Here is a 72089-nt window from a genome sequence, read left to right as displayed (position 1 = left end):
TTGGGTGCTCAAGTTGTGCCAATCCGAGCATCCAACTGCTCTTAACGAGTACCGAGCCACTTAGCATGGTAGTGGTAACTCATCACTAACTCTGACAACATTGTTCCCAGCAGCGACTGGAGTCAGAGATGCATCTGTGCCGCCCCCACGACAGCCAACGGGCTGCTCGGATCTGGATCCGCAGTGGCTCAAGGGGTCTCTGGACCCGAGTCGGGATCGCACGGCCACTCGAAAATAAAAAGGGGGTGAAAGGGTGGATTGGATAATGTTCGTGATGCCACCCACGGGTTGTGGTAAAAATGGGATACTACTGCTGCTGTTGGGGGAGCGCCCGGGAGCGATGGGATGGCAGCTGGAGATGTTAACCCCTCTGTGGGCAGGGGAAGGTGTTCCGGGGCTCGGTGCTGGGCAGGCTGGGGACCCGTTGAAGGCAAAGGGGCACAACGTACTCACACAGTCCAGAGATGCTGAAACGGACACCGGATAAATCAAAGTCCTGAATGTCCTGCGGCCTTAAGTCGAACATGCTGGGTTCGTGCCCTTTTGGCATTGCTGGTTAGTCTGAAGCCTTGTCCCTTGGCACTTTGTGTAACTTGGTGGATCCCTTTCGCCTAAGACTACTCTGGTCCCGCTCACCTGCGTGGCTAATGTGGCGCCCCTGCACTTAAAATTTTATTGTCTTTACAGCCCGAGGACGTGCTTTTGGTAACTAAGGGGGAATGTAGCGCCCCTGACCTGGTCAGGCACCACTGAGTACTGCACTCAATGCTGAGTGTGTACAACACAGGTAATCCCAAAGGCTGACTAGGGTGTGGACACACAGACACGAAGTAACCAGGAACACACACAGCTTAGAGGGAACCCCTGGGCAGACCCAGGGAGGGGGTGTAGCCATCGCATCCCAGCTAGTGGTGGGTAGTGGGACTGGAGACAGGGAGTTGTGCAGTGGCAGCCGAAGGATTAGGAGTGGAGGAGCCGCGTCTGGAGGGTACAGCAGAGGAGCAGGTCCCTGCCAGACCCTGCACCTGTAGTGGCTGCTGGCGGGGGAGAGAGGCTACCCAGTGGTGCCGCCTGAAAACCACCTACGGCAGTAGCAAGAGGAGGCTGAGTAAGGGGACTACCGGTAGACCAAGCCCGCATGGAGAAACAGGTCCCTAGAGCAGGAACCCATTTACTTGGACTGCTAAACCTGCTGGTGAGTGTACTGGATGTACCTCACCAAATACACAGAGTCCGCAGCATCAGCAGCAACGAGGGGGCCAATAAGGAGGATTGAGCCTGGAGCCATCTTAACTTTGGTCCACGCTGCCAGCAAACGGGCCAGAAAGGGGAGAACGGCAGTTGCGACTTCCCTGGGTGATCCCGCAATACTACAAGTAGGAGTCACCCCAAACAAGAAGGGCTAGGAAGGCGAGTCAGCAGTCACCCCTACATCAGCCGAAGGGATACCTGGTTCCACCTGGTTCATCATAGCATCGCCCGGGTTGACTCACAGCTACCATCTGAAAGTGAGTAAAAACCCTGAAAGACATTGCTGCCTGTGTGTGAGTTCTTCTGCAACCTGTGGTACTACACACTTACACTGGGCCCTGGGGCCAGCCTCACTCTCGGGAGGCCACAACAACTGACTGCATCTACCATCAGCCCCAGGCGCTCCGTGAACTGCAGTGGCGGTCACCCCCCCTGACCGCAATTACCGAGAGTGGCGTCACGATTCCCATTGAAGTTAACCTGACTAATCTGTGGCCAGAAGATCCCCTGCACGTGGAGTCCCTGGAGACCCTGAGGTGATCTGAAGGTAATGCGGGGCTCCACATCTGGCATCACGAACAGGATCAGGACTAGACCTGTTAAGACAGGTGACCATGTGCCTTGGCGGTCCGTCTGAAAAATTTGAAGCGCCGCCATATGTCCACCGAAGAAAGCGCGCCAAGAAACAACAGCAGCCCGCGCAAGAAGAAGTAACCGCCCACGAAGAGGTGTGGCTACCCAGAGAACCCCTGCAGCGCTCTGACCTCGCGAGCGATGGGGGCGGATCTGACCTTACCCGGCGGAGATGTTCCAGCCTGGTGGAAAAGGAAGGAAAAGTCACGAGGCTGCAAGAAATGAAACTCAGTAGGTGCAGAGAGGACCTGGTTAGCAGTAATGACGCAGAGAAGATGGCGTCCGGACGCGGTGAACCAGAACCAGGCTCCACTGCCTGGTGGGACTGGGAGCTCGCCCAGTTCTGCAACCGACTGCAAGCAAAAGTAATGCAGCAGGTGATGGAAGGGCGCTCAGAGCTTCGGGAGCTGGCTATGGTGGTTCGGGCCTATGAGAAGTGGACTGCACGACAGGTGCCACACCGGGAGGTGACCACCCAGACCCCGATGCTGATGCCTTTGGGTGAGTCCCATGCTGCCCCTATCCTGTCAGGTACGCTGACCCCGCCGGCGCTGTTACCGGAGGTGATCCTTGCAGTGATGCCTGCTGTGATCCATGCTGCGATGCCCGCGGTGAACCCCGTTGCAGTTCCTGCTGAGACCCCTACTGCAGCACCACGCCCGGCCAGACCAGACCTGGCCGCAGTGGTGTCCCGTCCGGCCAGACCAGACCAGGCCACAGCAGCGTCCCGCCCGGCCAGACCAGACCAGGCCGCAACGCCGTCTACCCCAGCCTGCAAAGCAGAAGCAGCCACTGCGCCCCAGCTACCGACTGAAGAACCGGGTCCTGCGTCCCCGCCGGGAGAAGACCCAATATTCCTGCAGCTCAAGGAGGAGCTCAGTGCTTGTTTCCCAAAAGACCTGGTGGACAGATACATAGTCCCCAGGCAGTCACCTGGACCCGGAGCGGTCCCAGCGACTTCTGTGGCGAGGAAGAGCCCACCACCCTTGCCTTCTGATGAATGCCTGTCCCCAGCGCTGCTGCCGGAGAAGTATGCTTATAGAATTATACTATTATCTAACTTTGATGTGCAGCCTTATCCTTATGTACTATGTATTTTTTTGGCTTGCACTCATAATATATATATTAGTGCTCACTTCAGTTATCCTATTTAGTTATATGAAGTTTTTTTCTGAATGTGAACACAGCTCCGCCCCTTTCGGCCATGTTTTTTCCATCTCCTATAGAAGAAAGTCCTTGGTTACCCCTCTCCACACATAGCAGTTTTTAATTGCAATGAGATGACACACAGTTACGGTCATAGAGCTAGGGACCCCAATATAGAGATATACCTTGACGAGGTTTTGGGGCTCAGTTACATTGATCAATGCGATTGCTAAATATCACCTTTTCCTAATATTCATGGCAGGTATGCATTTCATTATTCACACTTTCAAGTTAGCAAGTGGCATTTTTCATTGTATGCTTCAATGTTTTTCGGTATGCTTATAGCATTATACTATTATCTAACTTTGATGTGCAGCCTTATCCTTATGTACTATGTATTTTTTGGCTTGCACTCATATATATTAGTGCTCACTTCAGTTATCCTATTTAGTATTTAGATACATAGTCCCCAGGCAGTCACCTGGACCCGGAGCGGTCCCAGTGACTTCTGTGGCGAGAAAGAGCCCACCACCCTTGCCTTCTGATGAATGCCTGTCCCCAGCGCTGCTGCCGGAGCAACCAGAGGAGTGCTAAAGATCACTAAGGGGGAGGAGAGGCCTGGAGGCTGAAGTTCCAATTACCGAACAGCCGGAGGGGGACGCAGCAACCTTAGGAAGTAAGGGAGGCCCGGAGGTCAAGATGTTGACCTACTCCCGCTGGGAAGAGGTTCCGACACCCCCTGCCGAAGAAGAGCTGACCATCTTGATGCCCAGCCTGCACGTCACCTGGGAGCCTGCAGACAGCGAGGTGGCGGTGATGCGGAGGCCAGCCAGCAGAGTATGGCGCCGCGGAAGAGAAAGACCACCCCTGTGCAGCATTCCCCAGACAAACAGAAAGAAGAGGTGACAGCCCGAGATCTGGAGGAAAGGCAGTCCCTCAGAAAAGCCAAGCACCAGGTCAGAGGTCCTCTCTACCACGGAGTGGTTGAGGAATTCAGTCTGAAAAGTGGCTATGGCTTTATAATGGCGCCTGGCATCAAGGAGGGCATTTTTGTAAGCCGCAGAGATGTCCGGTCCCACCTGCCAAGAGGACACCCTGGTCGTGACCTAAGAATGGGAGATCTAGTGGAATTCACCAGGCACAAAGGTGAAAGGGGCTGGTATGCTCTGGACGTAGTGCCATGCCCAAAGAGCTCCAGCTACAGCCCTGTTACACCCACTCAGTCCCCAAGGTTAACACCACCAGAGGCAAAAGACAAAGAAGAAGACAAAGCTACAGACACAGCTACAGATGAAGACACAGAAACCTCCAGGTGTCAGAGCCCTGCAAGAAAAAGCCTTGGTTGTGAGAGGAAAATGTCTATGTAAAGAGTAAAGTAAAGAAAGTTAAAGTTGACCAGTTACAGCAACGTTACAAGTTCCAAGATGATGTGCCCACAAGAACTATTGTGAGAACCTTTAAAAATTCTTTGCACCTGGTTTTGTGCAGTTTTCTACTACGGACCATAAGGCTATGAACTGGCTATAGCCACAAACTCTCGCAGTGTATGAAAGTTTACCTTTTTGGTACCAACACCAGAGCACGCCTGTTTATGGGGCGTGGCTCGCCTATGACAAGGGGGCACGCCTGTTTATGGGGCCTGGCTCTCCACCACAAAGTGGGTACCCTGTCTGAAGTGACCAAGAACGCCGCCTCTACATTCCTGACAAAAGTGGCCGAAGGTGCGGCTCGACAAGAAGGGACTTACCCTTTAACCACCAACCTCAAGAAAGAAGACCCGAGGGTTTTGGGTGGGTTAATGGATTTGTGGGTGGAGGGTGGTGATGTATGGTACCTGGTTTAATGTTTTATGATGTTTTATACTGTTTTTCAATGTTTTACAAGTTTGCACTTAAAATTATATTGTCTTTACAGCCCGAGGACATGTTGTTGGTAACTAAGGGGGAATGTGGCGACCCTGACCTGGTCAGGCACCACTGAGTACTGCACTCAGGCTGAGTGAGTACAACACAGGTAATCCCAAAGGCTGACTATGGTGTGGACACACAGACACGAAGTAACCAGGAACACACACACACAGCTTAGAGGGGACCCCTGGGAAGACCCAGGGAGAGGGCATAGCCATCTCATCCCAGCTAGTGGTGGGTAGTGGGACTGGAGAGAGGGAGTTGTGCAGTGGCAGCCGAAGGATTAGGAGTGGAGGAGCCGCGTCTGGAGGGTAGAGCAGAGGAGCAGGTCCCTGCCAGACCCTGCACCTGTAGTGGCTGCTGGCGGGGGAGAGAGGCTACCCAGTGGTGCCGCCTGAAAACCACCTACGGCAGTAGCAAGAGGAGGCTGAGTAAGGGGACTACCGGTAGACCAAGCCCGCACGGGGAAACAGGTCCCTAGAGCAGGAACCCATTTACTTGGACTGCTAAACCTGCTGGTGAGGGTACTGGATATACCTCACCAAATACACAGAGTCCGCAGCATCAGCAGCAACGAGGGGGCCAATAAGGAGGATTGAGCCTGGAGACATCTTAACCTTGGTCCACGCTGCCAGCAAACGGGCCAGAAAGGGGAGAACGGCAGTTGCGACTTCCCTGGGTGATCCCGCAATACTACAAGTAGGAGTCACCCCAAACAAGAAGGGCTAGGAAGGCGAGTCAGCAGTCACCCCTACACCAGCCAAAGGGATACCTGGTTCCACCTGGTTCATCATAGCATCGCCCGGGTTGTCTCACAGCTACCATCTGAAAGTGAGTAAAAACCCTGAAAGACATTGCTGTCTGTGTGTGAGTTCTTCTGCGACCTGTGGTACTACACACTTACACTGGGCCCTGGGGCCAGCCTCACTCTCAGGAGGCCACAACAACTGACTGCATCTACCATCAGCCCCAGGCGCTCCCTAAACTGCAGTGGCGGTCACCCCCCTGACCGCAATTACCGAGAGTGGCGTGACGATTCCCATTGAAGTTAACCTGACTAACCTGTGGCCAGAAGATCCCCTGAACGTGGAGCCCCTGGAGACCCTGAGGCGACCTGAAGGTAATGTGGGGCTCCACACTAGCAAGGTGAGCCTGCTCTCAGGGTTCATGCTTGGGATTTTCTGGTTGATTTTGGGAAGTCCTATCCCTTTCATTGCGCTAGTACCCCAATTTTGGAGCGGGTGGAGAGTGGTTCATGAAGATTCTGTCCTCGTCGGGTGACTTACTGGGCTGCATAAAGCTACTACCCAGCCTAGGGTCCACGTACTCCGTTGTGCCCTGGCCCCTGCCCGGTTGTAGCACAAGGCCGCCGGCCTGCCCTCCGTGGCAGTACCGTGCCCATTGCCACTACCCCCTGCGACCAGGGTTCCAGCTCCTTCCAGGCCAGGCCAACGTCTGGCACCTGGGACGGGTACAGGAGCCAAGCTCCGCAGCGTGACCTTTCCTGTCACTGCTCACTGACACTCTCTGACTACACTGACACTTTTGGACCTCCTTCTACCATCCCTCCAGCTGGGCGGCCCTATTCCCCTCAGGCTGCCCAGTCGGTGTTTGGTGGGTGTGGTGCAGAGTGTTCCTCAGGATTTGTGTATACCTGTTCTTAGCAACACCAAAGGGACAGGACCCGTAACCAAGGAGGAGCGGGCACGATGCATAAGGGCAGACTGCACAGTACCCTTGTGACGACCTGATAGGCCAGGGCGTCACACATCCAGGTGTCTTTCCCATGCTATTACCATTCCATTTGAACATTGTTTTCATCGATTTCAGCAATTTTCCTGCCCCTCTAAGCCTTCCTGGAGGGGTATTACAGCTGTTGCTTACTTTCAACGATTATTTTAGTACAAGGGGCCTTATCATTGCTGGTCTCCATCAGCTACAGCAGCATATTAGCCCTAGTCTTACACGCTACTGTGAGGTAAATCCGGAGATATGACGATAAATCATGACATTCAAGTCATGTCAGGAAGCCCTCTCCTGGTGTCACTACCCCCTTCCCTTCACACAACTGGTTTAGCAACAAATCCATGGCCATGTCCTGTGATATGGAAATTAGGTGGCTTTAGGACAATGGACACAGGATGACTCCCTGCCGTCACCCTGTAGTAGGAGCTGCTAGCTAGTTAGCAAGGCTATGGAAATAGCCAGACAGAACGACTCCAGTAAAAAATGGTTCATATCTCGCAAGCCATATTTCCGATAAATATGGCAACCATAAAAATGGTGTCTCCGCATGTGGACGATGCCGGCACCCCCTTTTTATGGGAGCAGGACATTGGGAAATGCCCCAGGCGTGATATCAGCCAATGGGGAACTGGCAGACAGGTCATGAGTCCCCTCGTTCTGTAGCTAAATTCATAACTGTCACAATGAGAGCATTGGCGTCTGCCTACGACGCTCCCAGGCAAAGTTATAGCCAAAATCCCCTTTGCTGGATAATTCTGATCCATGCAGGGGGAGTGGCAGTGCTTCCCTGTGAGGTCACTAAGGTAGGAGGGGACCTGGATCTGCCCAGGTTGATAACCCTACTTCGGCCATTTTCCAGTGTTCTTCTGCTCGGGGGCCTGGTTGGGACAGACCTGTGAGAGAGTTCCTGGAAACCTGGTCTACAGCGCCCCCCTGTGGCCAGACACACAAGGTAACTGATGTAATTGTATACCTGTTGTAAACCATGCTTTATCTGTAACTGTACTCTGACATATGTATATTCTGTAGATTCCCTATTGTATATATTGTAGTTTCTAGTGTGCTTTAGGCGATTAAATTATATAATTAATCTTGAGCTGTTCTGTTATCTCGATCTTGAATCCCACGTCTGTGTGTTCGGCTAATAGTTACCGTAAATCGGTTGGTGGCAGCGAGTTGTGCCAAGGATTATTGTGGGGAGGCCAGTGAGATCCGGGAAGATATTATATATTCCGCCCGCGGAGGTCGGGGGAATATATACCCTACTCTCACCGGGGACCCTTCAATAATCGGCATAAGTAGTATAGCGGCCTCCTTGCTTATTGTCGGGCAATTCCATAATTGGCCTGACTATAAGAGGGGCGCTAGAGAGCGCGTCACGTGCTCTGTCTGTCGGTCGGGAGGTATAAAGGAGGGTTGACTCCTGCTTGTTACCCCCCGATTGTGACGTACTGGTAGCCAGCGCGGGGGATTTCTGAGTGACCCCCCCGGTGGTTTGTGACATATTGGTGGCATAGCGGTGGGATCGAGATAATAGTGTGTGTGAGTGTGAGACCCATACTCCCAGACACTAAAGACTGCCTGCAGCAGCTGTGGCTGCTGGGGTCTTCAGACCAGCTCAACACTAGAGTGTCAGAGTGCAGATACTGTAAGGTGTGTGGAGGCATCAGGTGTCAGTTCTGTGTCAGTGACCAAAAGTCTGCAAGAATGGCTGATGGCACCAGGAGCAGAGCTATGCAACTGGCCAATGCTAAAGCAGGAGCCGAAGAGAGGGAGGACGGTGCTGTGGGCAGTAATGAGGAGGTTGCCCACGAGTCCTCCAGGAGCTCGACGCCAGAAAACAGCTCTGCAGAGGACATTGCACAACCGGGCACTGCTGGACAAGATGAGGAGCAGCTCGCCCAAGGGTCCTCAACGAGCCAGACGCCAGCCCTCCGCTCTGCAATGGACAGTGAAGCACCAGGCTCCGCAGCGGGCCGCAGATCACCACGTGCCATTCCACCGAGCCTGGGAGGCTCGGATAGCCTTCTTCAAATGGCTATGGCCCTACGCCAGGCTGGAGACCGGGAGGGCTACAAGGAACTCATGGCCGAGCGTGAGCGGCAAGCAGCGCGTGAAGAGCGCCAGGCAGAGCGTAACTACCAGCTGCAGCTAGCTCAGCTCCGGCCCTCATCAGCCACCCGTGACCTTCCAGACACCAAACTTCCAAAGGTCCGTGTTGAGGACTTCCCAGTGCTGGAGAAGGATGGAGACTTGGACTCTTTCTTGACTGCTTTTGAACGGACTTGCTTGCAGCATCATCTGAACAAGGACCAGTGGGCCAAATACCTGACCCCCCGTTTAAGGGGTAAGGCCCTGGATATCCTTGGGGACTTGCCTGCTGAGGCGGATCAGGGCTACGACACCATCAAGCGGGCCCTGATCCAACAGTACAACCTCACCCCGGAGTCCTACCGCAAGAAGTTCCGGACGCTGCAGAAGGGACCAAAGGACTCCTGGGCTGACCACCGGCGGGCACTTGCCCGAGCTGCCGACCACTGGACCCAAGGCCTGCAGCTTTCCACCGGACCGGAGATCCTGGACTTGTTCATCACGGAGCAACTCTTGTGGAACTGCCCTGAGGATCTCCGCCAGTTCATCCGAGACCAGAAGCCAAAGGGATCCACGGCTACAGCTGCCCTGGCAGATGACTACACCAACAATCGGGCTCCTGAAGCCAGGAGAGCAGCCACCAGCAGCACCTGGAGAGGGGGTAAGATGAACTCTGCGACTGCCCCACCTGCCCCTAGACTGCAGGGGGTGTCCCCCTCAACTCCCCTCTCCAGGCCCGTGGCAGAGCCAAGACGGTGCCACCAGTGCAACCTACCTGGACACTTCAAGGCCATGTGCCCTCAGCGTCCCAAGGCCCCGGCTCCGTCCCCGTCCCAAGGGCCGCCCAAGGTGTATTGTGTGGGTGGGGGTGGTGGTAGGTCCCTGGACAGCTTCCAACCTGTCACCGTCGGCCAGTCTGTGACCATAGGACTGCGAGACAGCGCCTCGGAGGTGACTCTGGTGCGGCCTGAGATGGTGTCCCCCCAAGACTTGATCCCTGGAAAAACCCTCGCTGTCTCCGGGATTGGAGGCATTGACCCGGCGCTGCCTGTTGCTGACATTTATGTGGACTGGGGCGCAGGGCGGGGGGTGAGGGAGGTGGGGGTAACTGATCGGATCCCTGCAAACGTGCTACTTGGGACAGATTTGGGGCAAATAACCTCCCAGTTTGGCCCCGCCCCAAAGGCTGAACCTTCAGCCAGTGCTGACATGACTCCTGACAATGTTAATGTGTTATCTATGAATGATGTAAGGGAGGAGGGAGTGAACTCTGATATTTCTGCTTGCACAGACACCATAGACACACACACAGCTGCAGCTGTGACAGGGGAGGGGGTCAGAGAAAGGTGTGACAATGCCTCTACAAGTAACCAGCCTGTGAGCTGGGATCTGCTGCCCTCTGCAGGGATAAGCAGAGAGCAGGGTGCTGCAGGGGGAGGACCAGTGTGTGGGGTGGGGGCTACCACAGCAAATGTGGGGTCCCCAGAGATTTCACAGCGGGGTTCTGTTGCTGCAGGGGGGGAACAGGCAGGTGAGATTGGGGCCGGTCCAGGAGCGGAAGTGCTCCCAGGTAAGATCTCGGTGCAGGGTTCCCCCACAACCGGGGTGTCAGGAAGCCAGGTAGGTCTGCCTGAACCGGCGACTTGGTCAGGAACGGAGGAGGAGCAGGCACGACCCACGGTCGCAGCGGCTGTGGCCGCTGTCACCCGCAGTGGGAGTGCTGGAAGCCAAGGGGCCTCCCGGAGGTCCGATAGCTCTTCCCCTTCTGACCAAGTGGCAGCCGAGTCAGGTGGAGGCCAGGACACAGGTCCCGGGGTACTGACCGAAGATGTGACAGTCTCGTCGATTCTGGCCACATCTAGTCAGGGGTTTCAGGCAGCGTTAGAAGCTGACGACAGCCTGAAAGCTCTAAAGGAGCAGGCGGCACAGCCTCCCTCGGACTCGGACCCGGAGCGAGTGGTCTGGGACCAAGGACGGCTGTACCGGGCCACGGTCCAGCAGGGTTCACCGGAGGCGTGGCCCAGGGACCGACAGTTGGTGGTACCCTATCCGTTCCGGACGGAGTTGTTGCGGATCGCACATGAGATTCCGATGGCCGGACACCTAGGGATCGCTAAGACCAAGGCCAGGTTAAACCAGCATTTCTACTGGCCAAAAATGGGGGCCGATGTGGCTGCCTACTGCCGTTCGTGTGAAACCTGTCCGAGAGTGGGGAAGGCGGGGCCACGCCCCAAAGCCCCACTGGTATCTCTGCCAATCATCGATGAGCCTTTCAGGAGGGTGGCTGTGGATCTGGTCGGCCCGCTGGCCATCCCCAGCAGCTCCGGGAAACGCTTCATACTGACGGTAGTGGACTATGCCACCCGGTACCCAGAAGCAGTGGCCTTGTCGTCCATTCGGGCTGACAAGGTGGCCACCGCATTGCTGGAGATTTTCTCCCGAGTGGGTTTTCCCCAGGAAATGCTCACTGACCGGGGGACCCAATTCATGTCCCAGCTGATGGAGGCCCTCTGTAAGCAAGTCCAGGTGCGACATCTGGTGGCCAGCCCGTACCATCCACAGACTAATGGCCTGTGCGAGCGGTTCAATGGCACCTTAAAGCAGATGCTTAAGATGTTGGTCGACTCCCATGGGCGTGACTGGGAGCGGTATCTCCCACACCTGTTATTTGCTTACCGGGAGGTTCCACAGGCCTCAACAGGATTCTCACCGTTTGAGCTCCTGTACGGGCGACGTGTGCGGGGCCCCCTGGCTCTGGTGAAAGAGGCTTGGGAAGGGGATTTGGCCACCCCTAGAGTGTCGGTTATCGAGTATGTCATGCGCTTCCGGGACAAAATGCAGGCCTTGACGCAACTGGTACACGACAATATGGCTCAAGCCCAGGCCGATCAGAAGCGTTGGTACGACCAGAACGCTTGTGAGAGGACCTACCAAGTGGGTCAAGAGGTGTGGGTACTGGTCCCCGTACCACAGGACAAGCTTCAGGCAGCCTGGGAAGGCCCATACCTCGTGTACCAGCAGCTCAACCCTGTGACGTACCTGGTCACCCTGGACCCTGCCCGTGGAAGGCGGAAGCCCTTCCATGTGAACATGATGAAGGCACATCATGAGCGGGAGGCATGTGCGCTCCCCGTGTGCAACCTGCCCGAGGAGGGAGAAGCGGAAACCCTCTTGGATATGCTAGCCCAGGTTAGGGCAGGCGGATCCATTGAGGATGTGGAGGTTGGCCACCAGCTCTTGGAGGACCAACGGTCCCAGCTGTGGGCCACCCTACACCCCTTCCGGGGGTTGTTTACCAACCAGCCCGGAAGGACTGACTTGGCTGTCCATCACGTGGACACTGGGGATCATCCCCCGATCCGGCGTTCAGCATATCGGGTCTCCCTGGAGGTGCAGCAACACATGCGCCAGGAGATTGACGAGATGCTGAAGCTGGGGGTGATCCAGGCATCCAACAGCGCTTGGGCCTCGCCTGTAGTCCTCGTCCCTAAGAAGGACCGAACCACTCGGTTCTGCGTGGACTACAGGGGGCTCAATGCTGTCACGGTCGCCGATGCGTACCCAATGCCACGCATCGATGACCTGCTCGATCAGTTGGCCGGGGCTCAGTACCTGACCATCATGGACCTGAGCCGGGGATATTGGCAGATCCCCCTGACTCGCAAGGCCAGGGAACGCTCTGCCTTTATTACCCCATTTGGACTGTACGAGTCCACGGTGATGCCATTCGGGATGAGGAATGCCCCTGCCACTTTCCAGCGGATGGTCAACACCCTGCTCAAGGGACTTGAAGGGTACGCGGCCGCGTACCTGGATGACATTGCCGTCTTCAGTCCCACCTGGGAAGATCACCTAGAGCATCTAGCACAGGTGCTCAGGCGGGTCCACCGGGCAGGTTTGACCATCAAGCCGGGAAAGTGTCAGCTGGCCATGAGCGAGGTCCAGTACCTCGGTCACCGGGTAGGTGGGGGAACGCTGAAGCCCGAGCCTGAGAAAGTGGAGGCCATCGCATCCTGGCCCACCCCCAGGACCAAGAAGCAGGTGATGTCCTTCTTGGGGACCGCTGGGTACTATAGGAGGTTTGTTCCATGCTATAGTAGCCTGGCAAAGCCCTTGACGGACCTCACCAAGAAGAAGCTGCCCTCTGCAGTCGATTGGACAATGGACTGCGAGACAGCCTTCCGGGCCCTAAAGGACGCCCTGTCCAGCCCGCCCGTGCTACAGGCAGCCGACTTCACGCGGCCGTTTGTAGTACAGACCGACGCCAGTGACTTCGGCCTCGGTGCGGTGCTCAGCCAGGTGGACTCTGCGAGCCAAGAGCACCCAGTCTTGTACCTGAGCAGGAAGCTGTTACCAAGGGAAGTTGCCTATTCCACGATGGAGAAGGAGTGCCTGGCCATAGTGTGGGCCCTGCAGCGTCTGCAACCCTATCTATACGGGCGCCACTTCATCGTGGAGACGGACCACAATCCCCTCAGCTGGTTGCACACCGTCTCTGGGACGAATGGGCGATTGTTGCGATGGAGCCTTGCGCTCCAGCAATACAACTTCACCATTCGCCACAAAAGGGGCCGTGACCACGGTAACGCAGACGGGCTGTCCCGACAAGGAGAGGTCGCGGACGGGCGCACGGGGGAACACCGGAGTGTGCTGCCCCCTAGCGCCCTCAAAAGGGGGGAGGTGTGAGGTAAATCCGGAGATATGACGATAAATCATGACATTCAAGTCATGTCAGGAAGCCCTCTCCTGGTGTCACTACCCCCTTCCCTTCACACAACTGGTTTAGCAACAAATCCATGGCCATGTCCTGTGATATGGAAATTAGGTGGCTTTAGGACAATGGACACAGGATGACTCCCTGCCGTCACCCTGTAGTAGGAGCTGCTAGCTAGTTAGCAAGGCTATGGAAATAGCCAGACAGAACGACTCCAGTAAAAAATGGTTCATATCTCGCAAGCCATATTTCCGATAAATATGGCAACCATAAAAATGGTGTCTCCGCATGTGGACGATGCCGGCACCCCCTTTTTATGGGAGCAGGACATTGGGAAATGCCCCAGGCGTGATATCAGCCAATGGGGAACTGGCAGACAGGTCATGAGTCCCCTCGTTCTGTAGCTAAATTCATAACTGTCACAATGAGAGCATTGGCGTCTGCCTACGACGCTCCCAGGCAAAGTTATAGCCAAAATCCCCTTTGCTGGATAATTCTGATCCATGCAGGGGGAGTGGCAGTGCTTCCCTGTGAGGTCACTAAGGTAGGAGGGGACCTGGATCTGCCCAGGTTGATAACCCTACTTCGGCCATTTTCCAGTGTTCTTCTGCTCGGGGGCCTGGTTGGGACAGACCTGTGAGAGAGTTCCTGGAAACCTGGTCTACAGCGCCCCCCTGTGGCCAGACACACAAGGTAACTGATGTAATTGTATACCTGTTGTAAACCATGCTTTATCTGTAACTGTACTCTGACATATGTATATTCTGTAGATTCCCTATTGTATATATTGTAGTTTCTAGTGTGCTTTAGGCGATTAAATTATATAATTAATCTTGAGCTGTTCTGTTATCTCGATCTTGAATCCCACGTCTGTGTGTTCGGCTAATAGTTACCGTAAATCGGTTGGTGGCAGCGAGTTGTGCCAAGGATTATTGTGGGGAGGCCAGTGAGATCCGGGAAGATATTATATATTCCGCCCGCGGAGGTCGGGGGAATATATACCCTACTCTCACCGGGGACCCTTCAATAATCGGCATAAGTAGTATAGCGGCCTCCTTGCTTATTGTCGGGCAATTCCATAATTGGCCTGACTATAAGAGGGGCGCTAGAGAGCGCGTCACGTGCTCTGTCTGTCGGTCGGGAGGTATAAAGGAGGGTTGACTCCTGCTTGTTACCCCCCGATTGTGACGTACTGGTAGCCAGCGCGGGGGATTTCTGAGTGACCCCCCCCGGTGGTTTGTGACAGCTACCTCCTGTGATTGGCAGCTCAATGTCTATAGGCATTGTACATAAAAAGCCTGGCGTGGGTGTGGTTAGCTTTCTTAGCCATGCTGTATTGCTAAATCTAAAAACTCTTTGAGTCACAACTGCTGCACCGAGTAAACTAAGTGATACATCGTTGGAATTAGGGTCTCTTTTCCAACATCATGTTGCTCTCAGATAATGTTACAAAAACCTGCTGACAGATTCCCTTTTAACCTCTGCCTGCCACTTGCAGCACTAGCATACACTGATGTGACAAAGCAGACCACTTCCAAACTTGGCACCCGCTATTAATACACAAGTGGAAATGAGCAAGATTAAATCTTGTGCCAGTCTTCGCATTCAACAAGTGTGATTTTTTTTCAGAAGGGCTATATAAGACAATTTTTCCCAGATTGCCCCTTTAATTGAAATATAAATCTGTTTCATAGAAGGGTTATTGAAGATTTGTATGGTTATTTATGTACAATTTTCCTGAATCATCAGTAATTCCTGAGATATAACATAAGTAAACTATGTCATTGCAGATTGTGATATAATCTGATCACTGGGCGGAGGTTTCTGGGAAGTATTCAATTAAAACAATGTGATCCATGAAATAAGGCATGCCGCTGTAACAAATATTAACCAATGCCTGGCCTCCTTGCTCTATTATTTAGCTTAGATGTATTTCCTGGAAACTTCCCTCAAAGAAACAGCATTAACGCCTCAGGGACTCAGTAGTCGTTAATAGGATCACTTGTAAGCTGATTTCTGGTATACAGAGGAGGGGGCTGAGCTGGGGGCTTTGTCATCATTCAGATCCTAGAAACACAGGTTGTTTCCTCCCCTCCCCACTTCCAGGCATTTTTATTGGTGAAATGAAGAGAGACAGGACCTGAGTACTTGCTCTTCTTCTAGAGGTTAATGACCCAGTTAGCAGCTCTTGGCTGCATTTCCCGACATTTTGCAGACATCAAGGCCGTGTCTGCCTGCCAAGTACATCCTGTTCCCTGGAGCTCTTCCAAACCTTCTCCTATTACTGTGTAATGCGACAAAAAGGGGAGGAGGGCTAGGGACCAGCCAGAGACAGAAAGAGAAACAGGCACAGAGCTACCCTCAAGGTTGCCAGGAGTTCCTGCACTAAGCACCAGCAGAAGAGGGGTTAAGCACGCACTCCGCGAGGAGAACGCGGAATCCAAACTCTATAAAATACATAGAACTTTCATTATTCTTAGAAACAGTAGAGGAAGTATTTTGTGAAGCGAGCAGGCCGCAAAAAAACAGATGAAAGATTCCTGTGCTGGGCTCACATGTTCCTGTTGCTGACACTTGAGTTCTGAATTGAGCTAGAATTAATCCGCTGATAGAAGCAGATTCACATACAAATACCCCATTCAATGTGACATTTTCAGTTCTGATACCCAGTGCTGCCGGCTGCCTGAGGCACAGACTAGTATGGCGGCCCCATCTTTTCATATATATCATTTACTGCATTTCAAGCCGAGGAAATGTTGACATTTTATTCTCTATGGGATCAATCTTTAGAGGAGAAACAGAAATACGATCACTTGACTGGAAAAAAGAGTGTTTTCAATGATCTTACATTTTGTGGCTTATTAAAACTTCATTACTTTTGCCATATTATTATCGAGTGACTCTACATCTGACTATTCCTCGATTACTTGGCACATTGGATTATTACATGTATGATAAGTCTCAGACAACACTAACCTCGGGTGCCAACCGTCCAGAAGTTCCAAAACTGTCCGTAAAAATAGGGCACTTCTTTGCCCTATCCGTAAAAAATCATTTAAGAGGTCTATGATATTTTTGAAGCTGAAGAAACGTATACAGATTATTTTGACGTTAATTATCATCATTTTACAGTTTATAGTGAATGCTTCATATCAGAACTATGGGCTGTAGACCTGGATCACTTAGAATCAGAGTGATTTATTATGGTTTTATAATGTGTTCGTAAAAAATATTGTCTGTCCTTGATTTTTTGATAAGTTGTCCAGAAAAACTAAAAAGTCAAGTTAGCAACCCTACACTAACTACTTATCACTATATTGAAGGAAGGCAAATAGAGAACATAGAAGGGTCTCCAGAGTAGGGGCTTAAGGTCCAGTCACACTAAGCAACTCACCAGCGATCCCAACAACGATAGGGATCGCTGGTAAGTTGCTAGGAGGTTGCTGGTGAGATGTCACACTGCGACGCTCCAGCGAACCCACCAGCAACCTGACCTGGCAGGGATCGCTGGAGCGTGGCTACACGAGTTGCTGGTGAGCTCACCAGCAACCAGTGACCAGCCCCCAGCGCCGCGTGGAAGATGCTGCGCTTGGTAACTAAGGTAAATATCGGGTAACCAACCCGATATTTACCTTGGTTACCACCGCACGCAGCTACACGTGCAGAGAGCAGGGAGCAGCGCACACTGAGCGCTGGCTCCTTGCTCTCCTAGTTACAGCACACATCGGGTTAATTACCCGATGTGTGCTGCAGCTACATGTGCACAGAGCAGGGAGCAGCGCACAATGCTTAGCGCTGGCTCCTTGCTCTCCTAGTTACAGCACACATCGGGTTAATTAACCCGATGTGTGCTGCAGCTAAATGTGCACAGAGCAGGGAGCAGCGCACAATGCTTAGCGCTGGCTCCTTGCTCTCCTAGTTACAGCACACATCGGGTTAATTAACCCGATGTGTGCTGCAGCTACATGTGCACAGAGCAGGAGCCGGCACTGACAGTGAGAGCGGAGGAGGCTGGTATCAAAGGTAAATATCGGGTAACCAAGGACAGGGCTTCTTGGTTACCCGATGTTTACATTGGTTACCAGCCTCCGCAGAAGCCGGCTCCTGCTGCCTGCACATTAGTTGTTGCTGTCTCGCTGTCACACACAGCGATCTGTGCTTCACAGCAGGACAGCAACAACTAAAAAATGGCCCAGGACATTCAGCAACAACCAACGACCTCACAGCAGGGGCCAGGTTGTTGCTGGATGTCACACACAGCAACGTCACAAAAGTTGTTCGTTAGCAGCGATGTTGCTAGCGATGTTGCTTAGTGTGACGGGGCCTTTAGGCGCTGTCTGTAATATAATTGCATACCCCCTCTGAGTTGTACTGGCCTGTGTTCGGACAACCATAGAATGGTAGAACTCTACTTTACATCCATGTGATTGGATTGTTTATCCAAATTTTGTATAGTTCATAGTGTGTTTTTAGGGTTTATTTCCCTGCCATTCTCTGCAAGGAGCACCATACGGTGCCGTATGTGGAGTCAGGAAGGATTTCTTTTCCCTATTGGAGCTTGTTTGCCACATTGGGGTTTTTTTGCCTTCCTCTGGATCAACATGTTAGGCTACGGGTTGAACTAGATGGACTTAGGGGTACTTTGCACGCTGCGACATCGCAAGCCGATGCTGCAATGCCGAACGCAATAGTCCCCGCCCCCGTCGCAGCTGCGATATCCTTGTGATAGCTGCCGTAGCGAACATTATCGCAGCTTCACATCGACTCACCTGTCCTGGGACGTCACTCTGGCCGGCGACCCGCCTCCTTATTAAGGTGGTGGGTCGTACAGCGTCACTGCGACGTCACACGGCAGGCGGCCAATAGGTGCGGAGGGGCGGAGATGAGCGGGATGTAAACATCCCGCCCACCTCCTTCCTTCCGCATATCCTACGGAAGCCGCGGTGACGCCGGTAGGAGATGTTCCTCGCTCCTGCGGCTTCACACATAGCGATGTGTGCTGTCGCAGTAGCGAGGAACAACATCGGACCGTCGCGTCAGCGTAATTATGGATTACGCTGACGCTGCACCGATGATACGATTACGACGCTTTTGCGCTCGTTAATCGTATCATCGAACCTTTACACACTACGATGTCGCATGCGATGTCGTAGTGTGCAAAGCCCGCCTTAGAGTCTCCCTTCAACCTTAAAACTATGATATTATGATACTGAGTTGAAGACCAATGTTTGCTGAGTAAATGTTCATGAGGCCTAACAAAATGAGCTCCATTTACACAGTTCTTGGAGTTTATGATACATTTGTTTCCCCAATCTTCATCTGAGCACCTACAATTAGGCTTAAAGGATATTGCCCTATTCAAAAATGTTGTTATAGGATCCCTTGTAGGGCTCATCGTCGTATTATGGTGCTCATACAGTTTATGGGTCCTTCCTGTATTTCTGTATGCGTTTACTTCATATGTAGATGTGTTTCCTCAGACTCTATTTTTCATCTTGGCTTTCTATGCAGTTTCTAATCATTGCTGTTTTCAGATGCTCAGGAACCTGTAAAAGTAATAACTCTCAGCATAAAAATGTAAATACAGAGAGTTATTTCCAGAGGGGTAGCACTTGCTGACCATTCGCTGGGACCTTCATAGGCCATCATAGTGAAAACTTAACTTGGACTTGCAACATGGCAGACACTAGGTAAATTTAACATTAGAGATGGGATGGATGTCTCTCTCATTTGGATGGATGTCTCTCTCGCCAAGTTTCCTAGAAAAAGGCGAGAGGTATCAATCTCTCAGAGGAGTAGGAACATTTCTCAAGTACCACCAGAGTCCCAAACCTCCTGGAAAAAAGATTTTGGGAGGCTTATAAAATAGGCATTCAGGGGTCACAAATGAGGTGTGCAAGGACCTATCATGGAAGTGATCTGATTGAGAAAGGGGTATGGATACACAGACAAAAAATTAAATCTGGCTTTGTGAACCATGATCCTCCTCCTGATCACCAGTCCCAAAAAGGTTAAAAAGTTTCTTTCCCTTTGGCAATCTTCTGCATTTTTAGTCTTCTTCTCATATTACTAGACATTTTAAACTTAACTCACACAACGTTTCAAACAATGTGTTTACCAGAGGGACTGTTTTTTCTTGTACCAAGCAGATTGTCCAAAAGTTAAATTTGTAAATGTAATTCTATCCTGATTATTATAGAACGCCTCATGAAACTTTGAAAGCAGAGCATCATATTGACATATAAGTCTTGCCCTCCTGTGGTTGTCTCATATCTGATACTGGGAGTCTCAGTTGACTTGAACTTTATGCACGGCACATCTAATGTCACAGTTGTCGCTCCTTATTTAACTTACAACTCACTACAAGTGTTGATTTGAGGAAGGATATCATATACTCAGTTATCACTGCTTACATTTGTGTACATGTACGGTGTGGCTAAGCTTACATTTCATGACCTATTTTGCTTGATGCCTTTGTGACGCCCTGGGCAAGCCAGGGGTCACAGGTCATAACACCACCGCACCCTACACCCCAGATAGGAACACCAAGGCTAACCTAAAATCCTTGTTGCCTTCCTCCAGGGGCTGATGTCCACACCAGGGGGTGGGCCAGGCGGTTGGCTCTGCCCACCGAGGAGTTCACAGCCCTGGAGGTGGGGAAACCAGGCAGTCAAGCCAAGAGTGCGAAGTAGGAGGAAGTGGTAGAGGAGCTTGAGAGAGGAGTTAAAGTGGAAGACTAAGTGAGAGTAGTGACAGAAAAAGGAACAGTTAAGCAAGCCTGAAGTTGGTCCGGGTGTGTGCCCCGGACTGAGACAGCAAGGTCAGCAGACGGCGTTGACTGTCTACAGGGGAGACTGCTTGGAGGTTGCTGGAAGGACCGCGGACGGGTGGTGGCCCGGCGGTACCGGAGCGGTATACGAAGAGCAGTCAGCACCATTGGCAGGGGCCTTTCGGATCCCGGCAAGGCTAGGAGTCGCCGTGAATTTGCCAAATCCGTTAGTGAAGGGGACCTCTGGGTCTCCCAACAACCAAGTCTCGATTGAAGGCAACAGTCTAACCGTTGGAGAGAGACACCGCCACCGCTAGGGCACCAGTTTCTCAGGGCCAGCGCCTGCGGGCAAAGTAGGGCTCCTCCGGCCCATATCCAAGCCGGGGAGCGGGTTACCGGTGGGAACCCATCGCAACCATCATCATCTTAGGTGCAGGAAAAGGGACCGTCACCGTCAACTACTGGGGAAAAGCAAGTGCAGCCATCCGTGGGAACAGTCTTTCCAGCCGTGTGTTTTACCGAGAACTGTGTCCCTGTCTCAGGCTGAGTGAGTACCACAGTGCGCAAGGCACAACACTGACCCCCGCGTCCCTGCACCCCACCAAGCCCTGCACCGGCCCCGCCATCCCTCATCACCCACCTCATCACTGGGCCCCGGGACAACTACCCCCTACCCACGGAGGGGAGAGCCAACAACTTTGCTGCTCCCTGTCATCAGTCCCCGGGATCCCCATACAGAGCAGCGGTGGTGTCAACAAATCACCACAACCGTGGGTGGCGTCACGGACAATAAACTATCCCAAAAACCAATCCCCTTTCACTCACGGGCGAGGAGCACCGCTCGAGTCCCCGGGATCCGGCCCATCGCTCGAGCCACCGAGCAGCAGCAACAGCAGGCCGCCGCAGCGGCAGCCGGACCCGAGCAGTGGGAGAGCGCGGCGTCCCCTCCTCCGCCCGCGACAACTTGGCGTCACGAACAGGATCTTACCGCTCTGCCGTCTGGTAGCGGTGCGCCTTGTGACCGCCGGAGGTGTCCGGCCTAAAAATTTCAGAAGTCGCCATCTTTGGCGCGAAAAGTTCCCGCTTGAGCGTCTTCTCGAGTAGTAGAGGCGCGAAGGCCAAAACCCCGCCCCGATAGAGGAGGGGCCGAAAAGAGGCTGAGGGAGACGGAATGGTGGCTAGCTGCATGTGAGCGCGGCTATAAAAGCAGGGACGCCAGGACCCTGCAGCCATCTTGTTCCTGGGAGAGGCCGCCAGCAACATGTTCATGCCGTCCCGCAGCACCGTAGCCCCCGCGCCTGGAACCGCGGCGTGGGTGGAGATCCGGACCGCGCAGCTCTACCAGAGGCTGCAGGTCAAGATGCAGCTCCTCATGGAGGAGTGGGAGACCGTCATGGCGGACGTCATCGTGACCGTGCGGAGACGCGAGGAGAAAGCGGAGGAAGAAAGGGTGAGTAACCCACGCCCCGATGCCCTTGGAGGGCCGGTCATCGCGGCTGCGGGACCCGGTCCAAACCCTCTCCCCCTGCTGCCTCCCTCGCCACCCGTCTCAGAAGCCGTGACCCCGCCACTAGGCCCGCTACCACCGCAACCGGTAGCGATACCCAGCATGCCCGCCCAGGCGGGCTGACCTGTAGCCGGAGCCCGTAGTCGACCGGAGGTGCTGCCCTGGAAAGCCCCGAAAATTGAACCAGAGGCATCCCCCGCGAAAGTCCCCGAGCCGGAGCCGATAGCCCGCTCCGTGCCGAAGGCCCAACCGCGGAAAGCCCCTGTGCCCATCCCCCACACCTCGGCTGAGGTTGCGCCGGGTTGCCGATGCAAAGCAGCGTCTAAGGCCAAGACACCGCGGGACCTGACGCCCAGAGTACCAGCAGTGGGCAATGTCCAACAGGTCTCGCGGGGCCCGACCCGTGCGCCGGAGCTCGCAGCAGCGCCGTACTGGGACAGGGAGCCGGTACCGTTGGGCCTGGAGATTGAAGAGAGGGAAAGAAAGAAGGCGGAGTTGGTGGCCCGTGCAATCCGGGAAAAAGAGAACCTCCGTCAGACAACTTTCCGTGTCCGGGGCCCGCTGTACGAAGGGCAGGTGAGGCGGTTTGATGTCCGCCGAGGCTATGGATTTATATATGAACCGGGCCTGGAGGCCGAAGTGTTTATAGCCCGGGGGGATGTGAATGCTCACCTGCCAGAGGAGCATCCCGGTCGTAACCTGATGCCGGGCGACATAGTGCAGTACACCCGGCACTGTGGGGAGAGGGGGTGGTTCGCGCTGGATGCTAAGTTAAGGGGCAGCCAGGAGTCCCGTGTGAGCGCCGCGGCCCCTCCCTCAGGTGATGTTGAGGACTCTGAATAACGGCAGCGGAGCACCGTTGCACCGTCCCCGTTGGGACCACAAGTCTGAGTGCGTTTGAAAGTTTTAAAAAGTTTTGCAAAAATGAGAAAATGATTACCGTGAAAGTAACCTGATTGCCTACCGTGATTGGGAACCGGCCGTTGCCGGCATTGTTGTCCCCGTGGGGACCATCTAGCTGCATAGGAACTCCTATGGACAAATAATCTTTATTATCATGATTAAAAAAACATATACACAAAGGACATGATAAAAACAGATGAGGTGTAAAACGGAGGGTCTGTCCAAATAACCACTAGTCAATTTTACAATGTGAAACCACATAGCTCCATGAGACATGCCATAAATCCACAAATATATTGCACATAAGGTGATTTTAATCAGCTGAGCCCTTTACAGATTAGTCACTATTTGTTCTCAAAGATTCTCTAAAGAAGAGTGTCAATCAAATATAACAAGCATATTAATACGCATAGTATTACACATAAGGTGATACCAATCAGGCTGAACCCATCAGGGGTTAATCTATGGTAATTCTCATGGAGTTTTGAAAAAGAGACATCAGACTAGTGTAGCATATACAAGAATCACATGAAAAGATGCGCTTGATTTAAACATTGTTAGATGCAACGCATATGTCTTCAGTGCATCAATCCATATAAGGTTAAATACCAACAGATTATTCTGGCATAATACCTGATAAAGACAGACCCCCCACACCACTTGGAGGATACAGAGCAGCGGTGGTGTTAACAAATCACCACAACCGTGGGTGGCGTCACGGACAATAAACTATCCCAAAAACCAATCCCCTTTCACTCACGGGCGAGGAGCGCCGCTCGAGTCCCCGGGATCCGGCCCATCGCTCGAGCCACCGAGCAGCAGCAGCAGGCCGCAGCAGCCGCAGCGGCAGCCGGACCCGAGCAGTGGGAGAGCACGGCGTCCCCTCCTCCGCCCGCGACACCTTCTAACAATCATTTTGTACATTTTTTTGTGTTTTCATTTACAGTTTCAAACTTCACAAATTGTATTGTCATTTTTCTCTTCCTCTTGGCTTTCACATGATGCTAATATTGACAATTAGTCCTGTCCCGGTTTGTTTCGTGTTCTAACATAAGGTCCTGTCTTGCGGGAAAGCAATTGGTGTGGGTTAAACAGGACCTCAGAGGTCCTTACTTTAGAGGTAAACTTTTTTTTATTAAAGGGGTTGTACTTTAATAGCCTATCCTTAGGATAGGTCATGAATGTCTGACACCCTGCACCCCCACGATCTGCCACTCTCAGTCCTGGCGGCAGCAGCAGGCAGCCGGAAATGCTCAGTTTCAGAGCTGCTCTGTTTTCTGATAGTGGCCGCGGCCAGGTACTGCACACTCCCATTCTCTTCAATAGGAGGTGGATGTGCAGTACTCTGCAGTGGACACTATCACAAGACGGAGGAGCTCCGGAACTGAACATTTCCAGCTGCCTGCTACCGCCACCGGGACCGAGAGTAGCTGATCGGTGGGGGTGCAGGGTATGGGACCCCGGCCGATCAAACATTGATGACCTATCCTAAGGATAAGCCATCAATGTAAAAGTAGTAGACAACACCTTTTAAAAAGCTATATCCTTCCACGCATTTTCAACTCCCTAGGATGTGTACCTATGGTCTGCAGAAGTCTCAGAAAACTGCTTTTCTGGAAGTTTAGATAGTGTCTAGAAGATTTATTCACTCTTTTAGAAGGACTCACTTTTTCCAGGAGTCTCTCAATGGTTCTAGGAAAGTTGGCAAATATAATATACAGTGATGTCATGCATAGTCCAAACTGAACACATTTTTCTCTCTTCACCACTATCGTACTCGGAATGGGAACATAGAGATGGCATTAAAGTGCATTTACTGAATGAATAGAAATACATGGTACAAGTTGTCCTGAACAGAAAGATCTCAGATGTATTCTATGCAGATTTTAAACTTGGACCATGTAAAATTAAAGATTTTGGCTTACACTACAGCTGAATTTTATACACGTTAGAGTAGGAATCCAAATATGAACTTCCATTGTTCAACTGGGTATAAGTGGAAGTATATCACTATCAAGCAAAATCCCCACAGTGGTTAGAACAGAAGTCCTCATGAAAATGTGATTTCAGAGGGGTCTATATAAAAGACCAATAGGTCTTTTGCACCAAATAAAAAGACTTTTACTAATAAAGAGATAGAAAATGGAAAAAGGAGGCTTTCTTGCACTGAATCATGATGTAGAAATAGGAAAGATCATCAATATGTTTGATTTTTTTTTTCTTTTTTCCGAATTAAATGACACGCTTTTTGAGGTACAACCCTCTAGAACAAATAAATCATTTTTAATCAATCTGAATAACAGTAAATAAAACATACTGATGATCTTTAAGATTTCTACATCCTGGTGTGTGGCCCACTAAGATGACTGAAGGAAGTATGCTGCCCTTCTACGTACGCTACGTATGCAGATTTTAAAGGAACAATGCATAGAGGTTTTTCCAAACATCTTGGAGAACAAACCACAAATCTTCTGTGGATGTAGGATTGGGCAGATCCTTCTGTCTCTCTAAATAATCCCACACAGACTCTGTAATGTTGAGATCAGCACTGTTTGGTGCCATATTATCTCTTCCACAACCTTTTGTTCTGTACCCTGAAGTTAGTTCTTATTGTTTTTGACTGTATTTTTTACTTTAATTGTCCCGCTACAGAATAAATTTGGAGATAATCAGATGTTTCCCTGATGATATTGGGTGATTAATTTTTTTATATTTTCCTGCATAGTTGACTATTTTGGCTTCATGCATAGTTAACTATTTTGGCTTGTATCCATGTCGAAGGTATGGCTTTTTGGCTAATATTCTTCCACGAAGACCACTTCTGGCCAGTCTTCTCTAAACAATAAATGGGTGTAGCTAAGTCCTACTGTTTGCTACCAGTTATGATCCGATGGCATTGTTAGAAATGTTCCATTTTGAAAGGGAAAAAAATGTCTTATCTGTTTCACTAAGTTTCCTTTTCAGAACCTATGGCCCTCAACATTGCCCCTTTCTTGGTGTATCTGCAAAATAGCTTGAACATCACGTCTTGAAACTCCAGTCTGCATTGAAATCTTTGCCTGGCTGAGACTTTCCTGATGAAGTATAACTACTTTGTGTTTTGTTGCTGTGATCAGTTTTACTATGGTGTATCAGCTGTAGTATGAAGTTGTCTTTTACAACTTCATCTTTGTAGCAGAATTTGTAGGTTCCTCACTCAGTTTTAGCCTCCTCCATACTCTTTTCCATTTCTGTTAATGACTGTGATTCAACTTACAAATGAAAAGAATGATCATCTTCACCTCTTTTGTATCATCTAATATATAAAGCTGAGTGTATGTGTGTGTGTGTTTGCTAAAGGAATCCACACCGTCGCATTTACAATCACAAAATTTTGTTATGACACCCCATTTGACTCAGGGAACATCATAGACTATGTTTTGATGGGAAAATTTAACCCTGTGCTTTACAGTTACTCTCCAAAAAACCTGCCTCCATTAAAGTGAATGGAGCTGGGAGCTACAGGTCATTAATAGGAGCTGTGATTGGTTGCTATAGGAACAAAGGACATTCTTAGTATAAGAAGCTTATATGTGAGGTAATGTGATGTCGGTGGAGAGAATACGTAGACAGAGACAGACTGAGAGACAGACAGACAGACAGGCACAGACAGACAGAAAAGAGGCAGATAGGGAAAGAGACATACAGAGGCAGACAGGGAAAGAGCAGAGACAAACAGACAGAGACAGATCGGAAAAAAAAGCCAGACAGACAAAGAAAGAGAGAGACCAAAAGACACAAGAGACAGACAGAGGCAGACAGAGAAAGAGACACATACACCGAAAGAGACACACAGAGAGACCCAAACATAGAAAGAGACACACACACAGAAAGACACAGACAGAGACACACACACAGAGAGACACATACAGAAAAAGAGACACATACACAAAAAGAGACACACACTGTCACGGACTTTCCTCTGTTGCAGATTTTGGTGACAGGTTCTGAGTCTGAGTCTCAGTTTATCTTGTGGGTTGTTAGTTTTCCTTCCAGCAGCTCCTGACTTCTGGTCAGGTGTTTCCGGTTAGAACCACGCCCAAGTCCTACAAATACCCTCAACATCCTCCAGAGGGTGCTGGTTATTTTCATCATTTGGAAGTTGGTCAGGAGGATGAAGGAGCTGGAGAAACCCTCTCTGAGACTTGTGTTGTAGGCTGCAACATTCGTTGTTGCTGCAGCACTTCTAGGTGTGCTGGTTAAACGTTATGGATGTTCTCAGTAGTTTGTTTTCATCCCCCCTTTTATGTTGTTTCCCCTCGTGCACTCTTAGTGGCTTCTTTGTGTGTGGTTGCTGTGTGTACGAGTAATTGTTGTTGTAGTAGTTTCCCCTGTCTTGTCTATTTTTGTCGGTGGGGTGGTTGACTTTAGTTCCCTGGGTGGTGGGTTGTTGAGGGGGTATTATCATCAGGGACAAGGACAGGAGATAGGGCCTAGGTTGGAGGCCCGGACCTCCCTACCTTTAAGGATACCTCTGGATGTTAGGGTAAGCACAGGGGCCCCAGCCTTAGGGCCAGCATAGGCTTCCCTGTATTTCCCCTAGCAACCCATAAGACACACAGAGACACACAGAAAGACACAGAAAAAGACCCACACACAGAAAGCGACACACACAGAAAGCAACACACACAGAAGGAGACACAAGCAGAGAAAGAGACACAAGCAGAGAAAGAGACACATACACAGAAAGCAACCCACACACAGAAGGCGACCCACACACAAAAAGAGACACTGTTGTGTCCCATGAATGGGAACAACCTGTTGTATATAATTCTTGCATTGCATATTTTTCCTCCTATCAGGAAATTCCTTACTGTTACTAGGTAGATTAGACTGTATGAAGTTTGTCCCTATGTTCCTCCCTTAGTTGGCTTCTGTATATAAAGTTCCTCCCTTCAGTTTAGTCTAGAGGAACCATTGCTGAAGAGACATGTCTAAAACCCTGTACAGATTATTACTTTTCACCTGCCTTTACTTTGTACTTAATACAAGATTCTAGAAGAAAACTACAGTGTTTCTCCTTGTCTTCCTACAAGTCATCGTTTGGGCTGAGTTAACACTATCTGTGAAAGCCGGTAGAGTGAGTAAAATCATACAGTTATCTAAGGGACTGATAATTAGAGCGGTTGGATTCATTGCTACCAGGAAGAGACAGAATAGTGAAAAGGACTAGCTGTTACCGGGATTAGTATACATATATCAGTAAAGAACCTGTTTCCAGGAGTGCTATACTGCATACAATCCAGAGAAAGGATTATCCCATGGGCTGATAACAAGCCACAGCATAAAATTTTATAGCAGCTTCAGACAAAGTGCCCTGTAAAGTATTAACCTGTTATCAGAACTGTGTGCAGCTATAAACCAAGAATCCCCCATAAGCTAATTGTAAATTGCAGCCAGGAACTCTGGAAATACATCCTGCAGACTGCTGGCTGCAGAGATTGCAACATTGTATTGTTTCCCTGAAACCAGTGCAGAGCAGCATTCACCCTTCCTGATGGAGTCAAAGAGAGCTCTCTCACTGCCTGCTTTAAAGCAACAAGAGGAAAACATGGACTCACACTCAAATTACAGTGAAAGATCTAAGCGGTTGACCAAACCAACATGGAAGGTTAAAGAGAACCTAGAAACAGCCAGAAGTGAACTGTTTTCCCAGACAGCATTATTGTGGCAAAGAGTGCAAAAACAAGTGACTGTTTTATCTGCGCCTGGTGCTCATGAGCTACCACCAGAGGGAGCCCTTGAACAGCTGTACTCAGCATACCGGTCTTACAAAGAGATTTGTAAAAAATATTCCTCTACCCTGCTGAGATCAAATACGTCTGAGTCTCAAAAAGAACTACAGGACTTTCAACAGCTTAATGCTGAACGAGACCGCACCGTGCGCGACATTGTGAGCGAGACTGAAGCAAAAATTGCGCAAATGTCAGGAGCGGCATCTTACAAATCCAGGTCCATTAAGAGCTCAAGGCACTCACTCAAATCAGGCTCATCAAGGTACTTAACCCTCAGCGAGCAGCTCATAAAGGCGCGCGCTGAAGCAGAAACAACAAAAGTACACGCCATCTTCGCCCAGAGAGAAGCAGAGATGAAAGCAGAATCTGCACGCAAGGAAGCAGAGATGAAAGCAGAATCTGCACGCAAGGAAGCAGAGATGAAAGCAGAATCTGCATGCAAGGAAGCAGAAATTGAAGCCCTTCAGAAGGAATGTGAATATGTGGCGGCCATGGCAAGGCTAAAAGTGTTTGAGCAAGCTCTGGGTGGGAGCCAAGAAGGCAGCGGCAGTTTGTGGGATCTCGACACAGAAGACTCACTTAAGCGTGCAAGAGATTACATGCTGAGCCAAGCTGACGAACTGCCAACGACCATCAACATTCCCGTCAGTGCTAACACTTCTCCAGAGCCTCAAGACACTGATCCACCTACAGCTTCCAGCCTTCCAGGTCAGTCCAATGCACCTCAGACTTTCAAGCCTGAACCAGCTTCATATTCCAATGCACATCCACACCCTGCGCATCAGCAACCTCCGTATGCCCATGTCTACATGCAACCTAACATGCCGGCAAGGCGCTACACTCCCAACAACTATGTAGTTCTAGCCCCGTATACAACAGAGATTGTACACACCCAACCGATCACTGGTCTAAACGCCTACGCCACTCCATACTTTCCCATGTTCCCGAACCAAGAAGCTACGAATCATGCAACCAGCACCACAGTCAGCAAATGTGCCCCCAACGTTGGAAAGATCAGACATCTCCGACTTTGCGAGGTACATGATCCGCCGAGAACTCACCAACACTGGTCTCACAAAGTTTGACGACCAGCCCAAAAACTACAGAGGGTGGAAGTGTGCCTTCAAAACCGCAACGCGTGACCTCGGCATTACAGCTGCTGAAGAGCTGGACTTGCTAATCAGGTGGCTAGGGCCACGGTCTACTGAGAGAATCAAGAGACTTAGATCCGTCTACATAAGTGACCCAACAACTGGTCTCGCAACCGCATGGGACAGACTAGAGAAAGGCTTCGGCAGTCCTGAAGCAATTGAAGATGCATTGCTGAAACAACTATACGACCTTCCAAAAATATCTGGCAAGGATGCGTCAAAGTACCAGGAACTCAGCGACCTGCTGTCCGAGGTCCAGCTGGCCAAAACAGACACACACCTACCTGGCCTCAGCTACCTGGACACCGCTCATGGGGTGAAACCCATAGTCGCCAAGTTACCTTACAACGTGCAGGAAAGGTGGACCACGGTAGGAACAAACTATAAAAAAGAGCACCAAGTGTCCTTCCCTCCATTCTCCTACTTCTGTGAGTTGATCAACGGCATCGCGGAACATAAGGCAGACCCCAGCTTCACCTGTGGAGAACCCACCGACGCCACTTCACCAGCTCCCAGATATGAGAGCCCTCATCAAAATGACAGAAGACGTAGGGACCAGTATCAGTCAAGAAGACCGACGTTCTACCACCTACACCAACGTCAGCACCAGACAAGGGCAATGAAGGCGAGAAGGCAGAAAATCCGAACCGCCAATGTCCTATTCACAAACTGCCACACCCCCTGAAGAAGTGCATTGGCTTCAGGAAGAAAACCCTTCAAGAACGAAAGGAACTCTTGAAAAGGTTTGGGGTATGTTTCAGGTGTTGTGCCTCTACAGAACACCTTGCCAAGGACTGTAAGGTTACAATTAAGTGCATGGAGTGTGACAGCACAGATCACGTACAAGCGCTGCACCCATCTCAGCCTGATCCTGCACCTACACCTTCTCCTACCACAAGTCATGGCGGGGAGAGTACAGGCCAAGCTGCAAACCACCTCACAGTATCCTCCTCGTGCACCGCAGTCTGCGGAGAAGATCTCTGGGACAAGTCTTGTGCGAAAATATGCCTAGTAAGGGTATATCCCAAAGGTCACCCAGAAAGGGCCGTGAAGGTGTACAGCATCCTGGACGACCAGAGTAACAGGTCACCTGCCAGGTCTGAACTCTTCGACTTGTTCGGCTTAAAAGGAAATGCCTACCCTTATACACTAGGTACTTGCAGCGGCATCTCAGCAGCTTACGGAAGAAGAGCCAGTGGTCTCGTGGTAACATCTCTTGAAAATACCCTAGAGATACCTCTACCGACACTCGTCGAGTGCAACCAGATACCGGCTAACCGGGAAGAGATTCCAACACCAGAGGCAGCTCTTCACCACCCTCACCTGAGAACTATCGCCAGCAAGATCCCACCTCTTGATCATAGTGCAAAATCCTGATTCTGATTGGAAGGGACATCCTCCGGCTACACAAAGTACACCAACACATCAACGGGCCACACGATGCGCCATTCGCTCAGCGCTACGACTTAGGCTGGGTGATCATAGGAAACGTCTGCGTAGGCAAAATGAAGAGTCCCGACGCGATCTCCTCCTACAAGACGCACATGCTCCCAAACTGTCGCGGCACTCACTTTCAACCATGTCCGCATCACTACGGGGTGAAAGAGAGGCTGAGCGACACCAGGTGGCGACAGCAGCCTCCCGACTGCGCGGACGCATATCATCTCTGGGATGACGACTTCGGGTCAACAGCGTTCGAGTCTACAAACGAAGACAACAAATTGACTCCGATGAGAGAAGACAAAGAATTCATAAAGATTATGGATAAAGAGTTCTCTCAAAATGACTCTAACAGTTGGGTAGCCCCATTACCCTTTCGGTCTCCAAGGCCAAGGTTGCCAAACAACTCCCAGCAAGCAACCGCAAGGTCCTCTTCTCTAAAACGCACTTTGGAAAGACAACCAGAGATGGAGAAATGCTTTGTCGAGATTACGCAAAATATCCTCAACAGAGATCATGCTGAACAGTGGCACCACATTCCCACCGAACAAAACTCAGCTGACCGAGGAATGAGACTCACTGCAGCGGCCAAACTCGGCGACATGTGGCTGACACCTCCAAGTATCTTATACGAGGAGACCTGCGATAACTATGCCGGCAACATGTACGAGCTGGTGGAAACAGAATCAGACAAGGAAATTAGACCGGTCGGCTCCGCTCGCTACACTTCAGTGACATCAGAACAGAAGTTGAGACCTCATCGCTTCGAGCACTTCTCAAGTTGGTCATCTGAGGTACGAATCGTAGCTCATCTTATTCACATTGCTCACTGTTTCACCGACTACAAGTCTTCAACGTGCCACGGCTGGCACATGTGTGTGATTCGTCCAGTCACCGAACTCGTGCTACTTTTACCAAAGGAGGACGTTACATGAACTAATTTTGTCGTTGGACACTGCCATGGCGGGGAGCTTACCTTTCCTTTCTCCTGCTGTACGGAGACACAACTGTCCGTGTCCAATTGAACCTTGAACTTTTCCTTTGGATTAAAACCTTACCGTTGGATTATTGGGTTGGAGGAAGAGTTGGCATGTTTGCGGCTTCCCCAATCTGAAGATGGGTTTGTTGAACTTGGATTCATTTTTTACATTTTTCTACTTTTACATTTTTACGCAAGGACAATGCGTCATCAACCAAGCATGGACTTGAATTCAGCGCATTACTGTTGCATTTTTTGTGTTTGTCTCTTTTCTCGTTACAGGTTTTGTGACATCAAGGGACAGGATCGACTCCTTACGTCGTAGAAGGACTTGTGAAATCATATGATTTCAGACGGGGAGTGTTGTGTCCCATGAATGGGAACAACCTGTTGTATATAATTCTTGCATTGCATATTTTTCCTCCTATCAGAAAATTCCTTACTGTTACTAGGTAGATTAGACTGTATGAAGTTTGTCCCTATGTTCCTCCCTTAGTTGGCTTCTGTATAGAAAGCTCCTCCCTTCAGTTTAGTATAGAGGAACCATTGCTGAAGAGACATGTCTAAAACCCTGTACAGATTATTCCTTTTCACCTGCCTTTACTTTGTACTTAATACAAGATTCTAGAAGAAAACTACAGCGTTTCTCCTTGTCTTCCTACAAGTCATCGTTTGGGCTGAGTTAACACTATCTGTGGAAGCCGGTAGAGTGAGTAAAATCATACAGTTATCTAAGGGACTGATAATTAGAGCGGTTGGATTCATTGCTACCAGGAAGAGACAGAATAGACACACAGAGAACGAGACACGGCGAGATAGAGACACGCAGAGAAAGAGACACGCAGAGAATGAGACCAATACACATAAAAACATATACAGAAAGAGACCCACACACAGAAAAAGACCCACGCAAAGAAAGAGACCCACACACAGAAATAGCTTCACACAGAAAGAGACACACACGGAAATTGACACACACAGAAATTAACATACACACAGAAATAGATACACACACAGAAATAGACACACAAAGAGACACAGACAGAAAGACACATATCGAAAAACATACACACAGAAAGAGACACACACACAGAAATTGTTTGGATGTTTGAGGTAATATATTGGCTATTTTGACAGCCTGGATATTTATCAGGTGGCGTATAGCAACCAATCACAGATATGCTTGTATTTGGTACAGGTCAAGGAGCTCTGGTTGGTTGCTTTCGGAAATGAAGGACATTCTTAGTATAAGACAGCTTCTGTGTTAGTTAATATGATTTTAGTGGTGAGAAGGGAAGTGGGGGATAGATAGAGAGAGAAAGAGAGTGAGAGAAAGCGACTTAGTTACTATCCCGGGCAATGCCAGGTTCTACAGCTAATTAGCACATGACTATAATCGTACAAAATTACTGACTTTGGAAATGTGCCTATAAGAATTGATACTTTGATGCTGTTTTGAAGATGAAGTGTCATCAAACCAAATTCCTTTCTCACCTTTTCATTGAGGGACACAGACAGTTGGTATTATGGTGTCTCCAGGGAGGCGTGACACTAGATTTGAAAAAATGTTAGCTCCTCCCCCCACAGCATATACCCTAGCTAGGCAGGAAACTAGCTCAGTTTTTTTCTAGTGTCAGCAGGGAGTCTGACATGTCTGGCCTGAGCCCTACCAGGTGCCTTAGGCCAGCTTATTTTGTTTTTATTTTTTATTTTGTTTTTTCTTATCATTCTATTTTTTGATTATGGGGCAATACCAGGGTGCCTTGCCACCCTCGTTCCCCCTGCGTACGGGCAGAGGAAACCTGGCGTGCACAAACCGTCAGTCTTCCCTCGCGTCCAAGTGGTTGGGTCTGCGTACCCCTCCAGGCTCCCTGGAAGCACCTCACACCAAGATAGCTCCAGAGGACTAAGCAGAGCCAAGGACCTGCTTCAGCCTTGAGCCGAAGATGCGTCCCTGAGATCCCTGCATCCCCAGACCGACGCGTCTTCAGACGGAACCAGGAGCAGGTAGGGAGATGACGAGTCCTCTGTCCCCTGCATCCAAACCGCCGCCTGAAAAGGTGCCGGTGGGGCGATGCAGGCCGTGATCCCGGGGAGCCTTATTAATTTAGCCCCCGGCGTTGGCCTACATTCTAGCAACGCCCCCTCTCCCTGCTCTGGAAGCCACTTCCTCAGTCGCAGCGGCTCTCCTTCTGATTGGCCGTCACGTTTAGTCCCAGCCCTGGGACCAATTAGCCTCCGGGGGCCATCTCTCTCCTTCATGCTGCCAGGAATGCTGGACGCCATTTTCCACGTGGGGAGCAGACACGGGTGAGATCGCCTCCTTGGCTCTGCACTTCTGCAGCGCTATATACCGCTCTGCTCAGCGGTATATCGCTGTCTCTCTAGCGGTGTGTGCCTGCTGGCTAGCGGTGTATATCAGCTATTAGCGGTATATACTGGCTCTGCCTGCAGGTATATGCCAACTGTTTGACAATATATGCCATTTTGCTATCGGTATATACCGGCTGTTCATAGCAGTCAATTTATAATACTGCTAGTGGCTCCTCACTCATATAACAGCGTCATAACTCTATCCCTATAGGGCTGTAGGACTCTATTGCTGACATGCATAACCGCAAGGGTGATAAACCTTCCCAGGCGTCCTATACGGACCTGTACTATGCCTGTACCACCTGTGGACGCTCGTTTTCTAATGGCCGAAGCTATCCACTATGCCGGGGCTGTGATGCCCCTACTACCGTGTCACAACAGACCCCGTTTTCGGACCAGGATGCCATGCAGTCTTTGGATTCTGCTCTGGCCAGGCAGCACCCCCGTCTGATGACATAATGCCTGCATGGGCTCTTCTAATGTCTAAAAGGATAGAGGACCTTGCCGCTCAGATATCCCCGCCTTCCACAGGCTCCCACAGCCTTGCCCCAGCTCAGCTCCCTCAGAAGAGCCCGCCTGGTCCCTCTTCCCCAGAACATAAAAAGGCTGTTTCCAAAAGGCGCCATTGCAACCTCTACGCCTCATCCGACTCGGACGATGGTCAATCTTACCAAGGTTTCGTGACTTTTAGTAGTCACGATTCTCAAGACTCTGACTCTGATTCAGATGTCCTTTCTGAGTCTAGGCATATAGAAGACACACTAATTTCGGCTGTCAATCACTCTCTGTCTCTTTCTGATCAGCCTCCGGACCCGACTTCTCAGTCGGCAATCAAGCGGGCCAAGAAGTCTCCTAAGTCCTTTGCCCAGGTTCCGGTTTTTCGTCAAATTATATCTAAACGGTGGGATTACCCTGATAGAAGGTTTAATAAAAAAGCCACCAACTCCATTAAATGGTAGGCTGAGAGCAGTTGTCTCATGGCTATTCTGCACCTGTGTTGCCCCCTCCTTTATCATAGGGGAACGGCTGAGTCCTGTCCTGTATAGCAATAATCACAATCTCCTATGAATGCTGTCTCACAGCCGGCATTCACATGAGCATCTTAATGACAGACACAGTGGTCATTAGCTGAACTCTGACTGTCATGACAACCCACAGAGGGGGCCGTGAGTGACACCACATAGGGGGTTGTGAGACACACCATAGTATATGAGGGACTGTGGTGACCATGCTGTATATGGGTCTGTGGGGGACATTACACATGGGACTGTGGCAACCATAATGTATATGAGGCTGTGGAGAACATTATACTGGAGGTTAGGTTGCCCATACTGTATAGAGTTCTGTTGGGGACATTATACTGGAGACTGGCGTTGCAAAAAACATCATACATATCCCCTTATCTATAATGAGGTCTGTTTAGTTTCCAATAGGGTATCTGCCAAATGCTGTACACCTAAATTGAAACTAAACGGCCCCCATTCCCCCATTATAGTTAAGTTATATAGTTTCCATGACTATTCTTTGGTCTGACATATAAAATATGGCACGTTAAGGATGAATATCACTGTTTGTCCCATTAATTGTGTAAATGGTCAACAATGAGTGACTTTATATTTAACTTTGAAATTGTAAAGCATCACCTTTAAACTGCACCACTTATTTAATTTTTTTATGAATGATACAATTTTAGTGTAAGTGATCATCATAGTTTATTACCTATTATGGGGGAGGTGGGTCAGGGTTCCTATTACCTTAGTTTCTGACCCATTCATTTGCTTCAGGAAGAGTGAGGGAGGGAGTACCTATGGCTTCATCTGTCTATGGCACCAAAGTACATTGTCCCAACTCTGGTGGAATGTCACAATTTATTTAGTCACCATTAATCTGGATGTTATAGCATACAATTTACTAGCCTTGGTCAGATGGCTAGGTAGCTGATCCTTGTGTCTTATGTCCACCAGCATACATTAAGAGACAAATCCTGATGACATTTGAAATACCATGGACTGGTAGAAGCAAACTGATGTGACATTTGTATTTTTGGTACTTTTTTTATGTTGTACAAAATTAGAACTGCAAATACCATGTCGATATTGTGCTCATTTCTTATGTGACATTGATGTGTATGTGAAAGGACAGTAGGAAATTATTAAAAGTTCAATATGCTGCCTCAATGCAGATGAAGAACACTCAACCTGTCATTTGGAAAGGAGCTTCAGCTGAGCCGTCACAAAAAGCACACTTGAGTTTTCTTAGTTTTATGCTAACAGTAGAATCCCGTAAAAGCACAGTTTAATGATATTTGTAATTGAAAGCCTTCTAGATGCATTCAGTATGTTTTCTGTTTATTAGTGTGGTGTGTCCAAACTTTTGACTTGTACTGTAAATAATAAAAACGAAACATATTGAATTGATGTAGAAGGGTTTCAATTGCTGATATCAATAAACTGTGCTATTACGATATTCTGCTGTAAGCATAAAACTAAAAAAGCTAGTACTTTTGTTTGTGACGGCTCAGCAGCAGATTAACCCCGCATCTGCAGGTTAATAGCATTCTTTGACATGACAGATTCCCTTTATGACTCCCATACATATTAGATGGCTATACCCTCATTTGGTTGATTCACTGACCAATAGCTAACTTGTCCGACTGTTCCATACTGAGGAGCATTCACTCTTCTGAGTGCTGTTGTGTTCTCTATGACAGTATTCCCCAACTCCAGTCCTCGGTTGCATCCAACAGTGCATGTTTTCAGAATATCCTTAAGCCCCCGTCACACACAGTGAGATCGCTAGCGAGATCGATGAAACGTCACAGGTTTTGTGACGTATCAGTGACCTCACTAGCGATATGGCTGTGTGTGAAAAGCAGCAGCGAGTGGGCCCCCGCTGCTCGGTCGCTGATCGTGACAAAACGATCAGGACCATTTTTTGCTCGTTGGTCTTCCGCTGTGCAGCAAGCATCGGCATGTTTGACGGCGGGAGACTAACGAGCACCCAGCGTCGGACTGGCTACTGGAGGAATCTCCAGTAATGCCAGGCCTGGATTCAGTTACCTGCATTGCACTCCGGAGCTCTCACCTGAGCTCCAGACTGCAGCCTACACGGCACCGCCAGCGCCGAGTGATTGATTCCCCGGCGACAGCGGTTCAGTTCATGACAGCTGAAGACATGCCGGGATGATCTCCGGTGCTCTCACCTGAGCTCCGGATTGCACCCCGGCCTGTCCGCAGCTGTTATGAACTGAACCGCAATCACCGGGGAATCAATCACTCGTCGCTCGCGGTGCAGTCCTGCAAACTCTGAGATCAGACCAGGCTGCAGCTGATAGCTCCGGAGTGCAAAGCAGGTACCTGAATCCAGGCTTGGTATTACAGGAGATTCCTCCGGTAGCCAGAAGGGAGCCGTCGTTACACGGATTGCTGGTGGCTGGTGGCTGATCTCTGATCACTGTGGAGATCTGCGTGATTGACAGCTCACCAACAACCATGTAGCGACGTTCCAGCGATCCCTGCCAGGTCGGATCGCTGGTCGAATCGCTGGTGCGTTGCTAAGTGTAACGGGACCCTTAGTATTGCACATCTGATAATATAATTACCTGCACAGATGGTAATTTCAACACCCATGCAATGCTAAGGAAATCCTGAAAACAAACACTGTTGGTGGGCCTGAGGACTGGAGTTGGGGAACACTGGTCTAGGAAAAAACAAGAAGATCAGCAGTCCAAAATCAGGATCCTTTTTTTCCGTGACAATCATCTGTCAGAAGTCCCCGTGCACATTAGAATGTTGACCAAATACATCAATATTGGTGACGTTAGTCTTATGTTAATGGAGGGCTTTAGACGATGCCACACTGCTCTACTGGGAGCTTAAACAAAATTAACAACCAATCCATAACTCCATAAAAGATTATTATAAATGGTAAAGAAGAAGAGTCATGATGTAAGAATTTAGGAGAGGACCAGGGCTAGTCGCAAAATAATACCAGAAACAAGGGAGGAAAAAAAGACGACCAAAAAAGCCCAATTAGCAAAGTGATTCTTTTATTAGGGTATTGGTGAGTGGCACAATAGCAAGAGGAACACTGGCAACAGGAAAAACCCGGAAAAAAACAAAGTGATTATTCACTGAAAATATTACAATTAATAAATCCATATACACCATGTAAGGAGATGATACAATTGTGCCTAGTATGGATATAATTGGTAATGATAACAGGTGTGGGTGAAAACAGCCATAGGGGTCATAGATATAGATACCAGAATGATAAAAGCTGAGTTATCATAGAAAATTCTGAGTAACGGTGGCTATTACACCCACAGCCCAAAACCATATAATCAAGGAAAGTCCAAAGGGCAATTGCCCATCACCAAATGAACATACCAGGGAAATCCGGGGAGGACCGGGTGCCAGCGTCCACCCGACGGCCGTTTTGTCGGGAAAAGCATCCCCCTGACGAAGGCTTTTCCCACTGAAACGGCCATCGGGTGGACGCTGGCACCTGGTCCTCCCCGGATTTCCATGTTATCATTACCAATTATGTCCATACTAGGCACAATTGTATCATCTCCTTACATGGTGTATATGGATTTATTAATTGTAATATTTTCAGTGAATAATCACTTTGTTTTTTTCCGGGTTGCCAGTGTTCCTCTTGCTATTGTGCCGCTCACCAATACCCTAATAAAAGAATCACTTTGCTAATTGGGCTTTTTTGGTCGTCTTTTTTTCCTCCCTTGTTTCTACTGGGAGCTAGTCTCAATAGAGAACAAAAGGTTTGTGAGCTAAAACTTAATTTTCCCGATCCTTCTCTTCTCAGCATAATCTGTTTTTAGTTGGTGGAATAAAAAATACTTAAAAAAAATCATATAGAGGTTTTTTAAGAATTTTCCATTGTAAGCCTCTGCTTAAGGGTGCTTTACACGCTGCGACATTGCTAGCGATTGCTAGCAATGTCGCAAGCGATAGCACTCGCCCCCGTCGTTTGTGCGAGATTTAGTGCTCGCTGCCGTAGCGAACATTATCGCTATGGCAGCGTCACATGCACATACCTTGTCAGCGGCATCGCTGTGACCGCCGAACAATCCCTCCCTCAAGGGGGAGATGCGTTCGGTGTCATAGCGACGTCACTGCGGCGTCACTAAGCGGCCAGCCAATAGAAGCGGAGGGGCAGAGATGAGCGGGACGTAACATCCCAGCCACCTCCTTCCTTCTGCATTGCCGGTGGATGCAGGTAAGGAGATGTTCGTCGCTCCTGCGGTGTCACACATAGCGATGTGTGATGCCGCAGGAACGATGAACAACATCGTACCTGTGTCAGCAGCGATATTAAGGAAAGGAGCAACGTGTCAACGATCACCGTTTTTGAACAATTTTGCGATCGTTGATCGTCGCTCTTTGGTGTCACACGCTGCGATGTCGCTACCGGCGCCGGATGTGCGTCACTAATGAATGACGTGACCCCGACGATATATCGGTAGCGATGTCGCAGCGTGTAAAGCACCCTTTACAGTAGGATACAAGAGTTTCAATATGTGTGGGGGTTCAATCACTGCAGGGCTCACTAAATAACAAAAATAACAAGATTGCAACACTCCTCCTTCAGTGCAATATCCGACACTGACATTTATGGTTATGTGACATGTCTATTACTGCAACTATGTGTATTTTAGCTATAGTGCTGCACTTTGCAAGCAGAATTTATCTGCTTAAGAAAACAAAGACTGACCTCAAAGAAAGGAACAAGTGTGAACACGTGCTAGTGTAGCGCCCCACGAGGCATGCGGTTAACCTACTTGTAGTCGGGCAATTGCAGGGCGGGTCAGGCGATGTCAGGGGTGGTCTTGCCCGGTTCTGTTGCCCCGAGGCATACAGCAAATGAAGGGAAAGTGGGGTGGTTGGGAAAGTTTGTCGTGATGCCACCTGTGGTATGCGGCCAGGGAGTAGCTGCCACTGCAGAATTCCTTGCCGGGTCAGGTGTTATGGCAGCCGGGATGGTGTCGCTCCCCACAGGAGGAGCAGGCCCCGGGTGGATGATGGGGAAATGAGAGTCCCTTAGCAGCACCAAAGCGCGGGGCGACGGTGTCGCTAAACAGAGACTGAGTCGGCAACTGCGGTTACAGGTTCTTTTACTCACTGATTTAAAGCTGCATCCAGGTGCTGTTCTCTACCGTCGTGGACTCCAATCAAACCCAAGCAAGTAGGGGGCCACCACCGGTGTTTGAGGAGAGAGAGAGAGAATGTCCTTTTCCCAGGATGTCCCCCTCAGCAGTTAGGTACCCGGGCTGAGACCCCGCTCCAAGCCCCGGGCCTAGTAAACTCCAAGAGTTCTAGAAGTGTCTTGTCAGAACTATGGTCCCGACTCGTCTGTCTTATGTGAGTGAGTTGCGCCTACTTCTACCCCCAAGTGGAACCCGTCCCCCAGGTGGCTGGTTTCAGTGACTGGGGAAGTCCCATGCATCATGATAGCTACCCCCTATCTACCCTGAGCCAATTACCCTGCGAGAAGGCTCCTAAGCTGTATGTAGAGTGTGAATGTGGTACACCGGTGATTACCCGCCCCCATACCTGAGACGGATACCGCACATTAACGGAGGTGCAGTACCCTATAGCGACCAGAGCCTCAGGGGCACCACACTAGCTGCTGTGCCTTCATTATACACAAACCAAGGAATATAACATCAGTTTGCCTGCGCCAAGACATATACAGACATTAAATATACAAATTATTTTAAATGGCAATAATGCCTAATATCCTATACTTATAAAATTGAAGAACTTAGAGCACAAATTAACCAGTTTGTGGGTGTACTCACCAGCCACAACAAGGTATACCATTCTTTCATGGGACTGTAATCTAATTGTTATCAAACATGACTATTCTGAGACAATCAAATAAGAAAATAGGAATAAAATGCTATTGAGCCTCACATGTGTAGAAAAATATTAACAATTTTATTGGTTTAAAAACATATCAAAAAGGGGATACAGCTTTAAAAGGTGTCATTGAAGCGGGAGAGTTCCATGGGTATGTGCATATTATATTATTGCACCAAATGTGGGTCTTATTATTTTTAGTTGCATTCACACTACATATGCAATACCCTGGTGTATATATATATATATATATATATATATATAAACAGCAGATGAAATAAGTATTGAACAGGTCAGCAATTTTCAAAGTAAATATACTGTAGTTCTAAAGGTGCTACTGAGATGAATTACTCACCAGATGTTGGTAATAACCTATACAATCCAAACAGGCAACATAGATATCCATAAATGAAGTTATTATGTGTAATAAACAGAAATTACACAGGGAAAAAGGATTGAATACATCAAGAAATAAAGGTGAAAAATGACAAGGAAAGTCATGACAGCTGAAATCTACCAGTAATTAGAAAACAAACCTGCCACTTAGTGAAAAATAATGCTGGTTCAACTGATGGCTTATAACAAGGTGTCTGATTATCAAGGTGCCACACAAGAAACATCTCATGATGGGTAAAACCAGTGAGCTGTTTCCAGACCTTCGCAACACTATTTCTACAAAATCTACTGATGGCATTGGTTACAGAAGAATTTCAAAACTACTGAAAGTTCCAGTGAGCACCTTTAGGGACATAATTCAGACGTTTAAAGAACAAGAGCCAATGACCACCTGTAGAGAGCCACATAAAGACCTGGAATCAGCATGTACAATTGTTTCAAAGAAAACAATAAGTAATGCACTCAACCTCCCTGGCCTTTATGCACACTCCCCACCCAAGATTACATTGCTAAACAAATAGAATAGAAAATATAACCTTGTCAGATGAGATCAAAATTTAACTCTGTGGTTTGATTTCTTTCCCTTTTTGCATTGGATGGCTTGTTACTGATATCTGGTGAGAAATTCATGTTTATAGCATCTTTAGAAAAATATTTATTTAGAAAACTGATGACGTATTAAATACTTATTTGTCCCCCATATATATTTAAATCAATCCTGTGTTCCAATATATAATAATAATAATAATAATAATAATAATAATAAATAATAATTTTATTTAAATAGCTCCAACATATTCTGTATCACTTTACAAGTAAGCAAGTAAGGTTATGTACAGACAATAAAAAACAAAACAAAAGTAAGTGTGCTTTCACAATGCATTTGTCCCCTGTTCAGTAGTCTCGTCAAAGCTTACATCCGAACCCCAGCAAAACAGGATTTGGAAATATGCGTCGATGGTGCCGTTGACTATAATGATGCAGACAGATTCACCATGTGCTCTATTGTGCTACATTTTCGTCTGTATATGTATAGTGGAGGCAGACACTCAGACTCAGCCTACTACATCTGGGTGTTTGCCTCTAGTGAGCGCATACGGACGAAAATGGTGCACAATAGAGCACACTTTCAATCTGCCTGCACCATTATAGTCATTGGCCCCATCGACGCATCCGTCCAAATTCCGTTTTATGGGGAGTTTGGATGTACACCTTGACGGGACCACTGAACAGGGACAAAATACATTGTGAAAGCACTCTTCCACATAGCTCAGCAGTTACAGGAGGAGTGAAGGCCCTGCTCACAAGTGTACAGTATATAATATAACAAACCCAGCAACTATTTGGCCATTTTTTGTTATTCTGAAAGCAATGAGTAAGATTGCAATACTGTGTGTGTCGAGGTGGCTGTCTCTGATCTATTTGAGCTGTGTTATGATAGTCACAGTAGAAGTTGTCTCTAACTTGCTTGCTGTTTTACCACTGACATGAGAATGTGGCAGCAAACCCAATAAATACTTAGTTAATTTGACGGTCACACCAGAGAGGATTGGATTACCGCTAATGAAACACATCATGTCACTATAATTAGTAAACAAGGTCCCTGAAACCAAATACAAGATAAATGACTAATATTTCTAACATTGCTTCCTGCTTCTGTGAATTTCTTTAATCCTGGAGCCTTGCAGCATGTGACTAGCGGGAATGTGCATCTTATATTTGGCTCTCTGCTACTGAACTTCATTAATATCAATAGTTTCCTAGATCTTTCCTGTGTAGAAAACAAGTGGGGAAGTAAGAATGTGTGAATGAGGTGTGCGCCGCTATCTCTGTGCATGTGTGAGTGAGGTGTGCACCGCTACCTGTGTGCATGTGTGAATGAGGTGTGCGCCGCTACTTGTGTGCATGTGTGAATGAGGTGTGCGCCACTACCTGTGTGCATATGTGATTGAGGTGTGCGCCGCTACTTGTGTGCATGTGTGAATGAGGTGTGCGCCACTACCCGTTTGCATATGTGAATGAGGTGTGCGCCACTACCCGTGTGCATATGTGAATGAGGTGTGCGCCGCTACTTGTGTGCATGTGTGAGTGAGGTGTGCACCGCTACCTGTGTGCATATGTGAATGAGGTGTGCGTCACTACCTGTGTGCATGTGTGAATGAGGTGTGCACTGCTATCTGTGTGCATGTGTGAATGAGGTGTGCGCCGCTACTTGTGTGCATGTGTGAATGAGGTGTGCGCCGCTACTTGTGTGCATGTGTGAATGAGGTGTGCGCCGCTACCTGGGTGCATGTGTGAATAAGGTGTGCGCCGCTACCTGTGTGCATGTGTGAATGAGGTGTGTGTCGCTACCTGTGTGAATGTGTGAATGAGGTGTGCGCCGCTACCTGTGTGCATGTGTGAATGAGATTAGCGCCACTCCCTGTGTGCATGTGTAGCACCCATGGGGCAGGGGTTAAATTACTCATCGCCGGGCCCGTTGATATCGGGTCTGGAGATGTCACATGGTGGCCCTTTCACCCGGTTTCGTGGCCCCGAGGTGTACAATAAAGGAGGAGGTGGTAATAGAGGTTTGATTTTGTGATGCCACCTTCGTTATGCGGCCAGGGATTAGCTACCGCTGCTGTCGCTGTACTCCAGTGCAGATGGTTGTAGCAGCCAAGATGTTTCTGCTCCTCACAGATGGAGTGGGCCCCAGGGAGATGATGGGGGTGGTAGTGGTGCGTTGGGGTGTGTTGGGGTACAGGGCTGAGGGCGCCGACAGTAACCAGACGACACAGATTCTTAGTTTCCTTTTACCTTTACTGGTAACAGGCTGTAGTCCCGAGGTTACCCTGGTCCGGTCAGCCTGGTAGCAGGGAGGAATGTCTCTATGCCAGGTACGTTGGAGGCCTTCCTTTATGCGCTTTGGATGTTGGATCCCCGAGGCTTGCAGCTACTTGTGTGAAGGTAGCTTGGGCTATAAATTGTTTGTTCAAACGTAATAAGAATATCTGTGTATGTAAATAATTAAAATATAGATATAGTAGCATAATTATCTGTGTGTCTATATGACAATTGCACAGACGCCATAATATGATTTTAAAATGTATATGCAAGAAAGAGTTAACCAAGGTACAAATGAACAAGGGAGATATTCATTAAGTTAATTGGGAGCCTTCTCAGTGGTTTCAAACACAGAAAGAAGGATTAATGAGCAGAGAGGTATTTTATAACATACTGGGAAAATTGTGACTCAGGGGTAGTGCCTGCTGAGGCTCAGAGCACGATCCCAGCCATGAGGTGTGGATCGAGAGTGTCACACGGGATCCAGAGAACGGTTGTTAGGGCAGGAAAGACGATGGTGGCCGGATATAGCTAGTTAGATTGACACGGTCTGTAATTAAAGATGCGGGGGGGTTTTCCCGTGACCGAAGATAGCGAGTTAGGACGTTTTAAAATTGGTAAAGTTGACCAAGTCCGGAGACCGGGACTTGTTTGTATGTGCATATGCATTCTTGTTCGACCTCCTCCGTGACACGGAAGATCTTCACGTGACCGAAGATAGTGAGTTAGGACAATAAAAAATATTGGTGCAGCTGACCAAGTCCGGAGGGAATACATTTTGTACCCCTCCGTGACACGGGACCCTTATTACTATGTAGCTGAGAAGTTGCCAGCTAGTATAGATTTGTGGCCTTAAGTACCGGCCGGACTGTAACGCACACCGAATAATCATAAATTAGTGTAATCCGAACACCACCAAGATAGCAAAAATGTTTAGACAAAAAGCAGAAAGGCCTGAAGGTAACAAGAGATTGTTGGTTGATGCGCAGTTGTTTGGCAGAGTGACACAGATATTGCTATCAGAAGATGAAGATCAGGTCGAAGATTAAGATCAGCAAGGAAATGTTGTGTTTTTCTATAGGTTACCAAGTCTGAGGATGGTTTTAGGGGCACTCGGGAAGGTTGTTTTGTTGTTACTTTGCAGCTTGATCCTGGACAAGCTCCGGAGCTATTCACAGATGCTGCTGTCCCACCCACTGGCCAGAGTCCCTTAACTCTTTCTGTACTGCCCACACCAGCCTTAGTTCCCTCTGTACAAGCATCCACCTCACAGTTAGTAGAGCCACCCCCCATAATTCCCACATTGACCCCGCCCACTCCTGTCTCTGTCTATCCAGAAGTACCAACTGAGAAACCGCCCCCGTACGACCAAGCCAGCTGCAACATGTTACCAGTGTGGCTACCAAAACACAGACTGGAGGGATGGTTGTAATAATTGTGCATCTCACCGCCCACACCTAAGTCATGGCCATAAGCCTGCCCCAACCCTTCCTGATGAAACAGAGGACAGCACCAGACTGCTTGCCCCCCCCTCCTTTCTGCCCCCTCCGGTTTCCCTGTTAGCTCCAGTGATCCCGATCCCAAGCCACCCGTTCTAATGATGCCTTCCATTCCACCCCATCAATCTTAGAATTTCTGTAATATATGTTTCTGTAATGAAAGTTATTTACTGTGACTGTAATAAAAGGTCTGTCCATGGGCTTTCCTGTATGTGTAATGGTGTTTCTTTCCCCACCAGCCATTCTGACACCGCGCACCCTGAAGGAGAGGTGGGGGTCTATAAAAGCCCACCGCAACTTGTAGGAGTGTGTAATCATTGTAAGCTGGAGCAGACTGTAGCTTATCAGAAATTGTAGGAAAAAAAAACTGACTGAGTAGAGGGAAAAAAAAAAGGTTTCAGCAGAGATTTGCAGGGCTGCATGTGTTTCACTCCTTACTGATGAGTGCTTTTCTTAGCTGGTTGGGTGGGTTTTGTTTAACCCTTGCAGTTCAGGATTTCACCAGATATTATTAATAGTATCCTGCTAATATCTAACTAATTAAATTAATTTTGCAGGGAAAATTAGATTTTTTTTAAAATATGCAAATTAGTTTTTTTTGTTTTTATGGTCATATTTTTGTTTTGTATTTTTGCATACAGACTGCCAATATTTTATTAATTAGTTTTCCTTTCTTTTATAGATACAGAATATATACGAATCGTGTTGTCTATTGTAAGGTTTCAAATTTCCCCAGTAGTGTATAAGTTATTTTTATTAGTTGTTTAATTAAATTCTCTGCTCTTATAAAACTATACATTTTGCCAAATTGGTATATAAAAACAAAAAATAAAGTGGGGGAAGAAGATATTTATTATATTTTCCAGCAGTAGAAGGCGCAGCAAACATATTGGATAGGCTTTAAAGCTGGCCTTTCTTTTGCAACAGTCATGTCATGTTTACTGGACTATTATGAAATATGTCTGTTAACAGAATGATCTAATGTATATTTCTTTTAGTTTTTTATTTTATAGATGAAACCAGATGCTGGTCGATTCTGCACGGGATATGCTACAGTTTACACAACATGAGGTAGTATAAATTTGAACCACTCTCTCACCTCCTATTGGTACAGGAGGAAGTGACGTATTAATGCCTCTCTAGATGGGTGGAGCAGAAGTAGGTAAGATAGTCAAAATGTATATGTAGAATGTAGATCTTTCCTGTTGTCAAATAAGCTAGGTATGCTGAAGATAAAGTCTAGATCTGAGCTCATGGAATCGGATGAAGATTCCCGCACAGGTGCAGCTGACCAAGAAGCAGTGAATGGGCCTAGAGTTGAAGAGTCCTTTACCAATGCAAATGGACCATACCTCGGTGGCACCTGTCACGTCAGTGACTTCTGTCACTCCTTGTGTTCTTAAATCCCTACAGGAACAAGCGAATCAACAAGGAATGGAGTGCGAGATGCAGGGAGCCAGCTGACTGAGGAAGGTCTGTGTCATAAAGGGTGGTAAGCTTTCTCTGGCATGAGATCTCTTCTTAATGATGGCTCAAGTAACATATGGACTGAAATCTGTGAAAAATAAATATCAGTGTGCGCTTTGGTAACACCAGGGTTCAGTACCAAGGTGGGCAAACTCACCCGGTCTTGTAAAACACGTTCTTAAAATAATGAGGGAAAAAAACTGTAAAGAATCCGCAGAAACACACTCTGCATCTGCTCTACCCATTTTTAGAGACTGCAAACTGGTTATAGATGTATATCATGAGCACGTTGTATGCAAGTCTGTACGTGTTGTGTAGATTTCTTTCCAGGTTTGGTCACAGGCATTCCAGTCCAGAAAGCGACATCATTGCTGAAAATCAACATAATGCAAGTGGCATGTAAAAAAACAACTAACAAATTGTGAACCAATTTGTCTTTTGTTTCTCTTTAGTAATAAACAGGTCTCTATGTAAAATGTTTTTTGGTTTAACACAAGGCATGTACAATTTTTATATGATTGACTAAATAGTGAAATAAACAAGTGTATTTTCTAATTTCAGATCCTAACTCATAGTTAGTAGTTTATGGTTTTCTGTCAGGAGACTGATTAATCCTAAAGGTGCAAGCGAGAAAGAGCTATGAGTCAAGATTAGATGAGTTGATCCAGCTTGTTTCCACCACAGAAATTTTGATAAAGCTCAATGGCAGGACAACATGGATTCACACCTCGCATTGCAGAAGGGTTGATCCACCGGATCTGCACTGAGCATCCTGCTCATATTTATCCTTTTCAAAAAGACCTGTGCAGTCTCAGACCACCATTGCCAAAACAGTTAGAAGAGACGACTTAAGGGGGTTTTACACGGTAGCGATATCGGTACCGATATCGCTAGCGTGCGTACCCGCCCCTATCGTTTGTACGACACAGGCATATCACTGCCCATCGCGCACAAAATCGCGCTCCCCCGCCACACGGCTTACTTGCCCTGCGACGTCGCTCTGGCTGGCGATCCGCCTCCTTTCTAAGGGGGCTGGTCATTCGGCATCACAGCGATGTTACACGGCAGGCGTCCAATAGAAGCGGAGATGAGCGGGACGTAACATTCCACCCATTATCTCAGAAGATTTCTCTAAGTCAGCGCTATAAACTGTTCTCATGCAGCCTCACCGTGTTTTGTTTTGTTTTTTTTATCAAGAGCAGATCACCAAGGTTCACAAGGTGGCCCTAAATGGACTAGCACTGACCAAGTATCCTCCTTTTTGTTTAATTTCCGGAAAGAAGAACCATAGACAATCTGAAGCAAATGTTTTTTTGGTTATGTGCTAATTTTAAGATACGATCTCGATTAAATTTTCCTTAGTTAGAATAATGTGCCCTAATGAAAGTAATAACGCCTATCCTAATAGTCCCTAAAAATCATAAAGTTATTTTTAATACATAAAATAAGTACTTAAGGGGGGAGCTAAAGTCTGTAGTGTTGTATTAAACAACAATCTCATGGAAAGCCCATATATATATATATATATATATATATATATATATAATTAAAGTTCCAAGGGGGGTAGGTCACAGATAAGTTCCAAATAAAATATATCTAAATGGGGAAAATTTTAAAATTTAAGGTTGACAACATTCACAGATAATCTTATTAAGGGGGGCCTGTGAAGGTAGCCTGGGATATAAATATATAAATTGTTTGTTCAAACATAATAAGAATATCTGTGTATGTAAATAATTAAAATATAGATGTAGTAGCATAATTATCTGTGTGTCTATATGACAATTGCACAGATGCCATTATATGATTCTAAACTGTATATACAAGAAAGAGTTAACTATTGTACAAATGAATATTAACCACTTAACAACCGCGGGCAGTAAAATTACGTCCTAGCGGTCATAACGTTACTGCCCGCGGTCTGCCGGCAGAAGCATGCTGCGATCAGCGCACATCTCAGCTGATTTTCACAGCTGAGATGTGTGCCTGCCAGGCATGAGCAGAATCGTTATCTGCTCGTGCCGTTTAACCCCTGTAATGACGCTGTCAATATGTGACAGCGCCATTATAAATGCGATCGCGGTAAAGTTTTACTTACCGCCCGATACCGTAAGTCACGTGACATGATCACGTGACTTCCGGTGGTTGTCATGGTAGCACAGAGTCATGTGATGACTCCTGTGCTAGACATGAACCACTTTCACTTTCGCTTTGTCCGGAGGCCAGGGAAGCAGGAAGTGCACGTATCTGCTGTTTACAGCTGTGTACCTGTGATCAGCAGATAGTGCAGAGCGATCGGATTGCTGATTGCTATAGCCCCCTAGGGGGACTAGTAAAATAAAAATAAAAAGTAAAAAAAAAGTTTTAAAAAATTAAAAAAAAAACAAAAAACCCTAAAAGTTCAAATCACCCCCCTTTCGCCCCTTTGAAAATTAAAGGGTTAAAAAAATAAAAAAAACCACACATTTGGTGTCGCCGCGTTCAAAAACGCCCTATCTATCAAAATATAAAATCAATTAATCTGATCAGTAAACGGGGTAGTGGCAAAAAAATTCCAAACGCCAAAATGACGTTTTTTTGTCGCCACAACTTTTGTGCAAAATGCAATAAACAGACGATCAAAGTGTAGCATCTGCGCAAAAATAGTACTGTTAAAAACGTCAGCTCGAGACGCAAAAATTAAGCCATCACTGAGCCATAGATCCCGAAAAATGAGAATGCTACGGGTCACGGAATATGGCGTAAAACGTGCGCCACTTTTTTCAGACAAACTTCCGAATTTTTTTTAACCCTTTATATAAAAGTAAACCTATACATATTTGGTATCTACAAACTCGCACTGACCTGAGGCATCACACCGACACATCAGTTTTACCACAGAGTGAACACAGTGAATAAAATATCTCAAAAACAATAGTGTTATCGCACTTTTTTTTCAATTTTTCTGCATTTGGAATGTTTTTGAGGTTTTCCAGTACACTATATGGTAAAACTTATGGTTTCATTTAAAAGTACAGCTCGTTCCGCAAGAAATGAGCCCTCACATGACGATATTAACTGAAAAATAAAAAAGTTACGTCTCAGAAAAACAATGGCGAAAAAAAAAAGGAAAGCGAAAAATCGGCCGGTCGTGAAGGGGTTAAGTTAATTGGGAGTCTTATCAGTGGTTTCACACACAGAAAGAAGGAATAATGAGCAGAGAGGTATTTTATAACATACTTGGAAAAACTGGGGAGTTGAATACTCCCTACTCCCTGTTCTAGTTTCAAGGTCAATGTTGAATTCTGTATAATTGAGTCTTTTTCAATACACGAGTCCAGTCTATGACATTGGCTCATAGGGTGAACACATTTTGTGTGATCATTGTCTGATTCAGTAATATCTGCGCAGATATCTAGCTAATTCGATCCGTGCCTCTGGATACTCTGAATGAAGATATCATTAGCTATCTTCACCTAAATTTCTCCCTTGACACTTGGGGACCCTGGTTCTTGGTTGCTTAGTGCTATGTCCCTCTCTGACGGGCATCGCGAGCCGGATAAGGGGCCTGCGTGTTCCTCCGCGGCCCCGGGCTCTATTTTGCTACTTTGCCTTAGGGCTTTGTTGGTGGGCCCGGAAACATGGAACATCCTGCCATCTTGGTTTTACTACTGAGCCTTTAGTATCCAGTAATCTAGGACTCCGGTGTCCTGTACAATGCGCTTGGTCCTGGAAATCTTGTTGACAGCTCTCTTACAGCGACCGGTATCCTTCCTCTCCTCCAGGGTTCTGAAGTTCCTCTTCCTGTTCCTCTGACTAACCATTTCCCATCACAGAATGCACAGGGGAGGCTCGTCCCAACCAGAACTTGAGCTCCCCCTTCTGGTCTGAGTCAGGAAGTGTTGTGTGGAATGGTACCTGACATTGAGACCTTCCCTGCTGCATCCAGGTGAAGAGAACAATGCCACTGTGGCTCCCATGACCACGGGGTGCCACACATGTGTGTGAGGTATGTGCCGCTACCTGTGTGCATGTGTGCATGAGGTGTACGCCGCTACTTGTGGGCATGTGTGAATGAGGTGTGTGCCGCTACCTGTGTGCATGTGATCTGCTCACCAGAAACCTGTCTCTCAACTATGGCGATTCTGCAGTCCAGCTGATAACCACTTTAGTAACCACTTAGGATAATCAAACTTTGTACGTTTCCTGTATATGTGAATTGTTTTAAAAGTTCACAAATATTCTGGTATGTATTACCAGGTTGGTCTTAAGCAGTATTCATGAATAGGATGGAAACTAGGGAAACTTCCTTGATAGCTCCTCAGTAGAAACTGGATGGTTTATGACAGCCTGTGCCTGCTGGGCTATAAACACAATAGGGACAGCCAAATTCCCCACTGCCCAACTTGTGACTAATAATACAATCACTGCAGCTTGCATCTGGTCACATTTGCTGGGCACACATAAGTTAGCCAATTTGTGTGCAAAGTACCTCAGTTTTATAGGTATATTCCATATGGCAATGATGCAGTTTACATTTAATATACTTAATGTTTGGTGGACACAGCATTCTGCTGCACTTTATGCTTCATTCTGTTAGGAGGTGCTGGCAGACTTTTGTTTAATAGTTTGTGGCAAAATAGTTCTATTTGGTGGTCACTATGTGCCCCAATCAGTTAAGGCCTGGTTTCCATTATAGTGAGAAAATCTAAGGTTGTACAACATTTTCCCATTACGATACCACTCCATATTCATAAGTAAGTAGTGATTAGATACTACCAATTTCAATTAGGAGTTAAAGGATCAATAAATATATATATATATATATATATATATATATATATAGTTTTAACAGAAAAGATTCAGGGTAACATATTATTCACCCATTTAAGGCCCAGTCACACTAAACAACTTACCAGCGATCCCAACAACGATACAACCTGATAGGGATCGCTGGTAAGTTGCTAGGAGGTCGCTGGTGAGATGTCACACTAAGCGACGCTCCAGCGATCCCACCAGCAACCTGACCTGGCAGGGATCGCTGGAGCGTCGCTACACGTGGAAGCATGCTGCGCTTGGTAACTAAGGTAAATATCGGGTAACCAACCCGATATTTACCTTGGTTACCAGCGCACACCGCTTAGCGCTGGCTCCCTGCATACCTAGCCACAGTACACATCGGGTTAATTACCCGATGTATACTCTGCTACGTGTGCAGGCAGCAGGCAGCTGGCTTCTGTGGATGCTGGTAACCACGGTAAACATCGGGTAACCAAGAAGCCCTTCCCTTGGTTACCCGATATTTACCTTCGTTACCAGCGTCTGCCGCTCTCACACTGCCAGTGCCGGCTCCCTGTTCCCTGCATACATAGCCACAGTACACATCGGGTTAATTACCCGATGTGTAGTCCGGCTACGTGTGCAGAGAGCAGGGAGCCGGCACTGACAGCTGAGAGCGGCGGACGCTGGTAACAAAGGTAAATATCGGGTAACTAAGGTAAGGGCTTCTTGGTTACCCGCTGTTTACCGTGGTTACCAGCGTCCACATAAGCCGGCTCCTGCTGCCTGCACATTTAGTTGTTGCTCTGTCGCTGTCACACACAGCGATGTGTGCTTCACAGCGGGAGAGCAACAACTAAAAAATGGTCCAGGACATTCAGCATTAACCAATGACCTCACAGCAGGGGCCAGGTTCTTGCTGGATGTCACACTAAGCAACATCGCTAGCAAGTTTTGCCTCAGCAGCGATGTTGCTAGCGATGTTGCTTAGTGTGACAGTACCTTTAGACAGCTGCTCATTCTGGGCTTAGCAATCAGTGATTTCCAGCTGGCTATGTATGCATACTTATAGAGCTAAGGCTATCACTCCTACCAACCACGTAAAGGGAATATGCCATTAGGATCAGCCTATCTAAGGTATATATATTGGCATTCATGTCATAGAAATTAGGGTATGTAGGTACTAGAATGTTCTATAGAAATCCATGTGTTTCTTAATGGTAAGAAGAAATCAACATTTTTCGGGAAATCTCCTTCTTAACAATGAATGTCTGCTGTAATCTCCAATTGAAGGTCACTGAGAGCCGGTGCAGAAATGCAGACCACACAATATAGCTGGTATAAATTCTTTTATAGTAAGGTGCACATGTGATGTGCTTTATTATTGCAAGCCTTTTTATAGAACCATCATGGGTTAATCTTTTAGCAAAATTCCTAAGTATACCATTAGTTATATTAAAAGCATATGCAGAAGGCTTGTGACATTTATACATTTTTTGGGACTTCCTCTCCAGCCCCTCCTATGTTCCGACTCCATAACTTGCTAGGTCCCTGTCACGTAATTCACAGTCATAAATTCGGACTTGCACAGATGCAGCCGGCCATTGTTATCAATATATTCATTCTGTTCATTTTCTTTATGATATCAGCTGCTGCTTTGATAGCTTGATAGCTTTTGATGTGCTTTGAAAGCACAGTGTGGGCAGGTAGAACAATGTGGACCCCCGGTGCCATTATAGGGTAGTGGTTGTGGCAGAGAGTTGTAGTAAGCATAACACAATACATTGTCTTTCTTATCACATACTTCTTCCGCATAACTTTCTTTTACAATTGCGCAGAGTACTCCATACCAAGCTTAGGCTGTCCCAAGAAATCCCAAAGTTTCCTTCTGCTCTATCAATGCCTTATTCCATTGTTGATGGTATAATCAACCAGATTCTGACATACTGAAAACTAGCATCAACTTCTTCATTTTTTTTACCTTTTTTTCTCTTTTCTTTTCTTTTTTCTCTTCACATGTTTCTTGTCATTCTGGTGGGTAACCAAATCACGACATTTCATGTTTCCGGACTTAAGCCACCATTGGACTTAAAAATGGACTTAAAGTCATTCAATTGTTGGGAAATTTTCCGACCAGTTGTGATTTCTGAGACAGTACCTAACATCATATCCACTCAGGGGAACACCCATGTCCACTCAGGGGGACACCCAACCAGGACCTTGATTGGCCTTTTCCCTCTACTCAGAAAATGGCTAGTCCAAAGTCTTTAGCAAGGGCATATACTTTGTCCGGGCCGGATGACATTTAAGTCAGCCACTGCCACCTATCAACTGTACCTGATCTACACAATACAATTCACACTGAAAATCCAGCGTCAGAAAACACAACAAGCTAGACATATACACGAGAACAATTTCATCAGACACTTACAACCTTTTTGGGTTCTTTAAGGTCGCCCAGGAGGAAGGGAATCGGGTTGTAGAGATAATGCCATGAGACCGACTAGACTACCCCAGGCTAATGGGGGCCGCCCAAGGACACAGATAAGAGAATGATTATAAATCAAAATTCTTACCGTAGTGGAGTTGATCAAGCTCCAAGTTGGGCAGTCTGCAGTCACCACAGGGATGTCCAGTGTCGGTCTCCTAAGTCTCAGTTCCTTCCTGGAGCGATCCGAGTCACGTAACCAGCTGTTAAGGAGAAATTCCATAGTTTTTCGGAAAATCTCCTTCTTAACAGTGAATGTCTGCTGTAATCTCAGATTGAAGGTCACTGAGAGCTGGCGGAGAAATTCAGACCCCACAATACAGTTGGTATAAATTCCTTTCTCAGTAAGGTGCACATGTGACATGCTTTATTATTACAAACCTTTCTATAGAACCATAATGGGTTAATCTTTTAGCAAAATTCCTAAGTATAGCATTGGTTAAATTAAAAGCATATGCAGAAAGCCTGTGATGTTTACTCATTTTTGGGACTTTCTCTCTAGCCCCTCCTATGTTCTGACTCCATAACTTGCAAGGTCCCTGTCACGTAACTCACAGTCATAAATTGTTATCAATATATTCATTCAGTTCCCTTTTTTCACGATATCAGCTGTTGCTTTGATGTACACATGCTTACAATCTCTATCTTCTTACTCATATAGAAAAAAAAGCTTGGTTATAGAAAAAGTATATAGAAAAATATATTGGATTCTCACAGTAGAAAAGCACATAGAAAATATATTTTATTCTCACATTAATATATAAATGAAAATGAGCTGTTCATGACTATGGATCTGACACAGATCTCCTTGAGAATCTACCTCCAGAGCTTACTTTAAGCCTTTCACGATCAAGGACTTATATATACGTCTTGGCCGTGTCTGTCCCTTTAATGTGGGCTCACGCGGTGAGCCCACATTACTCCCTGCACATGTCTCCTGATCCAATCAGTAGACATGTAAAGGTAACAGTCGCAGGTGGATCCTCTATCCACCAGCGCCTGTTGACCCCTTGGATCGTTCTGTCAAACTCTGCCAGCAAGAGCTAACACGCACTGGCAGGGATCATATTTTTCCCCACCACTATTAGCGGCCCCCTGACACGAGCCTTAAGCTCCAATGGGTTGCCATGACAGCGTGGAGTCACATGATGACCCCTGTCGTTGCCATGCTGTGCTTCCTGTGAATGCCAGCACTCACAGGAGAACAGCTTTTCTTCTGATCAGAGCAATGCTGAAGCATTTTCACAGCACATGGAATTTTATTCCGATTTTCCGGTACAATATGGGGTAGAGTGAATGGTGTAATGCAAAAGTACTACTCGTCTTGCAAAAAAAAAAACCTCTCAAATATATTGACAGAAAAATAATAAAAAAAGAGTTATGGCTCTTGGAAAAAGGGGACAGGGGGGACAAAAATGAAAAATCACCCTGAGATGAAGGGGCAAAATGAAAAGGCGAGTTAAAGTGAGACATGTAGGTTAGGAGAGCAGACTCTCAGTCATTCCATGTCTCACATAGGTAACTTCCCTTTTCATTTAAAAACGCTCTTGAGGCAGATTGTAAGGAAGTTCTGTGTCCAGACTATAGCTCTTAAAAGCTCTTTTACATAATAAGAAATATGTAGATTTCTTTGAAATAAGACCTTGAATCACAGTTTAAGGTATCATTTTATTCAGCTTCCTATGACCTATATGCTTAAATAGATGGCTTAGGAGGGTTGATCCTACTGACTGATTCCCTTTAACACCTAAGCCCAGATTTAGCAGAGATTTAAATTAATAAATATAAATTATGATTTCTAGTGAATATTTTCTTAAAGAACTATATATCTAACTGATCACATTATCCTGCTCTATAATATGCTGCTGTGTGACATTTTTGAACAGCATTTTTAGAGTGACAAGTGTGCTTTATGATTATTGATTAATTGTTATTAGCTGATTAAACCTAATGGGAAAGCAAGTGCTGTCAGGACCATCATACTGTATGTGGGGTTATGGAAAACATGATACTGTATGGGGGATGCTGAGAACTGATAGTGGGCTGCAGATTGAAAGGCTTGGCACAAGCCTCAGGAAGGCCAAATAGAGTTTAAAGTAGTGTACCTGAGCAAATATTTGGAAGGGAAAATGTATGTGTGGCACCCTGTCCCTGAGTCACCACAAATAATAAGTTCATGTGTATTTCAATATGTCTAACGTATTGCCAGCTTTAATGAGATTTGGTTTTCTCTGCTGTTCACTAGAAATGCACATTTTCCCACACTCCCTTACTGAGGCTTTCCCCGTGAGCTAAAACCATAGCTTGAGAGTGTGCCCTGGTAGGAGAAAGGGGAGGAGCTTAAGTGTGAGGTAAATTCAGACAGTGGCAGTTCAAGTCGGAGTGAGGTGAAGTGAGGAGTGTAAGGGCAGAGTCACACTTGTGTATGACTCGCACGAGTGCAATGCTAGAAAATCTCACATTGCACTCGGCCCCATGTAAGAGAATGCTGCATCTGAGATCTGCAAATTTTTCCTAAACCCTAAACGGACTGAAAAAAAAATCGCAGCATGCTGTGAATATTTGCGAGAGCCATGTCACTCACATTATACAAGTCTATGGGTGCAAGAGAAACATCGGACTGTACTCGGATGTCATTCAAGTGCAGTGCGATATACGCACTGGCTGACAATGGAGGGGATGGGGGGATTACTTAATTAATGCAGCTGTGATCCAATCTCAGGAACGGATCACAGTCACATGACACTCGGCTCACGCTCACAGCAGAGCCTGAGCCGAGGGTCATTAGCATATCGCATCCGATGCTCTCACATCAAAAGCAACACGCAAATTTGACTCTACCCTAAAGGGACACTGTCCAGTCCTGAGGTAACTGTTTAAACCTCTTGAGGGGCCAGCTACAAATTGGCAAGGTATCAATCTCTAGGCCACCAGTACTTGAGTCTGGAAAGTTCTAGAAGAAATAGTTAGTTTTCCTTCAGGATTCAAGTCGCCTGCTCGCCATAAGGAATTAAAGATCAAGTTCTTTTGTTAAGAAAATCCAAGCATTTCAAAAGACCTATTCCCGTACCATATACGGGAAGTAGGGGCAGGAGGAATACACTACCACCACACAGCAAAAAAGCCAAACTCTCATTAGGGCAGGAAAAAAACACCATCATTGTGAATGCTGCGAGAAATGTTCTGGAATGTTCTACAGAGCTCCAGTAAACGATAAAAGCTCCCTGTGGTGTCTCTGGCTGAATAATTCTCTGCTGCACCATCACTATCTCAACATCCCCAAAAAACAGCCCTAGTTGGGGGGTGAGGAGACAACCCTCTGGCACTAAGCATCACCACCTAACTCCTGGGGACCTCCAGCAGTGCCCGGCCATACCAAAGCCGAACATCCCAACTGTCGTCACAAACTCTTTATATGTTTAGTTTATTTTTCTCTCCTCCTCTTTAATATTATTTTTAAACTCCCATTACAAAAGCCTGTCGCTTGCGCCTCGTACGGCCACATCACCACTTGGACCCACCACCGTATCATCAGAGGTCTACTGGGAGCAGCACATATGGCTGCTTTTGTGTGCAAAGCCTGCATGTCATGTAGTAAATGGTAAACGTAATACTGTGACAGCTTGTGGATACATAACTCACAAAACATTAAGGATATTTGGCTTTCGGGTGAAATTTCAGGATGATCTTAAAATGCACTCTAACCTTTTCAGATGAACTTAATGCAGTCTTCTCTAAACCTTTGAATGTAGATGTCCAACCGTTCAATGTTTCAGTACTTTTTGCACAACTTGCTGTTTTCTAACAAGGAGCTGAATGGCAAAATTCACAACAGGTGTTTGATCTATGAATTGCCAATAAAGTTCATGGTTCAATTACCAAAATTTATTGGACGATTCATGGATCAAAAAGTCATGCCGTTCATATTTTGACATCATAAGACCAAGATGAGAACTAACAATTGATGCCATTGGTACCTCGCCATTGTGAGGCTTCAAGCAGGATGTTCTCATACGGAAGTGGGCACTGAGCTTAAAGTGTCACAAAGTGTCATCAGCAGGTTGTAACAGAGATGCAGAGAGACTGGAAGAGTCACAGAAAGGCATAGAAGTGGACATTCTTTAGCCACATCCCACACTGATGACCGTTTCATTGTGAACAATTTTATTCTGAACCGGATGATGAATGCCACACAAATCCAGGCACATTTTAAGGGAGGTGAGAAGAGCCCAAGTGACTCACCAGATCATTTGAAATCATTTACATCAGCGTGGACTTCATGCTACAAGGGTATATGACTACACCATCATGCACAGGCATCATTGTCTTGCAGCATGAGGGAACCGTGGGCCTCAATGCAGTTCACGCTGAGCAGAAATTATATTGGAGACATCAAGAAAAGAGCTATGTATCACTGTTGTCACCAGACGAGTCTTTGGTAGTGATGGTGGTGTTACAGTGTGGGCAGGTGTGTCTGGTCAATACAAAACTGCCCTACACTTTGTGAATGGTAAAGTGACAAGCCCCTGCTACTTGAAAAACATCATTAATACAGTCATTGTGCCTCTGCATGAATAACACAGGCCTAATTTCATTTTCATGGACAACAATGCTCCAGTTCATCAAGTTACATCATCAGGAACAGCTGGTATAGACTGGGGAACCTCATATAGAGTAGCCTGTACTTTCTTCAGAACTGGATCCCATAAAAATATCTATTTAAGCAAGCATTGTTGACCTTAGGTGGTATAGGTGGTCTCCTTGACTGGAGACTGCCCTTCCCGTGGTTGTTTCTTCCCGGTGAAAGACCTGGCTAGTTTCCTGCCAGCGTTGAGAAACACGTGATGGTGTCTCTGCGGCTTTCTTATTTGCATAAAAATATCTATGGGATCAGCTGAGTCGCTATGTAGAGGCTCGTCATAGCTCTGTACTCCAGAACCTCAAGGACCTGAGGGCTGTTCTTCAAGAAGAGCGGGACGCTATGCCTCAGCAGACAATAACTCAACTTGGAATCAGCAAGCTATAACGTTGTCAAGCTGTAATTGATGCTCAAGGCCACATCACAAGTTATTGAGACATTGACATTTTTGGGGTGTATACCCACCATTGTTGTTGGCTTTTGTTTTAATAAATTGAGATGAGGAAATCCCCATTGCATGCTTATACCTAAATGTTGTACTTTCATGATAAAATACCACTACAGAGTGAACATTTTACGATTTTCATAAAATTCACCCGAAAATCAAATATCCCCAACTTTTTGTGAGCAGTGTATGTTGATCATAGTGGAGAGTGATTTGTAGAGTTCTGTACAGGCCACAGTAGAAGATGGGTGCACTATAAACTTGAGTGGGCTTAGCTTTGGAGAAGCAAAAAGAATTGAAGTAGATTCCAACACCAGATAGGAAACCATCCAAAAATAGTATAAAAATATAAGCTTCTTTATTGGATCTTCATATGCTGGGTGCCGGCGCCGGTAAAGGAGAGGCAGAGACAGGGGCTGCGGTTCCAGGTCTTTTACTCACAAGTAATTCAGGCGCTGCCCCAGAGTACCGGTCTCCGCCACGATGGGCTCCAGCCGATCCTGAATCCGTGGAAGATCAGATCCAGTATGTGTCAGTCAAAGGAGTCATTCCTCCTTTGATGCGCTAAGTCTCGGATCCCCATGGCGTGAAGCAATTCTGGATCCCGGTGTCAGTAAAGTGTTCCGTTCTGTATGTTGATAGCACGGTTACGATGTGGGGCCGGTCGAGGACCTCAGCCCTGGATCTTAATATGCTATTTGGCTGCAGACTCGGTGGGATGGGTCCGGTGACTGTTCTAGCTGTTCCCCGTGACCCTTGCAGAGTTGGTAGATAACGTGAAGTATATCTGCCCTAGGGTTCTGTACCCCGACAGCACCGGTCCTGTGGAAGCAGCCTCCTGCTTCTCCCCAGCCACCCTGTTGAACACCTTGGCCCACAGAGCTGCTCGTGACACATCCGCTCTGCTCTGTGTCTGAAGCTGTTCTCCCTCTTGTTTGTTGTAGTTGTGTTGTGTGTCCTAAGCTTTTGCCCCCAGCCACTGCCACCGGCTGGTTCACTACTCTGACTAGGTCAACCTGCTCTACCCACTGTGTGCTCCTGACTTCCCCTGGTGGTTGCTTCTCCCTGACCCCGAGTCCCCGGTTCCAGTGGATCGGGGAGCCCCTAGTGCGGTGGTGTCCTGTAAACCCACCGCTGTAGTGACTCCCTACTGTGACCCGACCCTGGCCCGGTCCCTATTGGGGAGAGCAACTCAGTGTTACTGCATGTTTGTGTGAGTGGAAACCAGTACCGACTTTCCTTGGACCCAGAATAAGTACTACACCCTAAAGGAGGTGCAGTACCCTTTGGTGCCTGAAGCCTCAGGGGTGCCACATTAACACCCTTTATTGCAACATGAAATTCACTAAAGGGTGCAAGATTACAAAATGCAGGGGAGTGGGACATTATGTGTTTTACCTCTGTCTGTCTATCCATCCATCCATCCTAGCTTTTTAGGCTATGGTCCCATGACCAGGGTTTGCAGCATTTCGGACGCAGAGTGTTTTCGCTGCGTCCAAAACACTGCACTGTGCAGGACAAGCACAGTGGAAGGAGTTTTAGAAATCTCCTACCCACTATGCTTTTTTTCTCTGCAGCATAAACTGACCTGAGGTGCGGCTTCCCAAGCCACAGCATGTCAATTGTTCACTGTAGAGTCAAGAGTTTTCTCCACTGGGAGAATAGAGCTAAAGTCCACAGCAGCCCGAACCCTGATTGTGGGCACAGGCAGCTACGTTCTCAAATGGACAACACTCACATCTCTGCAGGAGGGCTGGTACAAGACAGTGTCGCCAGATCATGGGCACATGTTACGTCACCACCGGAGTCTGCTCCAGCGACTTCTGCTCTGATCGCCAGGCGACGCCGTGTTCCTGCCATGGATGGTGCTGGTGATGGGAGAAGAGTCGATGCCAGAGGTGGGCGCAGGCTCCGATCATCCACTGGGCTGGGTTAGCTTGGGATCTGCAGTACCGCTGGCTGACTGTGGGTGGCATGTGTCTTCCAGCTGAAGTTGCCAGCGTTCAGCTACAGCCAATGGGAAGACACCACACCCTTCTTATTTCCCCTCCTGTCACATGACCACTGCCAGAGATAGTTCTGATTTTCCTGGCTCCTGTTACGTCCTATTCTGTTTGGTTATTCCTGTGTGCTGACTTCTGCGTGTTTTCTGACTACCCTTCTGCCTGCTGTTTATGTACCTCGCTGCCCGATTCGGATTTGACCTCTGCTACGTTTGCTGACTACGTCATTGCCTGCCGATTCTGTCCCTGTTCCGCAATTCCTGGTTTGACCCTGCCTGACTACTACTCTCATTGGACTGCAGCCTTCCACAGGTAGTGATCTCCAGTTCCCTGTCTAATTCTAAATCCCTGTAGAGAGGTTAAAGGGTTTCAGGGTTCTGGGGGTTCTGCTTGGTGAGTGGCTTCCCTCTAGCCTCCCCTTTACAGCCCATCTGAGTCTGTGGATTTAGGCAGGCGTTACATTATCTCTGGCCCATCTAACTAGGAGAGGAAAAAAAAATGGATTCTCTCCATGCTATGCTAAATCAGGTGCACACCCTTTCTGGCCTTGTACATGGACTTACAAAGCAAGTGCAGGATCTCAGGTCTGCTCAGGTCCAAGCCCCTGCTGCAGCACCTATCTCAGCATGTCCAGAGTCCCGTCGACTGCAAGGGAGCAGATCACATTGTGGAGCCGAACATGGAGTGCCTGGATCAGAGAGGCAATCGCTTCCAAGGCAGCAGCACCACCTGAGCGGACCCCAGGATACCCGCTCAGGTGCCCAGGTACTTCCTGCAGACCCTATGAGGTTAATGTTACCTGTCTCATTGTCTCACCAGGGAAAATCTGTACGGCTGCATGCCTTTGTTGATTATGGCTCTGCTGCTAATTTTATAGACACTATTGTAGCAAAAGAGCTGGGTTTGACTTTGCTAAAGTTAAATGCACCTATTAGAATATCTGCTATTGATAGCACCCCTCTCACTCAGGGTGTGGTTACCTTTGTAACTCCAGAGATCTCCATGCTTGTTGGTGCTCTGCATGTAGAATCAGTGTCATTTTTTGTTCTTGAGAACCTGATGTCAGCAGTGGTATTGGGCATGCCATGGCTGCGCAAACATAACCCGGTCATAGACTGGCACCAGGGTGAGATTGTGCGCTGGAGCCCTGAGTGTCAGGAGACGTGCATGTCTTTATCTGTGAACCTGACTAGAGCTGAACCTATCTTCATACCTCATGCATTCAGGGATTTTGCTGATGTCTTTTCTGTATCTAAATCTGAAAAATTACCTCCGCACAGAGATTATGACTGCCCCATAGATTTCGTCCCCAATTCTCGACTCCCCAAGGGTAAAATGTATAATCTTTCTGGTCCGGAGCGTCAAGCCATGAAAGATTATATAGCAGACAGTCTGCAGAGAGGGTTCATCAGACCATCCAGGTCACCAGTTGGCGCTGGATTCTTTTTCGTTGATAAGAAAGATGGTGGCCTCAGACCTTGTATTGACTACCGTGAACTTAATGCTATTACTGTAAAGAATTAGTACCCTCTGCCACTCATCCCTGATCTCTTTAACCAGCTCATAGGAGCCCGGTGGTTCACCAAGCTGGATCCAACTCTAGCCTTGGAGTTGGGTACCAGGTATGGTTATCCACACGGAATATTAAACTCAAGGTCCCTTCTGCTAAGCTGGGTCCGAGGTTTATTGGACCTTAGGAGATAATCGAGGTAATTAATCCCACAGCTTTCCGCCTGCAACTCCCCCCATCCTTTAAGATATCGAATGTGTTCCATAAGTCCCTCCTCAAGTTATATCATGTCCCCATTCACCCCGTCAGTGACCCTCCTCCTCCTGTTTTAGTTGAAGGTAACTTGGAGTATGAGGTACAGAGAATACTTGATTTCCGTATTGTCAGAGGGCGGTACAGTATTTGGTGCATTGGAGGGGTTACGGCCCTGAGGAGAGGTCATGGGTCCCTGCGAGCGATATTCATGCTAAGGGTCTGGTCTGGCTGTTTCACCTCCACTTTCCTGGGAAGCCAGGTTTTGAGGGTCCGGAGGCCCCTCGTGGAGCGGGGGGTACTGTTACGTCACCGCCGGAGTCTGCTCCAGCGACTTCTGCTCCGATCGCCAGGCGACGCCGTGTTCCTGCCGTGGATTTGCTGACTACGTCATTGCCTGCCGATTCTGTCCCTGTTCCGCAATTCCTGGTTTGACCCTGCCTGACTACTACTCTCATCGGACTGCAGCCTTCCACAGGTAGTGATCTCCAGTTCCCTGTGTAATTTCAAATCCCTGTAGAAGGGTTAAAGGGTTTCAGGGTTCTGGGGGTCCTGCTTGGTGAGTGGCTTCCCTCTAGCCTCCCCTTTACAGCCCATCTGAGTCTGTGGACCCAGGCAGGCGTTACAGCACATAGTCTAAAAGTGAGAAATTTGCTGCTACAGCAACATTTTTGCGCAGTACCTGTGGATTCCAAATGCTTACTACACCAATGAATAAAATCCTTGTGGGGTCTAGTTTCCAAAATGGGGTCACATATGGGGGTTTCTGATGTATAGGTACCCTAGGGACCCTGCAAATGCGATATGGTGGCTGCAATTTATTTCAACTTGTTCAAAATTCAAATAGCGCTCCTTGGATTCCAAGCCCTCTTGTTTGTCCAAACAGGTTTTTGACCACTTGTGGGGTATCCCTGCGCTTATAAGAAAGTGGGTAACAAACTGTGCGGTCCACTTTTTGGTGTTGCCTCTTGAAAAAGTGAGAAATTTTGTACTAAATCAACATTTCAAAATTTTCAATATGACGGTCTAATATTATCAAATTCTGTGAAGTACTTGTGAGTTCAAAATGCTCACTGTACCCCTAGATAAAATCCTTGAGAAGTCTAAATTCCAGAATGGGGTCACTTGTGGGAGATTTCTGCTGTTTAGGTGCTTTAGGGGCCCTGGAAATGCGACATGGCACCCGCAATCTATTTCAGCCAAATTTGTGTTCCAAAATTCAAATATTGCTCCTTCTATTTCGGGCCCTCCCATTTGTCCAAACAGAGGTTTCTGACCACATGTGGGGTATCAGCGCACTCAGAAGAAACTGGGGAACAAATCTTGGGGTCCATTTTTTTCCATTCCACATTGCTTTAGTTCCTGTGAAGCACCTGAAGAGTTAATTAGTTTCTTGGATGTGTTTTGAGAACTTTGAGGGGTGCAGTTTTTAGAATGGTGTCACGTTTGGGAATTTTCTGTCCCCTAGACCTCTCAAAATCACTTCAAATGTGATGTGCTTCCTAAAAAAAATGGTTTTGTGAATTTTGTTGAAAAAATGAGAAATTGCTGATGAACTTTGAACCCTTCTAACCCCCAAAAATTGTGTTTCAAACATTGTGCTGATGTAAAGTAGACATGTGGAAAATTTTATTTATTAACTATTTTGTGTGACATAACTCTCTGGTTTAGGGCATAAACATTAAAAGTTTGATAATTGCAAAATTTTCATCAAATTTCCTATTTTTTCACAAATAAAAGCAAAAGTTATTGTTCTAAATTTACCACTATCATGAACTACAATATGTCATGAGAAACCATCACCGAGATCCACTGAAGTGTTCCACAGTTATAACCTCTGTGAGACTGTGACCGAGCTTATCTATGACGGCCGGTATGTCTCGCCCCGTGATAGAAAGTAAATCCACTATAGGGTTAATGCTGTTTCCCTACAGGCTGAAGGAAGGGTTAAATAGAATCAGGAACAAGGGCAGGTGTGCCGGGTGTGAGGGAGTGAACAGAACTCCCTGAGTTTTCTGCTGGGGAGGCACATGTATTGTGTTATGGACTTTTGTTTGGACATTAAAACCGTGTGCTGTGAACCTTAATGCCTGGATCCCGTGTCTTCTGCTGCGCAGCCGACCGTGCTACCTCACATATGGTGGAGAATCGGTGGGCATGACAGCCGGTGAGGTGTAGCATCCATCCCTGGTGACCCAGCTGCGCATGTCCTGGATTCGAGCGGCTATACTACAGCCCAAACCCGGCGACGCCATGGAGGACATACTAAAGCATTTGGCTCAGGCTAATGCACAGCAGCAACAGGCTAATGCACAGCAGCAACAGACCAATGCACACCTGCTCCAATCCTTGCAAGTGCAGGAAAAAAAATTCCAAGAACAGATGGATCAGGCCAATGCACGTCAGCAGCAAGCCTTGCAATTGCAGGAAAAAAGGCACCAAGAACAGATGGTTCTCCTGGCCAAGTCGATCCGTGCCGGACCGGCAGCAACAACCCCGGGACCGGGTGACGACGGCAGCGTCCGGAAAGCGGTGAGACAAGCGTTGCAAAAGATGACCCCGGGGGATGATGTGGAAGCGTTCCTGGCGGTGTTTGAGCGGGTGGCCGAGCGGGAAAAGCTGCCGACCCCGCAGTGGGCTGAGGTATTGTCGCCCTATCTGACGGGGGAACCCCAAAAAGCGTACCTGGACCTCTGTACCGAGGACGCCATTGACTATGTGACCCTGAAAGCCGAAATACTGGCTCGGTTGGGGGTGAATACCTATGTACGGGCTCAGCGGGTAAATCAGTGGTTCTTTGAGGAAGCCAAACCCGTACGCTCCCAGGCCTATGACTTGTTGCATCTTGTAAAAAAGTGGTTGCAGCCTGACACTCTGAGCCCGGCGCAAATGGTGGAAAGGGTAGTAGTGGATCGTTTTGTGCGCACTTTACCCGTCACCGTTCAACGGTGGGTTGGACAGGGTGACCCGAGTACCCTGGACCAATTAGTGTCCCTGGTAGAGCGGCATGTGGCTACGCAGGACTTGATACGGGACACTGAGACTTTGCGTACCGCCCGTCGGTCCGGCCCCTCCAAGCCTAGGGCCAAGGACCCACCGCTGACCACGGTGCAGGAGTCCCCTACCGTCCCGTCTGAGGCCGCGGCCGCCATTCCTGAGGTCCGGAAGGTTCTGTACCCTAAACGACAACCCGTCAAGGGGGTTTCCGTCCCCATTAGATGTTGGCGGTGCCAGCGGGTGGGACATATGGAAGCCCAGTGTCCACTCACCACGGAGCCCATGGATTGTGGGGTTACCCGGCGGGGTTCAATGTATGCTCAGGTGGTGTGTACCGCTGACCTGGTCTCCCCAGAGACGGAGCCCCACTTGTGCCAAATACAGGTGAATGGATGTCCGGTTACAGGATTGTTGGATTCCGGAAGCTTAGTGACCCTTGTGCGATCCACCTTGAGGGCTAAAGTAAAGGCCACAGGACGCACCGTGGGGGTGGTTTGCATACATGGGGACCGCCGCGACTATCCCACGGGGATTGTCACCATCACAGCACCTTGCGGTCAGGTGCAACATGAGGTGGGACTTCTTAACACTCTTCCTTATGACGTGATCCTAGGAAGGGATCTGCCCTATTTTTGGACTTTATGGAAAGGACCCCCTAAGTCCCCTCAGATATTGGTTGGTCCGGGACCTGAGCCCTACAATCCTGAATCCGGGACACCTGCCGTAGGGGTCACCATGATAGGGACAGAGTGTGAACCCGATAGGTCACCCCTAGAGGTATTGGCAGGAGAGGCTGAGATGGTTGAGCCCATCCCAGAGTTGGAGGCGTCCCCGGATACGTTTGGGACAGCCCAACTCCAGGACCCTACGTTGATACATGCCCGGAGTCGGGTGACAGTAGTTGACGGGGTGGCACAGCTGCCCGGTGCCCAGGTAAGGTACCCCATTTTCGCTCTTAAGCAGGATTTACTCTACCGGGTAGATGAAATACGGGGCGTGGGGGTAGAACAGTTGGTGGTGCCCCAGCCGCATCGCCGGCGGGTCCTCGACTTGGCTCATAAACACCTGATGAGTGGCCACCTAGGGGTCAAGAAAACGCAGGAGCGAATATTGCAAAGGTTCTATTGGCCCGGGGTCTTTGGGGAGGTAAAACGGTTCTGCGAATCCTGCCCGGAGTGTCAGCTTACCGCACCCCTGACCCATTTTCGCAGTCCGTTGGTACCGTTACCCATTATAGAAGTCCCTTTTGAACGGATAGGGATGGATCTGGTGGGGCCCCTCGTAAAGTCCGCTCGAGGGCACCAACACATCCTAGTGATCGTTGACTATGCCACCCGGTATCCCGAGGCGATACCTCTCAGACATACTGCAGCAAAGCTTATAGCTCGGGAGTTGTTTGCTGTGTTCTGCCGGGTGGGGTTGCCCAAGGAGATCCTTACGGATCAGGGGACCCCATTCATGTCTAAAGTGACCAAAGAGCTATGCCGGCTACTCCAGATCAAGCAGTTGCGTACGTCTGTGTATCATCCTCAAACGGACGGTTTAGTCGAGCGTTTCAATAAAACCCTGAAAACCATGCTAAGAAGGGTGATCTCAAAAGACGGGAAAGACTGGGATATGATGCTTCCCTATTTGATGTTTGCCATACGAGAGGTGCCACAGGCATCCACGGGGTTTTCGCCTTTTGAATTGTTATACGGGCGACATCCCCGGGGATTGTTGGACCTGGCAAAAGAAACATGGGAACAAGAGCCCACCCCCCATAAAAGTGTGATCGAACACATTTTAGGTATGCAGAACCGCATAAGCGCGGTCATGCCAATTGTGAAGGAGCATTTACAGGAGGCTCAGGCCGCGCAAAGCGGCCGCTACAATAGACAAGCCACCGTGCGGACCTTTAAACCCGGGGATCGGGTGTTGGTATTAATCCCCACGGCGGAGAGTAAATTCCTGGCTCAGTGGCAAGGCCCCTACGAGATAAAGGAAAGAGTAGGGGTGGTTAACTATAAAGTATTGCAGCCCGGTAGGCGGAAACCTGAACAAATATACCATGTCAACCTATTAAAACCTTGGCAGGAACGGGAAAGCCTGATGGCTGTTTTTTCCCCACCTCCCTCCTCTTCGGGTCGTTCACATCCGGCTCCAGCGACCTCCGGAGAGGACGAACCGGAAGTAAGGATTGGAGAAGCCCTCACCAAGCAACAGAGGCGAGAGGCCAGACGGTTGGTTCAGCAGAACCCCGATGTCTTCTCCGAGCTGCCCGGTAGGACCAGTCTGATACGACACGATATTGTCACCGAGCCCCACCTGAAGGTACGCCTGAAGTCATACCGGGTACCGGAGGCTCGACGACAAGCCATATCGGAGGAAGTAAAGACAATGTTACGCCTGGGGGTCATCGAAAAATCCCGGAGTGAATGGGCTAGTCCGATTGTCCTAATACCAAAACCCGATGGCTCCTTAAGGTTCTGCAATGACTTTAGGAGATTGAACGAAATATCCAAGTTCGATCTCTACCCCATGCCCCGGGTGGATGAGCTGATTGATAGGCTGGGACAGGCGCGATATTTTACCACGCTCGACCTGACCAAGGGGTACTGGCAGGTGCCACTAACGGAGTCCGCCAAGGAGAAAACCGCTTTTGTTACGCCGGAGGGTCTCTTCCACTATGTTGTCTTGCCTTTTGGGTTACATGGCGCTCCGGCCACGTTCCAGAGGTTGATGGACTTAGTGCTGGAACCCCACCAGGCGTATGCATCAGCGTACCTGGATGACATCATTATTTACAGCTCCGATTGGCAGACCCACTTGGAACAGGTACTAGCGGTGGTGGACGCGCTTCGAACAGCCGGATTGACAGCCAATCCCAAGAAATGTGCATTGGGACTCACGGAAGCCCGCTACTTGGGCTACGTGATAGGCCAAGGAGTGATTAAGCCCCAAATTAACAAGGTTGAGGCGATCCAGAAGTGGCCTAGACCCCTGACCACGAAGCAGGTTAGGGCCTTCCTGGGTATCGTGGGGTACTACAGGAGGTTTGTAAAGGATTTTACGGGACTATCAGCCCCCTTGCCGGACCTTCTCAAAGGCAAGAAGTCCGTCATGGTGCGCTGGACTCCGCAGGCCGAGGACTCCTTCCAGGCCCTGAAGGAGGTCCTGTGCGGACAGCCCGTTCTGGTCAACCCTGATTTCCGGAAGGAGTTCATTGTACAGACTGACGCCTCGGAGGTCGGCCTGGGGGCAGTGCTGTCTCAGGTGGTTCAGGGGGAGGAACACCCCGTCACCTTCTTGAGTAGGAAGCTCACCCCTCCCGAGCGGAATTATAGCGTAGTGGAGAAGGAGTGCCTGGCGATCAAGTGGGCCTTGGAGTCCCTACGCTATTACCTGCTGGGACGGCAGTTTCGCTTGGTGGCGGATCACTCTCCACTGGTCTGGATGAGGTCCGCCAAGGAACGGAATGCCCGGGTTACCCGGTGGTTCCTTTCTCTGCAGAACTTCCGGTTTACGGTTGAACACCGGGCCGGTAGGTTGCAGGGCAACGCCGATGCCTTGTCCCGCGGCCCGTGTTTGATGGCTGGAGTTCAACCCCGCACGCTTGAACTGAGGGGGGGGTATGTGAGACTGTGACCGGGGTTATCTATGACGGCCGGTATGTCTCGCCCCGGTTGTGCTCACTCCATGATAGAAAGTAAATCCACTATAGGGTTAATGCTGTTTCCCTACAGGCTGAAGGAAGGGTTAAATAGAATCAGGAACAAGGGCAGGTGTGCCGGGTGTGAGGGAGTGAACAGAACTCCCTGAGTTTTCTGCTGGGGAGGCACATGTATTGTGTTATGGACTTTTGTTTGGACATTAAAACCGTGTGCTGTGAACCTTAATGCCTGGATCCCGTGTCTTCTGCTGCGCAGCCGACCGTGCTACCTCACACCTCATAAAGTGACACTGGTCAGGATTGCAAAAATGGCCTGGTCATTCAGTACAAAACTGGCTTAGTACTTAAGGGGTTAATGAGAAAGTTGTTTTGTTATTTTTCCCTTACTCAATAGTACACAGCTTATTAGACAAATCTGCTGCTTTCTCCTCCTGGACTGATCTTTAAATCCTCACAGTCACAGGTAAAAACCATGTCCAGTGAATACAGACTTTCCCATTACTGAGATGGAAGATGGCAGTTGGTGCTTATAAAGTTCTATGGAGAAGGAGGAGCTAGAGGTGGCCTCAGACATTCTGCTGCAAGTTCTCCTGAAAGACAGTTACACTTTAGAGCTATACCACCATAATATAATGTTGAAACCATTGTGTCTCTTAGGCCCCCCGTTTCACACGTCAGTGAAAAACACAGATGTTCTTCACTGACATGTAAAACACGCACATGTCCCTCCGTGTTCCGTGATTCACGGCACACGTGGGTTGTCCATGTGCAATCCATGATCCATGATCGCACATGGACATTACTCACCTGTCCCATTACTGCTCTCTATGGTGCTGAAGTCTCCAGCTCTGTAGCTTCCACCCACCACTCTCTGCAGCTACTTCCGGGTCGGCTCTGGCTGCATTCATGAATATTCTCATAAGCCGGCCAGGAAGCTGCAGAGAGCACGGGCTGCACAGAGTGTCGCTGGAAGGTGAGTTAAAAATGTTTTTTATTTTAAATGTCCGTGTTTTTCTGGTACGTGTTTCACGGATCACATCATAGTGTGGTCCGTGGAACATCAGTGATGCCAGAAAAAAACGGACACGCGTGTACGCCGAACGGAGACACGGTCAGTGAAAAATCACTGATGTGTGCGCAGACCCATTCATTATAATGGGTCTGCGTATGTCCGTGATTCTGGCATGCATAAAAAAAAAGCACAAACGTACCAGAATCCCTGACGTCTGAAACAGTTCTTTAAGTCTAGTTCTGTTCAGTAAGATGAACTTTTTGATTTGCTTTGTTCTATGATTGTCTTATTTTAAAGGAAAATCACTAAAGAAAGATAAACTAATAATGCATGTTATTATTTCTGAAAAATACCTAACTGTAAAAAATCATGAAATTACTTTGAACTTGGTTATTATAGCAGAATAAATATTCAATTTACTCACTTATATAATTTCACAGCGCTTTACAGACATCACTGTCCCCATTGGGGATCACAATCTAAATTCCATATTAGTTGGTCTTTGGAGTCTGGAACATATTGCTCATGTTGGCCTGGTTCATTTCATGCAAGAAAAGCAATGCACATTTTCCCTCCATGTCCTGCAATGTACTGACTGCATATCAAGTGAGTTCATTGACATGCCCGAAAGAAAAGAAGTGTTTACTCAGCGAGCTCACACCACATAACAGCATATTGTTATTTCTGGTTACGACAGCTGGATACATGCGGGTTGAACTAGGCTACAGTGATATCACGTTGATTTAGGTTAATACAGAAAGGCAGGTTTTATAGATTGTAACAACAGGAGGTTTTATTATTAACCCTCCTCCTTCTCAACATTTTAACATTGCCTCGTATTGCTGGAGAATAATAATAATCTTTACGTTTTACTATGGCA

Source organism: Anomaloglossus baeobatrachus, chromosome 3 (genome assembly GCF_048569485.1).
Source record: "Anomaloglossus baeobatrachus isolate aAnoBae1 chromosome 3, aAnoBae1.hap1, whole genome shotgun sequence".
Lineage (NCBI taxonomy): Eukaryota > Metazoa > Chordata > Amphibia > Anura > Aromobatidae > Anomaloglossus > Anomaloglossus baeobatrachus.
Note: the sequence above shows the minus strand (reverse complement) of the source record.